This window comes from Manis javanica, chromosome 5, assembly GCF_040802235.1.
Source record: "Manis javanica isolate MJ-LG chromosome 5, MJ_LKY, whole genome shotgun sequence".
In the NCBI taxonomy this organism is placed as follows: domain Eukaryota; kingdom Metazoa; phylum Chordata; class Mammalia; order Pholidota; family Manidae; genus Manis; species Manis javanica.
In genome coordinates, this window is record NC_133160.1 from 120288185 (window position 1) to 120360273 (window position 72089).

Below are 72089 nucleotides of genomic sequence, written 5' to 3' on the forward strand. Positions count from 1 at the left end.
AATTCCTGGGTCAAATGATAGGTCTGTTTTGAGCATTTTGATGAACCTCCATACTGCTTTCCACAATGGTTGAACTAATTTACATTCCCACCAGTAGTGTAGGAGGGTTCCCCTTTCTCCACAACCTCGCCAAGACCTGCTTCTGTCTGTCTTTTGGATAACAGCTATCCTTACTGGTGTGAGGTGATACCTCATTGTAGTTTTAATTTGCATTTCTCTGATAATTAGCTATGTGGAGCATCTTTTCATGTGTCTCTTGGCCATCTGTATTTCTTTTTTGAGAACTGTCTGTTCAGTTCCTCTGCCCATTTTTTAATTGGGTTAATTGTTTTTTGTTTGTTGAGGCGTGTGAGCTCTTTATATATTCTGGATATCAAGCCTTTATCGGATCTGTCATTTCCAAATATATTCTCCCATACTGTAGGGTTCCTTTTTGTTCTATTGATGGTGTCTTTCGCTGTACAGAAGGTTTTCAGCTTAATGTAGTCCCACTTGCTCATTTTTGCTGTTGTTTTCCTTGCCCGGGGAGATATGTTCAAGAAGAGGTCACTCATGTTTATGTCTAAGAGGTTTTTACCTATGTTTTTTTCCAAGAGTTTAATGGTTTCATGACTTATATTCAGGTCTTTGATCCATTTTGAGTTTACCTTTGTATATGGGGTTAGACAATGGTCCAGTTTCATTCTCCTACATGTAGCTGTCCAGTTTTGCCAACACCATTTGTTGAAGAGACTGTCATTTCCCTATTGTATGTCCATGGCTCCTTTATCAAATATTAATTGACCATATTTGTTTGGGTTAATTTCTGGAGTCTCTAATCTGTTACACTGGTCTGTGGCTCTGTTCTTGTGCCAGTACCAAATTGTCTTGATTACTATGGCTTTGTAGTAGAGCTTGAAGTTGGGGAGTGAGATCCCCCCTACTTTATTATCCTTTTTCAGGATTGCTTTGGCTATTCAGGGTCTTTGGTGTTTCCATATGAATTTTTGAATTATTTGTTCCAATTCATTGAAGAATGTTGCTGGTAATTTGATAGGGATTGCATCAAGTCTGTATATTGCTTTGGGCAGGATGGCCATTTTGATGATATTAATTCTTCCTAGCCATGAGCATGGGATGAGTTTCCATTTATTAGTGTCCCCTTTAATTTCTCTTAAGAGTAGTTTTCAGAGTATAAGTGTTTCACTTCTTTGGTTAGGGTTATTCCTAGGTATTTTATTCTTTTTGATGCAATGGTGAATGGAATTGTTTTCCTGATTTCTCTTTCTATTGGTTCATTGTTAGTGTATAGGAAAGCTATGGATTTCTGTGTGTTAATTTTGTATCGTGCAACTTTTCTGTATTCCGATATCAGTTCTAGTAGTTTTGGAGAGGAGTCTTTAGGATTTTTTATGTGCAGTATCATATCATCTGCAAATAGTGACAGTTTAACTTCTTCTTTACCAATCTTGATTCCTTGTATTTCTTTGTTTTGTCTTATTGCTGTGTCTAGGACCTCCAGTACTATGGTAAATAACAGTGGGGAGAGTGGGCATCCCTGTCTGGTTCCTGATCTCAGAGGAAATGCTTTCAGCTTCTCGCTGTTCAGTATAATGCTGGCTGTGGGTTTATCATATATGGCCTTTATTATGTTGAGGTACTTGCCCTCTATTCCCATTTTGCTGAGAGTTTTTATCATGAATGGATGTTGAATTTTGTCAAATGCTTTTTCAGCATCTATGGAGAAGATCATGTGGTTTTTGTCTTTCTTTTTGTTGATGTGGTGGATTATGTTAATGGTTTTTCACATGTTGTACCATCCTTGCATCCCTGGGATGAATCACACTTGGTCATGGTGTATGATCCTTTTGATATACTGTTGAATTCTGTTTGCTAATATTTTATTGAGTGTTTTTGCATCTACATTCATCAGGGATATTGGTCTGTAATATTCTTTTTTGGTGGGGTCTTTGCCTGGTTTTGGTATTAGTGTGATGTTGGCTTCATAGAATGTGTTTGGGAGTATTCCCTCTTCTTCTATTTTGTGGAACACTTTAAGGAGAATGGGTATTATGTCTTCTCTGTGTGTCTGATAAAATTCCGAGGTAAATCCGTCTGGACCCCTGGGTTTTGTTCTTGGGTAGTTTTTTGATTACCGTTTCAATTTCTTTGCTCATAATTGGTTTGTTTAACTTTTGTGTTTCTTCCTTGGTCAGTCTTGGGAGGTTGTATTATTCTAGAAAGTTGTCCATTTCTTCTAGGTTTTCCAGCTTGTTGGCATATAGGTTTTCATAGTAGTCTTTTATAATTCTTTGTATTTCTGTGAAGTCTGTCGTGATGTTTTCCATTCTCATTTCTGATTATGTTGATTTGTGTTGATTCTCTTTTTCTCTTAATAAGTTTGGCTAGGGGCTTATCTATTTTGTTTATTTTCTCAAAGAACCAGCTCTTGGTTTCATTGATTTTTGCTATTGTTTCATTCTTCTCAATTTTGTTTATTTCTTCTCTGATCTTTATTATGTCCCTCCTTCTGCTGACTTTAGGCCTCATTTGTTCTTCTTTTTCCAGTTTCGATAATTGTGATGTTAGACTATTCATTTGGGATTGTTCTTCCTTTTTCAAGTGTGCCTGGATTGCTATATACTTTCCTCTTAACACTGCTTTTGCTGCGTCCCACAGAAGTTGGGGCTTAGTGTTGTTGTTGTCATTTGTTTCTATATATTCTTTGATCTCTATTTTGATTTGTTCATTGATCCATTGATTATTTTAGAAGCATGTTGTTAAGCCTCCATGTGTTTGTGAGCCTTTTTGTTTTCTTTGTAGAATTTATTTCTACTTTTATACCTTTGTGGTCTGAAAAATTGGTTGGTAGAATTTCAATATTTTGGAGTTTACTGAGGCTCTTTTTGTGAGCTAGTATGTGGTCTATTCTGGAGAATGTTCCATGTGCACTTGAGAAGAATGTATATCCTGTTGCTTTGGATGTAGAGTTCTATAGATGTCTATTAGGTCTATCTGTTCTAGTGTGTTGTTCAGTGCCTGTGTGTCCTTACTTATTTTCTGCCCAGTGGATCTATCCTTTGGGGTGAGTGGTGTGTTGAAGTCTCCTAAAATGAATGTATTGCAGTCTGTTTCCCTCTTTAGTTCTGTTAGTATTTGCTTCACATATGCTGGTGCTCCTGTATTGGGTGCATATATATTTAGAATGGTTATATCCTCTTGTTGGACTGAGCCCTTTATTATTATGTAGTATCCTTCTTTATCTCTTGTTACTTTCTTTGTTTTGAAGTCTATTTTGTCTGATATTAGTACTGCAACCCCTTCTTTCTTCTCACTGTTGTTTGCCTGAAATATGTTTTTCATCCCTTGACTTTTATCCTGTGCTTGTCTTTGGGTTTTAGGTGAGTTTCTTGTAAGCATCATATAGATGGTTCTTGCTTTTTTATCTATTCTATTACTCTGTGTCTTTTGATTGGTGCTTTAAGTCCATTTACATTTAGGGTGACTATTGACAGATATGTACTTATTGCCATTGCAGGCTTTAGATTCGTGGTTACCAATGGTTCAAGGTTAGCTTCTTTAGTATCTTACTGCCTAACTTAGCTTGCTTATTGAGCTCTTATATACACTGTCTGGAGATTCTTTTCTTCTCTCCCTTCTTATTCCTCCTCCTCCATTCTTCATATGTTGGGTGTTTTGTTCTGTGCTCTTTTTAGGAGTGCTCCCATCTAGAGCAGTTCCTGTAGTATGCCCTGTAGAGGTGGTTTGTGGGAAGCAAATTCCCTCAGCTTTTGCCTGTCTGGGAATTGTTTAATCCTGCCATCATATTTAAATGATAGTCGTGCTGGATACAGTATCCTTGGTTCAAGGCCCTTCTGTTTCATTGCATTAATTATATCATGCCATTCTCTTCTGGCCTCTAGGGTTCCTGTCGAGAAGTCTGATGTTAGCCTGATGGGTTTTCCTTTATAGGTCACCTTTTTCTCTCTAGCTGCCTTTAAAACTCTTTCCTTGTCCTTGATCCTTGCCATTTTAATTACTATGTGTCTTGGTGTTGTCCTCCTTGGATCCTTTCTGTTGGGGGTTCTGTGTAATTCCATTGTCTTTTCGATTATTTCCTACCCCAGTTTGGGGAAGTTTTCAGCAATTATTTCTTCCAGGAGACTTTCTATCCCTTTTCCTCTTTCTTCTTCTTCTGGTTCCCCTATAATGCAAATATTATACCTTTTGGATTGGTCACATAGTTCTCTTAGTGTTGTTTCATTCCTGGAGATCCTTTTATCTCTCTCTATGTCAGCTTCTATGCGTTCCTGTTCTCTGGCTTCTATTCCTTCAATGGCCTCTTGCATCTTATCCATTCTGCTTATAAATCCTTCCAGGGATTGTTTCACTTCTGTGATCTCCTTCCTCACATCTGTGATCTCCCTCCGGACTTCTTCCCATTGCTCTTGCATTTTTCTCTGCATCTCTGTCAGCATGTTCATGATTTTTATTTTGAATTCTTTTTCAGGAAGACTGGTTAGGTCTGTCTCCTTCTCAGGTGTTGTCTCTGTGATCTTTGTCTGCCTGTAGTTTTGCCTTTTCATGGTGATAGAGATAGTTTGCAGAGCTGGTATGAGTGACCGCTGGAAGAGCTTCCCTTCTTGTTGGTTTGTGGCCTTCCTCTCCTGGGATAATAGCGACCTCTAGTGTCTTATGCTTGTCAGCTGTGCACAGACAGGGCTTCTGCTACCTGCCCGTTTGCTATGGAGTTATCTCTGCTGTTGCTGTGGGTGTGGCCTGGCTGGGGCTGCTCCTCCAAAGTGGTGGAGCCCCATTGGAGGGGGAGCGACCAGGAGGCTATTTATGTCCGTAAGGGGCCTCTGTGCTCCCTGTTGCCCAGGGGGTTAGAGTGCCCAGAGATCCCCAGATTCCCTGCCTCTGGTCTAAGTGTCCTGTCCTGCCCCTTTAAGACTTCCAAAAAGCACTCTCCAAACCAAAACAATAACAGCAACAATGAGAGAGGAAACAGAAAAAAATAAATAAAAAAGGAAAAAACACGCTTTTTTTTTTGTCCTCAGGCTCCAGTTCCAGGCACCCGCCCACCAGTCCTGCTGCCCTGCCCTGCCTCCCTAGCACTGGGGTCCCCGTCCCTCCAAGATCTCCAGAAAACACTCGCCAAAAAAAAAAAGGGAGAAACGCATGACTCTCTCCATCCCCAGGTGCCAGTCCCAGGCACCTGCTCACTGGCCCTGCTGCTCTGCTGCCCTGCCTCCCTGGCACTGGAGTCCCTATGCCCCTAAGGCCTCCAAAAAGCACTCGCCAAAAAAAATAAATAAATAACGGAAAAATGCGCGATTTTCTTTGTCCTCAGGCACCGGGCCCCAGGCCCCCTCCCACCAGTTCTGCCGCCCTGCCACCCTAGTATTGGGAAAAATGTGTGATTTTCTTTGTCCCCAGGCGCCAGTCTCAGTCACCCTCTCACCAGTCCCACCGCCCTGCCTCCCTAGCACCGGGGTCCCTGTCCCTTTAAGGCTTCCAAAAAGCACTCGTGAAAAAGAGAAAAAAAAGGGGAAAAACACGCGATTTCCTCCATCCTCAGGTGCTGGTCTCAGGCACCCGCCCACCTGTCCCACAGGGAAAAACGCACGATATTCTTTTTCCTCAGCCGCCGGTCCCAGGCACCCCCTCACCAGTCCTGCTGCTCTGCCTCCGTAGCACCGGGGTCCCTGTCCCTTTAAGGCTTCCAAAAAGGACTCGCCAAAAAGAGAAAAAAAAAAGGGAAAAACGCGCGATTTCCTCTGTTCTCAGGCGCGGGTCTCAGGCACCCGCCCACCAGTTCCGCAGGGAAAAATGCGCGATATTCTTTGTCCTCAGGCACTGGTCCCAGGCACCCGCTCACCAGTCTCGCCGCCCTGCCTCCCTATCACCGGGGTCCCTGTCCCTTTAAGGCTTCCAAAAAGCACTCACCAAAAAAAAAAAAAAACCGCTCTGGTTTCTTTCCACCTGCCGGGAGCCGGTGGGAGGGGCACTCGGGTACTGCTGGGCCGGGGCTTGTGTCTTACCCCCTTCGCAAGGCTCTGGGTTCTTGCAAGTGTGGATGTGGTCTGGATGTTGTCCTGTTTCCTCTGGTCTCTATTTTAGGAAGAGTTTTCTTTGTTATATTTTCATAGATCTATGTGTTTTTTGGGAGGAGATTTCCACTGCTCTACTCACGCCGCCATCCTGGCTCCACCCCCCCTTATGTTATATTTTATATACATTATTAGTTATGACTAGGAGTAGTATTGCTTTTTGCATATTTTTGGTGTGTTAGAATTGTCCTGAATGGACCACTATTGGAGGTTACCCAGGTGAAACACTGACTGTAGGCAAGAACACTGCAGTGAGTACATGAGTGTGGGAGCCACATCACCAGTGTTCAAATCTGAACTCTGCCACTTACCAACTCTTAGGCCTTGGGCAAAGTTACTAATTATGTAACCATACTTTATGCCCTGGTTGCTTCATTTATTTATAAATGAGGCTCATAGGATTATTTTGGGGAGTAAACCAATTAATATATGCAAAAATCATAGAATATTGCCTACACTGTACCATCATGTAAAAGCTATTACAGTAGTTATTATTTTCATGAGTTATCAAAGACTATAAATGCACATTTTTGCTTCATTTTCTTTCTTGACCTTAGGAAATGTAAATAAATTCTCTTTGGATAAGTCAGAACATGTAACTTTGCTTTAAATGGTCATGGACGATGGGATATAACCATTAAGGAAAGTCATCTGAAAATATTGATTAATACTTTAAAGACCATTTATAACCACTTTAACTCCACAAAAATTATGGTACTTCTTATTTGTATCTTTAATTAAGTAACTTATAAATCATGTGTTAACCTTGATATTTTTCCCTCTACATAATAATCCAGTTAATGTGTTGATTATCCCCTAAAATATCTCCTTAACATTTTCCCTTCTTCACTCTTTCCACCATTGCTAGGCTCTTATTATCCCTTGCATGGATGATTATCAGAGACTTTTATCTCCCTGCCACTATTCTCTTTATCTATTTGCCAAATGGAGATGTATAACAAGACTTTTAACTCATGCAGTCAAGTTTTTACTCACTATTTCTCATAATTCCCATTATGTTATTATTGTTATGTATCTAAATTATAGATTTGATCATGTCGTGGCCCCAAATGAAATCTTTGGTGAGCTTCCATTTCCTCCAGGTCAAGATCCAAGCTTCCTGGTGCCATCCTACGTGTGCAGCCTCCTATCATGACTTCCTGTACTCCTTATTTCTCAATTCCTGTGTGCTGCTTTAAGAGTCACTGAAATTTCACATATCTATTCTGTGGCCATGGCTTTGTATCTGGGATGAGTCTTGTTTCACTTTTTTCACCTCCATGCATTTTACCACATAAACTGCTCAACTAGGATAATTTAACTTATCTTTTATGGCTTAGTTCATACATAATTTCCTGTCAGCTTTTCCCTTCCCTTGTCATAATTATTCAGTAGTCAATGTAATGCCTCATATTATATATATTGAATAAATATGTGTATGTAATTTCCCTACAGAAACCCAGAATCACCAATCACTATGTAGGCTATTTCTAATTAATATTTTATAAATATCTAACAAAACATTTTATTAATGTTTTAGTCATTTACATATGTCATGTATGTCTAACATAAAATAACTAGTATGGGATATTTTTCAGACTGTTTAATTACTTAACAGGTATATATTGCTGGGTCTTAACCGAAAGTCAGATTTTTACCTCATGACATATATAAAATGGCTATAATATTATCAAAATAGAGAATTTATCTGGTGCTTTATGCCTTTATGGTTTGCTAAAACTGTTGTCTCTTTATTACTATTATTAGTCTTACTATGATTATTCATGTTTGTACCAAAACTTTCCTTCAAAAATCAGTGTGTTTTGAACATTTTGAAAATATTAAACAAAGTATTTCTGAATGGTAAGAAAATTTCAAGGCATACTTCCTAATATCTCTTTTTATATTCCTGTTTCAATTTCCTCAATATTGCTAAAATGTAGGGTCATCTATTGGATATCTGCCGAATTTGCTCAGCCGTGTGAGCAAATCTGCAATTGATCCACATGACCCTGTTTTGGGAGACACACCTTGTTAAAATAGAACAGATTTAAAAAAAAATGAACAGACCTGACATTTTGGTTCCAAATCTGATTTCCTGTGATATGTCTAGACCCAACTTGAATCTAATCCTGGTAATAGAGTTAGTGATAGTGCCTGAGACTCGTCATTAAGAAGAGGACTACAATAAATCAGGTTTTCAAGTCAGAATTTCTATGTCATCTACCCTATTGCTCGCATACCTATTCAGTGCTAAGCACATCCATTATGCTAAGGCACCCTTTTTATGACCAGGGTAAATCTAAAAGTTATAGTGAGCAAGCAAGCAAAATTGCAGGTATCATCATCTTGCAGATCATTCTAGCTTAAACTGCTGCCACTCCTTTATAAATAGCTCTTATTTTTAAAAATCCTACACAATTTCTTATAAAAATTTTAGTGTTTTTGTTTAAGTATTACTTCAAATAGGATTTTAAGAGCTCAAGATTTCATTCTTGGGCTATACCTATTTGACTGTTTAAATTAGTTTTAAGATAGCATATTTCTTAGAATTTGAGAAGGTCAGTACAAAATATCCCTTTATTCACATCTTAACAAATTGATAGGTGAATGATTAATTCGCAAAGATAGATAGATGGGGAAAAAGTCTGTTTATTGTTTTAGAATTGTTGAAGAAGTGGCTTATTTGTGTGAGAAACTGTTCTTCCTAATGCTGAACCACAGAAATAGGCACACTGAGCCAAGACAGTGTTAGATAATTCCTAGGCCTCTGAGGCAAGAGCAAAGCCTTTTGTGCTGAACATTTAGTGTACATTTTTGTACATTGGAGTCCACCAGAGAAAATGCTCTCAATGGGCAGGCAGATTCTCGAGAGACAAAAGGAGACAGGTTAAGCTTGGAATTCCCAGAGTCCATTCCCAAATTTACTCCAGTGAAAATGTACTTCTCTGCTTGAAAGGTTTGGGGTATGGGGTGGAGAAGTAACAAGAAAGTTATGCTAATTGAAGTTCCTCCAAGGTGACACATAAAGTCAGGAGAAAGGAGGTTCGTTCAAACAGTGTTTATTTCATTCAATTTGTAACATGAATGGGGAGCAGTTAAACTTGTTGAATTAGGCCGAACTTTACTGCCCATGCTGATTTAGATGGGCTGTGGTTCCTGGTCCTTGCTTCAAAACATGGTATCCATAGGCCTGATCATCAAAGCAAAAATAGACTCATATATCTAAATAATTGTCCCTATAACTAGCAGATTGTCCCAGCAGTTTCATTTCAAATTCTGCCTTAGTCATAATTTGGTCAAATATCATTTTCTTGGTAACATCGGAGAATGGTATATTTGCTTTTATGCATTTAAAGAGCTCACCAAGTGTGGTATTTGAAACACTGTCCTTTTGAATTCCTGTTTCCAAGAGTTTAAATGTCTATGGAGTTAGAGTTTTACCTGAACAACTTATGGTACCTGAAAATTGGGAAGAAGATCTTCATATCTGCATTCAGCCTTTATTAAATTGATTTCTCTTAGTCCCATGCTTTCCTCAGTTGCTATGCTCTCTGAGCTTCCTTTCATGTCTCTTGATAAATAGATTGATAGAAAGATAGACAGATGGATAGACAGACAGACTACTGATAGATAGGTATTCTAGTCATGTGTAGATATTATAGTTCACATCCTTTGGAATGTTTTTGGGAAGGGCCCTAAGATGTAACTATGTTATATAGTTTAGCCTATAAACTGCATCTTTTTTTAAATTTCTTAAGGAAAAAAGAAAAAATATCTGCTCTACTAATCAAGCAAACCTTTCAGACAAATGTGGATTAAGTGGGTGAAAAAGTGCACCACAAGTACAGTGTCTGCATAAAATCTAGTCAAGTGCCTTTTCTTTCAATGACATGTTGTGCTGTGGCATTTCACACCTAAGCTCTCCTTTCTCTGGATTTTTTTGTTAGCAGCACAATGGGGCGATGGTACTGTGAAAATAATCACTGACACACATAAAACCCTTAAACACCGTTTAGGTGAGAGATTTTAAGCACATTAGGATGTGGAAATAAAGAAGCTGTAAAAGGCATAGGTTGTATCATCTTTTCAAAGGAAAGAGGTGCCATTTGATTGACTTTCCTGTTGCTGGGCTCACCACTGGGAAAGTGGCTGAAAATTCCACACTTCCAGATTTTAACACATGAGACCTGTTTGATTTTTTAGTATAGATTTCAAACTCTGTTTCGCAACTGCTGCATTTCTTTCCTGTTTGCTTACTATTGTTTCAAGATGATACACATAACTTGAAAAGTAGCAGATACTAAATTTTCTCTAGAGGCTGAAATTCAGCATGGTCTTAAAACCAATGGAGTTTTTTAAAGTACTCTCTTTTTCTTAGAAAGTCATTGCTCCATTAGCACACAGATTATTATTCTAAGTCCAATTTATAAGAGTGTTACCATGTGTAATTTATAGTATTCTGTAGCACATTAAATAATACTTCTTAATATCACTGACAAATTGCTTAAATATCTTTGCACATTTTATGGTCTTTCTGTAGAACTAGCTACTTACAAATAGCAGATCAAACATATATATGGTTGCATAGCAAGTGAATAGTGCAACATCTCAATTTATAGTTTAGAGTCTAATTTTCCCTTTTCTAAGAGTCCATTATTCAAACTCATTACCTGGTAGTATTTTTTTTCTTCCTTATCATCTTTTTCCCCTTAAAGAAATCATTAATAGTGATATAGAAACACTTAACCACTTGCTTTTAATCTTATGGAATGTATGGTGAAACTTAAAGCTTTATGTAAAATGAAGTGAACTCTCTAAAAAAGTTTCTGTAGGCTCATTTTCAAAAATTACCCTTTTAAGAGGGTTGCATTAATTGAAAACAGATTAAGTATTTTTATTACCCCCTAATATTAAATCTTTTCTACCACTTTCTAATACATTTTTTATATTGACAAAAGAATAGGTGAGGGGAAAATCTGGATGTCCATTAAAGAAATCCTCTTTAACTAATTTTAAAGGATAAACAGGAAAATTACAATATTTAGGTAAAAAAATTGGTCCACTTGAATCAGATCCAGTGAACTATTGGAATCTTATTTTAAAAAGAATGTCCTCTAGAAAATGTTTATATCTAATTCCATTAAAAGTTGTTAAGACTCACTAATCTAATTTTTAATAATTTCTTATTAAGAAATCTTCATTATTTCAGGTGATAGAGTATATCAGGTAAATTTTTAAAGAATTACGGCCTATTTACTCTATGCTTCCTGTGTTACTCAGTTTGTTGTTATTAAGATTTCTGTGTGATGGTATGTATAAGGAGAAGTTCTATCTATTCTATATTTGACAGAGGGAGTCAATAGAAAACAGCATAAATCAATTTAGGCTAGGAAATAGGATTTTTTCCTGATTATTTAATGATTCTTCCTATGTCTATGAGCGAGCTGCTTACATTCTGCTCACTTGAAAGCAAAATGATATAGTTCAAGGTAGAATTCTCATGGGTTTTCTAATTCTACATAACGTAAGTGCAGGTATTACAGTGCTGTGCCCTTTCTTAGGTTGAATATATGGAAGGTCAAGTTGTAAGATGTTTAAAACTGAATCCTTAGTTTCACTGTGTCTCTGAGAGACCCAGAAAATATGGGATTTTAATGACAGCATCTCTTCAAATTTCATAATACAATAGATTAGGTTGGAATTTCTAAATTGGTAATAACTGAACATTTCTGAAACGGTCCTTCAGTTTTTAGAAAGTGCCCGAAGTTTATATAAATGCTTGAAAAGAATCCCAATAGCTTCACATCAACTCTGTGTAAATAAAAAGAAAGTAGAATGACAATTTAATAGCTCTGGGTGGATTCAGTCAAACAATTCATGAAGTGTCTTAGAGAGCCACTTAAATCCTTAATAAAAAATCTAGAATAGAGGTGATAGAGATGAACTATAAATTCTGGTAGACAAGAGAAGCAGAAGAAAGTCAGAAGGCAGTTCTGTTAGATTGAAAGCTGACTATTTGCCTTTTGATGGACTGTACAAATTACATCACCGTATTTATGGGATGACTGCGTGGTTCCGAACCACCTATGTGGTGTAGATCTAGACAAATGGAGTTAACATTGACACTGAGAGTAAACAAAATGGAGTCAGAAAGCCATTAAGGAAACAGGGTCTATACACATCCTCTTCTTTGAAATGGCTGTTCTCAGAAGAATGTTGAACTTTGCATTCTGCCAAACCCACAATCTGGACAAACATCTGCTACCTGTGAAGAAATGCACGGTTTTGCCTAGTGATAGCCTTAGCAACCAATTACACATAGCTAAATGTAGGTCACAGTACTTTAGTCAATTCTTTCAAAACAACTCATGTAAGATCCCTCAGAAGTCCCTTTCTGCCTTTAAAAATCAGGAGGTTCCAGATAAACAAAACTGACTGTTCTGCCATTCACGTTTCCGCAGTCAGCAGTGGGAGTCAGGTGTCTGACTACACCAAGGAAATCAGGATAGCTGTTTGACAGGGGAATTGTTCTATGCTTTATTAGTTTGGCCTTTGGGACCTTTAATGGAAAGGCAAGCTTGGAACATTATTTTTAATTCAATTTAAGATATTTTGCCCCTGAATCATTTCTAAAACTAAGACCACTTTGGCCTTGTTTCCTAATTTGCATTATTATTATTATTTTTTAATATTAGAGGCATGATAAAAACTGAAATGCTAGCAGCTATTTGAGTGGACACCACTGGTTAGTATTCACTGTTGATAATTCTTTTGCAATAGCTAAATAATAGGACATCTTTATTGAATAGAAGGGATATCAGAAAGTCACATGTCATCAATAACTGCTCTAACAACAGTGAAACCCTAAAAAATTTTACATCTCAAAATTTTGTAAGAAAGCAATTTTATGAATTCACAAATTCCTCTAAGTTACAAATTAATGAACTACCTTTATTTCATTCTTTGATGATCTTTTTGTGATATAATTCTGGAACTTCTTAAAATTTTGTATTGAAAGATCTCAGTTTATTAAAATATAAACACAAAACATTTTTATTTTTCTAGTGTTTCTGAATGGTGCTTCGAGAATTTCCTTTTATCTTTGTTTAATGAGCTTTCTTAACAATGACTTAAAACGCTTTCCTCACTTTTGACATATTTTCAGTTATTAAGAGTTTGGTACTGATATTATTTTAATTTCATATTAGATGCAAAGGCTTCCTCATTCTGCCACCATTACCAGTTTACTAGTATTGCTAAACTTCCTATGAAATTTGGGCTGAAACGGAGGTAACTATTGTAGGATTTTTCTTAGAGTTCTCACCCTGCTTTACTGGGCTTGTGTCTCCGGTGTAGCAGGGAGGAGGAACAGCCCTTGTGAAGTTGCCTGTCCTTTCTCATAGCTCCTATTTCCTTACATGAGCAGCATATGTACATGGTGGTGAGGCTGTTGTTTATTCTGAATCTTTATATCACTTATCATCTAAATAACCAAAACGCATGTTGTGCAATGTTTGTGCATATATTTAATTGATTATTTAGTTGCATGTATATTTCATTTTTCCAAGCATATTGTGAAGTTCTTGATCACTATAACCATATATTTTGCTTCTTTATATACTCCTCTTTCTTGGTATAATGCTGAACGCTTAAGCATGATGAATGATAGGCTAACAATCACTTACTAAACCAGTATTAAACAATGATTAAGTGGTTAAATTGGTTGTGATGCTTATTGATGCTTATTCAGATTTCCTGTGTGTATAATTATCTGACTACTGTGGATTGTCTGTAAAATATATCATCCATATCGATATCCTAACATGGCCACCTTTTTTTACTGTGGTTATATGTGATGTGACATGACTATTTTATTTCCTTCAGTCCATCTTCATCACCTCTTAGAGTCTGTGATAATGTACATATTATATTTTCCATTTACTTTGCTGGGTGCCTTGGAAATATTCCATTTGTGTTTCTGGATTTAATCTCTACACTCTCCATTCTGCACCAGTGGTTCTGGACACTGACTCATGTAAGAGAACAAAAGACTCCTTTGACCTCCAGCTCTGGTTGGGATCAGTAGGAGGAACTGGCAGGAGATCTTGAAGGTAGGATTATTATGAGGTCAATATTTATCTTGACCTAATCCTTCTTTGCTAGGTAAGTTTAGGTTGGCTGAATTTCTCTATTGATGTCTACAGCTTCTCTCAAAAATAATTGTTTCTCTGTTTCCTATAAGATTTCTTCTTCAACTTTCAGGCCTAAAATAGTAAGAGCTCCCCTTCTGTTACTAATCTTGGGATATTGTACCATTCCTTATCGTTTTTCCTCAACAGTGTTCATACCTTGCTAAATTCTCTTAATCTGAAATTTTCCAATTTGAGTGTATCATCTGTTTCATGCTTATAACCTGACTTCTAGGAAGGATGACAACAGTTATGAACCCCACCACTGCACATTTCATGTCCCAGATGACTTAGATTCTTATCACTAGTAGAGCAATGGCTAAGTTAGGTGATTAGATCTCTGGAAATGAGTTTCTCTAGCAGAGTCTTGCCACTTCTGTTAAGACGGAGTAATAGGGGCTGGATTTACCCTCTTGCATTAAACAACTAAAGTGAAAACAAAAGAAAGCAAAAATGCTTGCAGGCTTTGGACAACAAGCACAAAGTATTATGACCCCTGAGAAAATGAAAACAAAGAAAATGAGCCCTAAAATTGCTTGCCTTTCATTTTTGAAGTTTCCAGGTGGCAACAGAGGGAAGCAAAACCCAAACAAAGCCCAGGAGTCCTCCTGAGTGGAGGGCACAGAGCTAAGAATTCAGGAAGGCCAAAATGGTTAGAATTTGCAAGGGATAATTGTGAAAGGAAAGAACTACAGAGAAAGTGAGTTCTGGAGATACGCAGAGGGGTCATATGAAGACTGACTGCATGTTAGGAAATTATCTGAGGAAGGGGAAAAAAACACTTGAAAAAAGGAACAAACAAAAATTGCCAGTCCTCACACAGGATCAGAACTACTTCATGTTCTCACCAGTCAAAGAGGAAAAATTTTCATAATACATGGAATAAGATAGAATATTTTTAAGTGCATTCCTTCAGTGGTGGGCAGAATTAGTCTAGACTAATGATTCTGTCTAACAAAGCTTAAAAGTAAGCATTGTAAGCCTCAAAATATTTCCAAAAAAACATAACTGAATCCCAAAATGAGTCTCAAGAATTAAGGGTATATAGAATTCTCTATCAAGGTTAAACTCATAATGTATGATACCCAAAAAATATTATCAGTCATGTGAAGAAGCAGAAAAATATGATCTAAAATGAGGAGGAAAATTAGTCAAAAGAAACAATACAGAAATGACACTAATATTATAATTAGTAGCCAAGGATATTAAAACGGTTATTATAGCTCTTAATATTAAATACAGACAAATTCTTCAAACATTTTGAGTTTGTATCATACTATCTTTGAAACTTTGTGCCTATCTCTTAACCTTCTTGTAGTTTAGTTTCCCTCATTTGGAGATAATAGCATTCCCTACTTCATACAGTTATTGTAACAAATAAATGGGAATATACATAAAGTTTATAATGTGCATTATGTATAATTTTAAAAACCAATAAAATTAACTGTATTTTTGGTCTTAAAAAACTCAGGTTATCAAGAAAGTTTGCAGGGACCTCAGTGGGGAATTTCTACAAGACAGAAATGATCTTTTGAAATTGTTCCCTTTGGGATAATTTTGCCTATATTATCTTGTCTGATTGGTCGATAATGCCCTCAAACATAACATATTTTTCCTGAATTCTTCTTATTGAATGAGTAAAATTGATGATTGAAGAGGCATGATTCTTACTGTTGTCTAGGTCATTTCTTAACCATTCAGAAGAACCTAAATCTAGATTGACTTGAAAATTAAGCCTTTAGTAATATAGAAAGTAATTATTCATATATTCACACTTGCCTTTATCAGAGACATTTTATTTCCTCTTAATGGTCTTTAAGAATCAATTTTCAAAATTTAATAGCATTAAATCCTTTTGTTGCTGACCTAGAGCTTGATGCTTGGGAAAAATTGATATAAATACTAAACAGAATGCAAGGATGAGTGGATCTCAAATTTATGGCTGCAGATATTTGATGGTTGTTATAAATGCTTAAAATAATATTGAGTTATTAAGTTATTGAATAATGAGCTATTGAATATTCAATTATTCACTGAATAGCTTCCATGTCAATACTCATTATGGGAGGTAAACTGTTATAAGTAGTACTTTTTTAGAGTCTCTCTTCCTGTTTCTTTCTTCTGTCCTTAACCTGATAGCTGTTTGATCCTATCCAAACTTATCCCATCCTTCAGATCCAGTTCAATCCCCATCTTCTCATCCAGGTCATCACTAATGATGAGGTTCTCCTGTGAACTTCCAACAGTTATTCTCTCAACCTGTCATTTCAAAATAATAATATGTGTTTGTCAGATGCCTGTTGTAGTATTTAAATTTTGATATGTATATTCTGACTTTGTATGACTTAAGTTCTGTGAGGCAAATTCTTTTTATCAGCATGGTACTCAATGTTCAGTGTTGAATTAATAGTTAATGTATTTTCTAATGATGGTCTCTCAGATAAATTCCACTCTGATTTCATTTCACAAAATGTACTGAAATATATACTCACCATTTGTATAGTGTATCTTGGACATCCAAAAAATTTTAACAAATTCTGTCTTGAGAGCATTTGATTAAGTATTCTAAAGTTTGTCCATTGTCTGTTCTTTGTTCTCCCGCATGTCTAAAATTATAAACTTTATTTCCCCATGACCAATGGTAAACCTGCATGTGAGAACATGCCAGTCTTTCCCAGTTTGGAATGCTATTTGCAATCTGGATAACTGCATGCCCTTTAGAAAGTCCTTGATCAGACATCTAATGAAATTTCTCATAAAAGTCAAACTTTTTCACAAAAAAGAGAATATGCCTCAAATTTTTTGAGAATTTGTGTTTGGCATGCCTATTGCTAGTCCCTTACTCAGAAGGACTATATATGAGATGAATTGCTGCCTTTACCACACTCCCAACATTTTTAATCCATAAAGTACAAAATAAAATTTGCCATATGAGAGAGATACTATAGTTTGTGCAGTAGATGATGTTGGCTCTTGGTTGTAAGTATTTTAAAATACAAATTATCACTCTATCCTTTACTCTTTTACTTAAAAAAATATATATATATGTATATAAATCCAGGGAGTTAGATGGTTGCTTTAAAAAGGATAACCTGGAGTTTACTTAAATTCATTAGAAAGGTTAATTATTTTCTAATTTTGGTATGTGAACTCTTATTGGTAATGTATTCATGCTGTACATCTCACAACTGACCATGACAGATGGTACGAACAGGGTTACTGAGAATTCCCCTTCTAGGCTACCCCGAGGTAAATATTAGAGGGACCGTGCACCAATGAGTCTAGGCAATAAAGTGTGAGAGACTGACGACCACACTGTAATTATGAATCTAGTCTACAGCTGGGGCTAAGAACTGTAACAGATGCTGTGAATTTCCAAACTGTATCCCTTTGACACTCACTGCCTTGTTACCGCAGGTATCTTTAGATTTTACTCTAACGGTTTTGCTGATTGCAGAAGTCTGAATCAGGGCAGGCCAGCAGTGTGAGGGAGTTCACTACCCATGATCCCCACCCACCAACAGCCCAAAAAAGACAAATGGGAATTGATGCACAAATGCCCCAGCTCTCTCTCTCCTCCCATTGGAAGACTCTAGGGCATATTTCTTAGCCTCTGCCAAAAGTACCAAGCCAGATGAAATCCTAGTTGTCCACAGTGTTGGACAATACCCTATATTGGCTTCCTTCCCTTCCTTACCTCACTCCCCACGATACTGGGACTGTCAGCCCAATAAACTACTAGCCCATACATCCTGATCCCACAGTCTGTCTAGCTTCTGGAGAGCCCAGTGGAGGCCCGACATCAGAAATGTTTATCTTTCTTTGTGTTAATTGTTCTCGAAGCTGAGTGCTCTTGAGATCTTGCATGGAAAAGATGAAAGAATAGCAAGAATTGTTAGTCCCTCAGTGAATAGGTAATACTGGTCTCTTTCCCAGGAGTGTCTTCATTATGCTTTACTGTTAAAAAATATGCTTTAAAAAGGTAGTAAAAAAAACTTGCTGAATCACTGCATTTCATGCTCTAAATATATTGTCTAGTTATCATCAATATTTGTTCAGAGCCATAATAATAGACAATTTTATCCATAACCATTTATGTCTGACAACTTGATTTTCACAAGTTTACTGCTTAGACAAACTGACTTTGATATTTTTTTTTACTGAGCCTGTCAGTATAAACAAACTTCTTTTAGATCTAATATTATATTTGATTCCTCTGAAGACAGTTATATTGATATTTTAATTTAAGGTGCTTTCTTTCATTTTGGAATACTGAATTTATACTATTGAGAGTTTGTGAAGGAAATTTAGGTTGATATATTCTTCCTAAAATGTTAGCAATGCCATTTGGTTCTCTGAATAGACAAATAATATGAATAAAAACATCACCTGGATTCTACTCTGGGATTTTCACTGATTTATAAGTCCAAGTGCCATCTAGTTAAGTTTTATATGTCTCAGTTTCTCTATACGCCAAGTGAAGACATACTATTTGCTCTCCATTTTTGATTAATATGCAACTAAAAGATTCATGTGATGATTTGTCAGAAAATAATATCTAGTTTTAAGTAGCTGAACTGTTAATTTTGCTTATAAATTTCAATCCCTGAAATTCCAAGAGAGACAGGAATCCGCTAAGTGGAAGACCTCCTATCAGCAGGGTGTGGTTGGGTAGGAGTTTCTGCAGTTCGGCTTCATGTTGCTCTCCTTGCTGTTAGGCACGAGATACTTAAAGTTCTCAGCCTGGTGGGTGCTGTTCTATTTGGCTGTCTCTTTCCCAGTTCCTGTTTTTTCAGCACTGCTCTTCCCATCTTTGCTAACTTTTTGACCACTGATAATAAAGTGGCAGCTGCTTGTACTGCCATAAAAAGCAGGGAAATTGGTCAATACCAAGGGGTACCTTGCTTGTTGAATACATTACATTCTACATAGCTGTGAACCGCTGCAGTTGAGCAACACTGCAGTGTGGACCAAGCAGTCTCTTTTTCTTAAGGAACTGGAGCCAGTGGCTCATCTGCCTCTCCTTTCTGAGCATTTTTGGACAGAGATGTAGCCGTCGATGATTAGTCCGTCTAAACGCTAGAAAGAGTTAAGCACTTCCTGTATGCTAAGCACTGCACTCCCCACTTTTCCTGCACTATCTTATGTAATCTTCAAAACAGTTCGGAGAAGTGTTATTTTATTTCCATTTGATAACTGAAGAAATTAAAGCACATACCTGAAGCTTAATACATAGTTGTCTTGCCTTTAAGTTCCTTAGATTTAGAATGAGATGGATATAGTTTAAATTCTGTTATTGCCACTTACCAGCCAGCTAAAAGCAAGTTTCATAATAGCTCTAATGTTCACCTGCCAGTTCTGAAGCATGGGTCTAACAGCAGCTTCCTTGCAAGGCTCTGGAATTTTTGGTGAGGCCAAATGAACCAGTCATAACTAGATGACACATTTTATTAAAAAAATAAAGCACCACCTACAGTAAATAGGAAACTTATATTTATTCTTCACACTTGAGAAACATAACCATATTTTTTCACTCAGAAATTCCAATTCAATGTATTATACCCAATGGCAATTTTAGTTTCATGCATTAAATTAATCAAGATACTCACCTGCCTCTTCCTCACTTTCTTCTATCTCTTGCATACATATTGTACCAATCATACTGACTTCTTAAATAACCAGGACTAAAATATTAAATCTCAGGCTGTGGATAAAGTGAAGGTTTCTTCTCACCTGGCCCTGGTTGACTAGCTCACTACACACATGTGGGCAATGTGTCGTTCACATACATAAAGAGCCCTACCCAGTGCTCTGCACGATGTGGTGGCATGGCTGCAAGGCTGCCGGAGAGCAGAGTTGAGGCTGAAGTGGTGGCAGCACCAAGGACAGAGGCCCAGTGGCAGAGACCAGCCTGCTGCATGCAGACTCACTCTGAGTGGATGGGATTTTAGTGACTAACCAGCCACCATGGAAATAAAGTTGGGTATAAACCCTTTCACCCCAAGAATGTTCTACTCTCATTTCTTTGGTCTCAATGAATCCATAGTGAACTTGTCCGGGGTTGAAACCCATTGGCAAGACACAGGTTAACAAGGTCTTTGAGGTCCCCATGTGCATAAAATGGCCAACCATATGCTTTCATTTGAGTCAGTTCCCTACTGAGAAGATTCTTGGGGAAAGTAATTTTAAGTATTAAGAGAAAGAACTGGTGTTTTTTTCATATTTCTGAATTTTTGTATATTTTTAAATAAAACAATATTTAAAGAGTATCCCTAGGAAACAAAAAGTATAGTTTTCTTGAACAGCTCTTCACAGAGCACAGTCATTTCTCATATAGATGGATACAAGGTGTATCCTTGAGGAAGATTTCTATGGAGGTTCATTCCTGTTTAGGTTAAATGAGGAGGGTGATTGTGTGTGTGCATTGATTGATGTGTTAATTTGGTTAGGCCATGTTACTCAAATGTTCGGTCAGTGCTAGTCTAAATATTACTATGAAGATATTTTTGAGATGAGGCTAACACTTAAATCAGTAGACTGAGCAAAACAGATTACGCTCCTAACATGAGTGGACCTCAATCCATATTAAATGTCTTCAGAGAAAAAAAGACTGAGTTACCCCACAGAGAAGGGCATTTTGTCTCCGGACTGCTTCAGACTCAAACTGTAGTATTAGCTACTCTCTGGGTCAACAGCTAGTTGGCCTGCCCTGCACAGTTTGGACTTTTCAGCCTCCAAAATCGTGTGATCTAATGCCTTAAAATACATCTTTATGTATCTGTGCCTCTATACATATTATTGTTCCTGTGTCTCTGGATACCCTAACTAATACACTGCCTTTTCCATCCCTTATAGCTCTCCACAGCACATGTCGGGTGGTCAGCAAGTAAAAATGATGGACACCAAGTTCTTTGAAGATGACACATGGAAACTAAAGCTCTCCCACAGAAGATATGCAGGAAGCACATCTCTTCAGGAACTTTTACCCAGGTTCAGGAGAAACCACCAATCTCTCTTAACTTTTGTTTGGATAATCTTTGATGTTTTTTTATCAAGGTAATTTTTTTCCAATATCAAACATGATTTCATAGTTTTCTCATGAAGTTAAACATGAGAAAACATAGCCTTTTCCAAACCTTGCTCTCCTCTATTCCTTCTCTCTTTTCCATTCTCTAGCCCCAAAGGGCATCTGCTCTGTTCCTGGCTGCACCTTCTGAAATCAATGAACTGTAAAATCACGTAATTAATAGAGAGTTGAATAAGTAAGTAGTAGAATGCCAGAAAATCCACACTATAGTCTCTTCCATCCACTCACCCCCAACTTTCCCCTTGGACAAACACAGTTATGGCAGCAAATACAAAGGAACTTAGCTTTGAAAACTCTGGCATGCAGGAAGTCCCTGTACAATAGTTTGGAATAAGGAGTGGTGTGTATTAAAAAGCTTTGTGAGTATTCACCACCATCTGCTCCTATCAGGACTGTCAGTTCTGCATCAGCCCCTCTGTCTCTCCTGCCCTGCTCCCACACACTGTGGGGTGTCCTGTGTTATCCTTGGAACAGCCATCATCTGGCAGCTATTTTAACATATGTGCAGCCAGCATTGCTGCTTTAAGGCAGCTCACCAACTTGGAAGCTTATTAAAATGAGGAAAATACTTTACTTTTACATATGGAATGTGTGCAGTAAAATGAGCCTTTCTATATTTTCTTCAAACACTCTTTCTGTCCAGTCTCAAAGTCTTTGCCTTCTTTCCTCTGTGCATGAAGCATTGATGTCTAGGGCATGCAAGTTTATTTCAGCTGGGTTCATTCTTCACAGCCACTCTCACTGAAAACCAATGTTCCTATTGTTGAAGATAAAGGACTTACACATTTGCCTCAGAGATCACCTGGAGCTTAAAATATTTTAGAGTAATATCTTTACAGCTAAGAGGGCAAGAGCCATTGTGTTTAGCAGTTTCCTAAAGGATGGCAGATGGATAAGAAAAGTATGAGAAGTATGGGTCTCCACTGTAATTTCATGAAATTTTCATATTTGAAGATTACATAAGAGTTAATTCTGTGGTCATCCTTGGAATGAATAATAAAGATCTGAAAACCTGCACCACTCTCTTACAGAATAACAATAACTAGGTGTATGCTTGAAACTAGAATTACTGCATGTAGCAAAAATGAAGAGGTTCACTGATTTGGACAGTGCTGAATGGTAGAAAAAAATGGATGTGAGGGGGCTCTACATTTCACTCCAGGAACAGAAGGCTGATGGATATGCTCTCTATCCATATTTTGCTGAAGCCAAATAGGAGAGATTTGGTTGTTTTGTAAGGTGTCAGAGTAAACTGTTATCACACAATGTGGAAGCTTCCTAACATATGTTATCCTTGGTCAGAAAGAGTCTAAACAAAGGCCTTTTCCCAGATTGCTTATGATTTTATGTTTAAATTACTGTTTTTGATTTTCTAGTATTTCTTTTGATGAGCAACATAAGCTAGGAGAATTTTCTTACTGTGCTGGAGAAAATCATTTTGGGAATGTAAAAGCCCAATTTTATTTCAATTAACATTGATTTGGTCGATTTGCTTTGTTAAGGGAAAATATACAAATAGAAAACTGGATTTTTTTCCATGTCTATTATTGTTGATAATGAGCTGATGGCTATCTAAATATTTTTATTTTCAGCAATCAACATAGGGACTTTCAGAATTTTATATATGAAATATAACTGCATATTAAATTTTTATTTAGCTTGAACTTCTCTGGCCAAAAGTATAAGGAAGAAATGTCACAGAAGGAGGTTTCCTTTTAATTTTTTTTAATCTTACTGTTCAGCTAATCCTTCCTTAAGTTAGCATTAAGAAGTTGAGGAGCTAGCACTTATAGGCTCGTCTTAACCCTCATCCCTAGATTTCATTGTATCCTCTTGGTCCAGGCCCTTGTAGCTTCACTTTTTTCTTAAAACAGCTGGACACAGTTGTTATTCTTTGCTTGTAACCTGAATTATTTCAGAGATTTGTCCAAGTTACGGTGAGTCCCATCACTTCCTTAATTGTTGCTGAATACGATCTAAATTCAAAGAATTCAGATAGTTACTTTGAGTCTTAAAAACCCAAAAACTTATTTGAGGCAATGACATATGCAAAAAAGTACATATACACAGGCTGGTGTATGTGACTCTTCTGATACAGATACAAAATGAATTTGTGCTGTGTACAGGTAGCATAAGAACTCTGAGGATCTGGGTGAGACAATATAAACAAGGATGGTAGTACTTCAATCTCAACCAGTTTTATGAGTTGCCTAGTTGTTTTTCTCAGGCCTAGAATAGAAGTAAATGAATAGACAAGGGAAGTAAAACATACAGCAGCAATTATCAATATCTCAATAGGTTCTAGGTGATGATGGGTGACCTCACTGCTTCAGTCGATCAAGTAGGTGCTACGACTTATTCACAGTTGAAGATTGGCTTTAGGACAGTCCTGTGAAAGAACTGAGGCATGAGCAAATGCTTGACAGGGCGCTAAGGGTACAGGTGAGCCAGGGAAGCTCCTATCAGTGGGTATACAGAGAAGCCGAGAAGCTAGAGGTCTGAATGAAGTTAGAAGAAGGGGTCAGAATGGGAATACATGAGCAAGGGATCAAGAAATGACCAGCGGTTGTGATCAAAACAGAGATTTAATGTTGTGGTTGGGTTATTTCCCCATGGAAGTAGCCCAGGAATTAGTCCTGCTCATTGAGAGTTAAAGTAGAGGATTATATTAGACTTGAGAAGGCCAAGAAACTCTGACTTTAACTCGTTTTGAATCTAGGAATCTTTTTCTTTTTGTCAAGTGAGTTGAAGAAATTATTAAAAATCAGCTAAAATCCAGAGCAAAAGCTAATTTGGTATGATTAAGAGGTTCCTGTGTTGAGCTTTTAAATCTCTGGTGAGAATGTTCCAAATTAATCTTATGCTTAAAGCTCAAAGTGTTACAACTCCAGCTACAGATCCCAGTGTATTCACTGCTAAAATTCATCATCAAATTGTTTAACTGGCAATTACAGCCATTCTTCTGCAATTCCTAAAGTCCTGAAGAATATGACAGCATATAGTACAGTGCATTGCATTATATATCTGAAACTGACATAATGTTATTTGTCAGTTATACCTCAAACATACATAAATTTTTACAATCTTGATTTGAACATTCTGCAATACAGTAAGCTCCAGTAATGCAGACAAATGCATGGTGTTATAGACTGATAGTAGAGATAAAAATGCAGGTGAAATCCACCAATTTCTGATTTCTTGTGACTTTTGCCAGTAGATTTTGTTTTTTTCTCTGATTACTTTAACAGTAAACTAGTTCCACAAGAAAAGCTCTCATCTTTTAGGTCTTATCCTGTTATTCTGCCTCTTTGTCCACCTTGTTCCCATGTCTGTTTCCCTTACATTATTCAGAGCTGAGACCATCTTACTTTACCCAAACAGCCCCCTGAAATATTTGTGGAACTTGGAATATAATTATACATTTTCTGGGTTATTAATTTTTTCCTATTATTATTTTCTTTGGAAATTCATAAGAATTCTTCAGTATCCTTGCTTTGGGCTTTCATCTGATATTTTTAAGATTGTATATGCTTAAAGATGTTAATGCTGATTAGTCAAAAAATAGCCTTTGAGATTTCCTACTGTTTCCAATTTTTTTTTTCAGAGCAAGATATATTGAAGATGGAGAAAATATATTGAGCTCTTTTATGGCCTTAGTAACATTGTTTTCAGAGGCCCATCTTAACAGCCCACTTTTGTTTAGCTTCCTGTGCATTTAACCAGCCTAGTGTGATTACTTTCATCACACTGACGTAGCCTTATCCCAGGGACGCCCTTCCTTTATCAGCAGACCTAATTAAACAATGGGAAAGGAAGCGCCTGTATGCAAGGTGGTTTGTAGTAATACTAGATGAAGGGAGAGTTTGCTAAGTGAGGCCTAGATGAGAAATATAATTTCATGGCCAGAAGCTTTTAGCCATGATGCCATCATAATCCAGGTGAGTGTCCCCTCCCCTCCATACAAGAAGGGGCAAGTTGCCAGAACTTAATCCAGATGCAGAGGGCAAAGCTAAAGAAAAAACCCTGGATATATAAAAATAAAAAATAAGTAAAAGAAACAGAAAATGAGGATAAGCCCTTACAATGAATAAAGGGATTTTCTACTGTCCTGCTATAATATTTCAGACCCCAGTTACCCTTAATTTTCACTCATATGCTTTATTCTCCTTTTTCTTCAAGTGGATTTCCCTGAAGTACTGAAATATTTTGGTGCCACTGACAGAAACGAAAGGGAGTTTTTAGGAGGCTAACCAATATGCCATGAGCAGGATCCCCAGGTGATTTGTATGGTCAGGTTAAAAGGCAGGTTCTGATTCAGTAGGTCTAGGGATGGGCCCAAGGCTTAACATTTCTAATAACTTTCCAGGTTAATTGCTAAGTAGATGCCAGTTTCGCACTTTCCTTGCTGCCTTTATTTATTATCTACTAGTGCCTCCTAAGCTACCAGATAAACTGCAAAACTTAGAAATATTCCTGGATCACCTCTATTTATACCTGTAATCTACCAAGTTTCCTAAAAGAGTGTCCTGTATGTAAATGTGTAGGTGTCCTTCAGTCCAGCAGCTGCATGACTTTTGTTCCCTGGGGTGTGGTGCTCTAAGATGATTGTGAAAGGCCACATAATAATAGCAGGATTAATATTGAGACGGTAACAAGATACTTGTATCATACTTCATACTCTGAATCCCACTGGTTATGTTAGACTAATAATTTCTCAGTACCCTTTCAACTTGGTGATTGATTCAAAGCCAGTGAGCACCAGATACACCCATTTAGCTTAAGATGTCATTCCACAATATTTATAGGCTTTGAATAATGAATGTGGCTCTTCCTGCATGTCTGCTGAGGTTGCCTTTTCCAGTGGGAAGATGTCTCCTCAAGATCGCTTTAAAGCCTAAAGACTCTTAATTCCTCTTAAAACTACTTTTTTTTTCTGTCTTTCAATTCAGGTATATTTTAAGAGAAGAGACCACACCCACAGGCTCCTGATGATCTATTATTTCCTCTGCCTAGATTTTTGTTATGCAACCCAGCTAGGTGCTCTGCTACGGGGAAGCTCACAAGATAAATTGCCTCCCTTTGGCTGTGTCGTTTTCTTCAATTACACAAACAGCAGCCGGAGAATCTGGAGATGAGAACTACAAGAATTCTGGGAGATGCTAACGATTAGCACTTGCATTATTAGTCTCTGGAGGTTCTTAAAGCTCAAAGTCCCTCATGGCATTGTCAGAATAGCAAAGTGACCCAGAAGCAGGCAGCAGTCAGGCATCATTCAGCTGCCCAGGATAATGCTCTCCCTGAACACAGTGCTTTTGCCTCCAGAGTCCCATGGCCTGCCCAGGAATGAACAGACACTTCCTAGCTGTGATGGGTTTAACTATATCTAATCAGTCTGGAGGGCTGATAGCTGTGAAAAACCTTGTTACCCTGGGAGAGAAGCCTATCTTTCTCTAATAAAACAGAATGCAGTTACTGTACCACTTGTTTCCTAAAGCACTCTCCTTTGTATTGTTAATTTTTTGAAAGTGCAAGTTTGGGGAAGTCTTTAGAGACACCAAGCTTATCAACACTATTCATCTTCTAAGTGAATAAATTTTTTTATGAAAATAATGCTTTTGGAATACTATTTTGTTTGTGGTTCTCCAAGGACAGAGCTTTCTTATCTCTGCCTGTTCTGCTCCATTTAAGAATGAAGCTCATAATGATATGATTGTCAAAAGGAAAGAAAAGCATCCTACCGATATCATGGACTGAAGCATTGCGAAGGGTAAAAATCTGCAGCTAAAACCTTTAGTGCTATTGTGTAGGCACTTTTTCAGCTTTCACCATCAGTGTGACCTGAAGCAACTTTTCCGAGACACAAGATTCTATTGTGTCTATTGACAACGTGTACGTAAAAAGCAGAGCAGCTGACATACCAGAGGTGTTTGTGCACTTAAAGACAGGAAAATGACAAGTAGACCTTGGTGTGGCATATACGATGTGAAAGAGCACATGAGAAAGGCTTGGTCTTTGGAGTCGGACACGTCTACCCTAAAATACGGATCTGTTTCTGTGGCTTTGAGTACGTTTATATTTCTAGTTCCCATTTATACATTTTTAGAATGGAGATTATAATACTTTCTGGACAGGGTTGTTGAGAGGATAAAATCAGATAAGTATACGTTAATTTCCTACTATATAAACAGGGCCAATAAATGTCAACTTTGCCAGCATTCTTTGATAGGCAGTGTTCACTGCTCCTTCCTTTGTTTCTGTCTTTTATGATTTCTATGACATTTCATTGAAATTATTTGTGTTCAACTCTGTTTAGGTTTTTACTTTCCCTGGACAGGGACCATGCCTCATGATCTTAAGATCATTAAATTTGTGATCAAAATACTTGGATTCAACCAATATAAATGTTCTCACTAGTAAAGATGGAGTGGCAATACTGCTCAAAATAGCTATGAAGATTAAATAGGAAACCATAATAGGTACCTCCTTTGGCACAGTGATTGGCAAGTGGTCTGTAAGAGGATGTTTACTCTTTCCTTCTTTTGCATGATTAATGCCTAATGGTTTCTGACACAAATTTACTTGTGTGATACCATTGTTGAATGAATGAAGGAATCTATGTATAAGTGTGTGAATGTGTGAGTAAAAACCATTGAATAGAAAGTCAGAGATTTTAGTTCTAATTCTGCCTTGGCTTTCTGTAGCTGGGTGACCTTGGGAATGCACTTCTACTCTTGGGGTCCCAGTGTCATTGTAAATGAGGAATTGCATTGGATGGACTATATAATATATAACGTGTCTTCTAAATCTAATCTGCATGACACAAATCCGAGCTTTGTCAAGATCTAAAGCTTTTGGTGTACATGAAACCTTACCTTTCAGCAGCTCAGAAGTGCAGTGGTAAATGATAGAGCACATGCATTTTTCTGTAATGTGAGGATGGTAAGAGTGAATGCAAAAAAGTAAGAAGTCCTTGAAAGATATACATTACAATGGCTTCAGTTGCCTATTTAATGGCAAGTGATTAGTTTTTGAAGATGGAAAACAAGACAGTAAAATATCTAACATTTCAGACTTACTAAATATATCTTTCTCTAAGGAATCTCCTCACAGTGAAGGGCTTCTGAGGCCTTAAGATGCAAAAATATGCCTTGGTTACCTCTACCAAACAACACACAGCTGCTACACCATGTGGTGATTTAAGACAATGGTCCTCGAAGTGTGGTACCTGGACCAGCAGCATTAGGGGCAGCTGGAAACTTGCTAGAAATGAAAATTCTCAGGCCCCACCCCGAAGCTTCTGAGTAAGAAACTGTGGATGGTGTCTAGGTGATTCTGGTCCACACTATTAGATTGAAAATCATGCTTTAAGAAAAACCAAATTCCAAATGCTGATCAATCTTCTGGATTTTGGCTTATCGGCTGTTCAGAATTAATCTCAATGAAGTTCCTTCTCAAAAAAAAAAAAAAGCAATTTCAATGTCTGTTATGTAAAATGCTCACGTCTTGCCAATGGGTTTCAGCCCTGGGCAAGTTCACTATGGATTCAATGTGACCAAAGAAAGAGCAGCAAAACGTTCTTGGGGTGAAAGGGTTATACCCAACTTTATTTCCAGGGTGGCAGTTCCGTCCCTAAAATCCTGTTCACTCAGAGCGAGTCTGCGTGCAGCAAGCCGGTCTCTGCCTCTGGGCCCCTCTGTATAGCCATCCTCTTACCTCTGTCCTTGGCGCTGCCACCACTCCAGTCTCTGCTCTGTTCTCCTGCAGCCTTGCAGCCCTGCCACCATCTCACCCAGAGCACTGGGCAGAGCTCTTTATATTGAGCCAACAGCCATGTGTTGCCCACAGGTGTGCAGTAAGCTAGTCTCAACCAGGGCCAGGTGAGAATCCTGGCCACAAGAACTCTCATTTTATCTACAGTTCACATGCACAAAGAGCATCCTACATTCTTCATTTCTGAACAGCTATGATCCTATACTTTTATTAGAGAAGAATAGTGAAGTTGTCTGAGTTGAAGAGCAGGGGAGGGTAGTTATTTTTCATCTTGTGAGCGTACTCATAGATTCTTCTCTTTCCTCCCTTTTTAAAAATTTGCTACCAAGTTTTCAGGTTAAACAATACTGCTGAGGAGTTAGAGGTGACATTACTTTGCTTCACATACCAGGGCTCCCAGCAGCCACATCGTCTGTGAGCTTAGAGTCCTCACACTTGCCTCCTCTTCACATTTCCTTTTGTCTTTGTGGAGGCAGAAGGAGAGATCAGTAGCAATGGGCACAATAGCCTTTCGTTTGCAGGTTTTCCGTGTGTTTTTATTCCACTTCTTTCACTCTCCTTCAGTTTCAGAAATAACGAGAAATATTTCTCTCCCCTGTACTTTTTATCAAAGAGGAAAGAGAAAAACCTCATTAAAATAATGAAGTGATTTCAGCATGATTAATTATGTCCCAAAGCCATTGATGTCCACAGGTAATGAAAACACTCAACCATCCTAAACTCCAGTTGTAAAATAAAGTAATTTGCTCATTTTTCAGCAACCATGAATGTGTAGAAGGAACTGGTGTTGGTATGGCCACACTTAGATGAATGATTTGTTTCATCTTTGCTGCAGCCAGATCAATTTGGTCTCCAGGAGTAGACAGATTTCATGCAGCTCTTTTGACAGAAGTTCATTTGGCACAGAGAAATCATTGAGGAGTTTGCAATGTCTCTAGTCAATGAAATGAATTTAAATATGGAAAAGAGAGAAATCCTTCATGTAGGCAAACAAAATGGAAGGGAAGAAAATGAAGACTCACCAAACATTTCAAGCTGTTTGTCAAGGAAATGAATTTTAGAGCTCATCGAGCACTGTGGATGTATGATAGGTGTGGTCACCTGTTTAACTTGGGCCAGTCCTTTGTATCTACAGGTTGAATGTAAGGATATCAACACACATGATTGATATAATTGTTTTTAATTTTAAAAGGAAATATATATGAAATACATTTGTAATGGTGTCTATTTACCCTTATTTATGGAATTGATCCTGATTAGCATTGTTCACCAGGGGAAACAATTGCTTGTGTTATTACTGCTCTTTTGAATGAAAGTAGACCTGCAATCCCATGAATCATCATGATACAGTTTATGAAGCTCTAAAACCAAAGGTAAAAGAACACGTTTGGATTTAGTTAATAGGGATACAATGCTTTATTGCAACACAAACGGAAGCTCCTTAGTCAATGGCAATAGATAAAGATATCTTGAAGCACATAGCTTCTTCCAAAGTGAAACACACAAATAAATAAGTTATTAGAGACTTAGAAATATGTATTGACTCTAAATGGAGTTTACAGTTTGATGTATGTGAACTGAGTTGCAATACCAATAACACAAATGCTCAGCCATAATAGGATTCCTAGGAGAGTGGGTGGTTCTAGTCTCAAAAGCCATAATAGCCTTTAATGGCTAATCTTTCTCTAATCATGTTCTGTAGGTAATGCTGTGGATGGGATTTAGTCATTTAATTATGAGGCTAGGGGAAAAAGGGCCATAAACTAAAGCTCATGCTACTCAAGTAGAAATAAAAACTATCTTAAATCCATCTCATTTTGATAAAGGCAAGGGGTTGCTGGGAGATAGTGAAGTATTTTCCTTCCAAGATAAAGAAAGTTCACTTCTCCACATTGTGAAATTAGACTTTTTCTCAGTTGCTTAGTACTGCACAGATTTCCTCAAGGCCAATTATGTTAGCTACAAGTATCCTTATTTTTAGCATATTTACACACCTCAGCTACTTCAGGGAAGATCTGTTTATTCATCATTGACTGAGAAGTATTGTGCTTCTACAATACCTGTTTTCCTATCACTTATATTAAACCGTTGTACAAAGTCAGATATTTGAATCTGTTCTCTAAAGAATCAGTTCTTACATCCACAGGACCAGCCTTTTGTTGTACAGTCTCCCACACAGGTGTGGGAAAGTTCAGAGGAATGGGCATCAACAGTGAAAATGTATTAGAATCACGTGGGGAGTTTTAAAAACTACCAATGATTTCTGCAGAGTGATCAAATCAGACTTGCTTGGGTCCGAGGCATTCAGAATTTTAAAACTCTCCAGGTGATTTTAATGTGATCACTGTCTATGATTGAGAGCCAGTCTTTCCTAATTTTGACTAGAGAAGTAAATGTGTATTGCATTCTCTTTCATCTACTCCTCTTTTTCTTCTAAGTTTAAAATAATTAGCTGATAGCCAACTCTTTGCAGCTTTTATTATAGATTTAAACATTCCATTTATTGTGATTGTTATCTGTGGCCAAATAACTGAAATTACTGCAGAGTCTTTGAAAACATGAGATCTAAGATTTTGTTTCTAGATTGAATTTTTAATGAATGAAGCATTCCCTCTCAGGTCAGTGATTTGGGGGAAAAAAATGCCATACAAATGAAAGATAACAAAAATAGAGCATGATATCATTTTATTGCCTTGTTATTTCTTTTTATATTATATGCTTTAGTTATGTCTTGCCAATGGGTTTCAGCCCCAGCAAGCTCAGTATGGATTTGATGTGACCAAAGACATTGACAGCAAAACGTTCCTTGGGGTGAAAGGGTTTATTACCCGGCTTGTTCTCCCGGCGTTAAGTTGAGCACTAGCTTCTCTACCTCTGTCCAGAGCACTGGGACGAGCTCTCTATATAGCGCAATAATTGCTTATTGCTAAAGGTGTGTAAGTGGTAGCCTAGCAACAGACCAGTTACATCATCAGGTGGTTTAAATTCAGTGAGGATCCTGGCCATAGGAACCCCAACTTCCCCACAAGTTATTTCTTTAACTTTTTCATCCCTGCTTATCTTTTATTGTTGGCTTTGGCTGTAAGTTTTATCTTTCAGCTAGAGATTTTCTTCTGGTGAATGGTTCATTTTTGCCTATTAATATTTTAACCTACTATGAAATATTTAAGACTTTGAAAATGGCATAAAGAATAATGCCACAGATACCCATTCACCATCACCCAGTGTAAGAACTAAAACCTCACAAAAATGACTGAAGCCCCTGTGCATTCTTTCCTCTCTCATTGGGTTGCCAGATTCAGCAAATAATGACACAAGCCACCAGTAAAATCTGAATTTCAGATAAACAACGAGAAACATTTTAGTTATCCTAAATACTGCATGGGACCTATTTGCATTAAAAAATTATTGGTTATTTATATGAAATTCAGATCTCACTGGGCATTGTCTGCTTTATCTGATGACTACTCTCAACTCTACATGTGGTTCCTTAGACTTCCACTATGTATATAATGACTTTGAAGTGTATATAAATAATATCTTACCTATTGTGGATAAAATGAGAGTCCCAGTGGCCAGGATTCTCACCTGGCTGTGGTTGACTAGCTCACTGCACACCTTTGGGCATTACATGGCCGTTGACTCTATAAAAAGAGCTCCGCCCAGTGCTCTGGGCATGACACGGTGTCAGGGCTGCAAGGTTGCAGGAGAGCAGAGCAGAGGCTGGAGTGGTGGCAGCACTGAGGACAGAGGCCCAGAGGATGGCTGTGTGGGATGACTGTGCAGAGAGGCCTGGAGGATGACTGTACAAGACGGCTGTGCAGACAGAGGGTCCTAGACGCAGAGACTGGCTTGCTGCATACAGACTCACTCTGAGTGAACAGGATTCTAGTGACTGACTTGCCACCTGAAAATAAAGTTGGATATAACCCTTTCACCCCAAGAATGTTTTGCTATCATTTTCTTTGGTCACATTGAATCCATAGCAAGCTTTCCTGGGGCTGAAATCCATTGACAAGACAATTGGCCAAAGTCAGCAGGGTTCACTGTTGACCAAGGAAAAAGACAGGCTGCCTTTATGGGAGGGGTGCTTCAGTGGGCTGCCCCTGTGAATGCGGAGACAGTGGATTGTCCCCCAGTGGGTATGTGGTCTCAGGTGGCTTGCCTTCTAGAGGACTGGGCCCCACCCGAGGACTGGAGTCAAGTGGAGGTGACACCTGAGACAGTAGGGGTGGCTTTTGATATAGTAAGCAGATCCTTTGAGAAGCAGAGTGCCTGTGAGGCAGCGGGGACTGTGCATTGGCTGCTTCTCACAGTCTTAAAAGGTCTACAGAGGAGACCCAAGAAATGGCGGTGCGATAACGTGAACTGCAAACTTCAGTAGATTCCCTGAGGAGGGAAATGGTATTAATGCAAGAGGCGGCATGAGAACGCAAGCTGCAGACTTCTGTGGTTGCCCTGAGGAGGGAAATGGTATTGATGCAGGAGGAGGTGGCACGAAACATGAGCTGCAAACCTGTGTGGATTCTTTGAGGAAGGAGATGGCCTTGATGCAGGAAGAAGCAGCACAAGAGTGCTGGCAGCAAGGTGCCATTGAAGATGATATGGCAGTGCTGCCAGGTGTTCTGAAGGATGAAGAGGCCATCAAAGAAACAGATGAGCTCCTGAGGGAAGCACAGGCAGAGGTGGCACGAGAACATCAGCTGCGAAGCATTGAGCTGAAGGTAAGAGAGCTTCTGAAGACAGAGGTAGCATTGCTGCAAGGCACAGTAGAAAAGATAAAGGTTGTAGCAGAGGATGCACTAGGGGGAGGGGAGAGAAAGGTGCCATCAGCCCCAGAAATGGAGGAGCTGGAGCAGGATGAAGGGGTGGTGCCCGAGGCACTGGTGCCTCCTGTATTGAAAGCACGCCCAGTGATTGTAAAGAAAATAAAGACCCAACAGCTGAAAGTTCCCCAAGGAGAGGAGCAGCCCCCTCCCCAGGTCGTGGAGGAGTCTCTGGTCCCCCCCCCTCCATACTCAGGCTGAGCTGGTGGCTGTGGGACTTAGGGGTGGGTGGAATTGTTCTGTTGGGATCAGAGATGGGAAAGCTGTCTTACCTGACAGTGCAGCCGCCTTGAGGCAGTGATTACAAAATGCTAGGTGACACATACAGTAGGTGAAGCAACGAGAACCCGGAAAGAAATAAGATCTATTACTCACAGGAGGAATTTGAGGGGTCTTGTGAGGGTTCCGAGGATCCAGATGTGGGTTGATTTGATACGGGCAGATATAGATGGAAGGAAACTAGACGGGAAGCCAAATAGGATCTTACTGGAGCTATTGCAACAACTGAAACCAGAGCAGCAGTTCCAGCCATTAAGACCAAAGAGGCAGAGTTCAGAGACAGAGCCATGAGTCTGGCCTGTGTGTCTGCAAGACTTTTTGCTGGAGAGACTGGAGAACAATGTTCAAGCTTCCTTGCACAGGGACCATTGCAGAGGACTAAGGGCACATAGATTGAGAGGAGAGAATCCTGGAGGGGTGGAGTGTGGATAAAATGAGAGTTCCTGTGGCCAGTATTCTCACCTGGCCCTGGTTGACTAGCTCACTGCACACTTGTGGGCAATACATGGCTGTTGACTCTAAAAAGAGCTCCGCCCAGTGCTCTGGGCACCACACGGTGGCAGGGCTGCAAGGCTGCAGGAAAGCAGAGCAGAGGCTGTAGTGGTGGCAGCACCGAGGACAGAGGCCCAGAGTATGGCTGTGTGGGATGGCTGTGAGGACAGAGGGGCCCAGAGGATGGCTGTAAGGACAGAGGGGCCCAGAGGATGGCTGTGAGGACAGAGGGGTCCAGAGGCAGAGGATGGCTGTAAGGACAGAGGGGCCCAGAGGCAGAGACTGGCTTGTTGCATGCAGACTTGCTCTGAGTGAACGGGATTCTAGTGACTGACTGCCACCTGGAAATACAGTTGGGTATAACCCTTTCACCCCAAGAACGTTTTGCTGTCATTTTCTTTGGTCACACTGAATCCATAGCGAACTTGTCTGGGGCTGAAACCCATTGGCAAGACACCTATTAACATATATCTTATTATATGTATATTTTTGCAACCTGTTTTAATTGTGAGTTAATAGGTATCATTTTTTTGACATTATAACCACCACTTTTTATGCCTCTTATTGTGGATAGAAAAATAGAAATTCCAAGGGATTAGGTAATTTACTCCAAATTTTATTAAATCAGTGAAACGGACACAAAGTCAGGCACTCAGAAACAAACCTGTTAATGTTTTCTAATAATTTCATGACAAACTTTTGGTCTGTAGTAGGCAGAATAATGGCTCCCAAAGCTGTCCACATCCTGATCTTGAGAAGCTGTGAATATGTAACTTTACAGGCAAAAAGGATTTTTGCAGGTGGACTAAATTAAGGACCTTGAGAGGGTAGCATGGATTAGCCAGGTGGGCCCTAGCCAAATGAGTTTTTAAAAGAGGGAGAACTTTCCCCACTGGTGTCAGAGGGAAACACCACTGTGGTAGAATGGTCAGAGATTTAGGACTGCTGGCTTTCAAGTTGGAGAACAACCAGGAGGCAACTGGACAGCCTCTGTAGGCTGGAAAAGGTAAGCAAACAAACTCCTCCTAGATCATTGAAGAAGGGCTATGATGTTGCAATGCCTTGCTTTTAATCAGGTAAGACCTGCTTTGATTTCTATCCTATAGAACTCTGGGCTAAAAATTTGTTTTCAGCCATCAAGTTTGTGGTGATTTCTTCCAGCAGCAATAGAAAAATGCTGCATGATACATTTTGGCCACATAGCTATTATGTTTGTGTAGGTAACTGGTAAACTCAATAATAAAATAATTCTTGATAATTTTGATAGTTGTTTTAGTTAGAAGGAATGATACCAGACTTGGTGATAGGAACCCTGATACTTCATCCTTTTATGTGCATAAGTGTCAACTTTGTTTATTTTTATTTTTATTTTTTTATTGAAAGGTAGTTGACACACAGTATTACATTAGTTGCAGGTGTACAACACAGTGATTCAACATTTATATACATGATAATTCTAGCTACCAGCTATCACCATACAAAGTTGTTACAATATTTTGACTATATTCCTTATGCTATACATTACATCCTGGTTACTTATTTATTTTACAATTGGAAGTCTGTACTTTTTTGTTGTTGTTTGTTTTTTGAGAGGGCATCTCTCATATTTATTGATCAAATGGTTGTTAACAACAATAAATTCTGTATAGGGAAGTTAATGCTCAATGCACAATCATTAATCTACCCCCAGCCTAATTCTCATCAGTCTCTAATCTTCTGAAGCATAACGAACAGGTTCTTACATGGAGAACAAATTCTTACATAGTGAATAAGTTACATGGTGAACAGTACAAGGGAAGTCATCACAGAAACTTTCAGTTTTGATCATGCATTATGAACTATAAACAATCAGTTCAAATATGAATATTAGTTTGATTTTTATTCTTGATTTATATGTGGATACCACATTTCTCAGTTTATTATTATTATTTTTAATAAAATGCTGAAGTGGTAGGTAGATGCAAGATAAAGGTAGAAAACATAGTTTAGTGTTGTAAGAGAGCAACTGTAGATGATCAGGTGTGTGCCTGTAGACTATGTGTTAATCCGAGCTAGACAAGGGCATTAAAACATCCACGGATGCAGAAGATTTCTCTCAAAACAGGGGGGGGTGAGGTTCTAAACCTCACCTCTGTTGATCCCCAATTTCTCACCTAATGGCCCCCTGCGACTGTGCCTGCCTAAGGTTGTTTCTCCCATGAGGAATCTTACCTGTCTCTGGCTAACCAGTTATCTTCCGGGGCCATACAGGGAAATGTAAAGTTGGTAAGTGAGAGAGAAGCCTTATTGTTTGAAAAGATTAGCTTTTTACTTCTTTGCTTATTTATGCCCTGTGGCTTTTATGCCCAGCATTTGTCTTGAGGTATCTTTACCACTTGGAGGAGTTACGGTACTCGGTAACTTCAATATGAGGCACGAATTCTATTTAAGGGTTGTAATTAGGAAGGAAGAAGAAAAGCTATAGAAGTAGCAGGCAGAAGAAAACATGGGAAGATTGATTATTTCTTTGACATATCTTCTTGTAGAGTAACTTCAGCATGTATAGGTTTTAAACTACTAATTAAATTGCACACACACATTAACATAATAGGAATACAGTTTCATAACCAAAGTAGACCTATAATTACCAGCCATCTCCAGTGAAATCAAGAAAACCAGTAAGGCACCTTATGCATTTGTGACAACTTGTCTATGATATGGTGGATATTGTCCAACTGAACTTGAACAGTCTGAGAGAAATCAGACAAATTAAAACAACCCATTCCTGGGGACTGTTCACATCCCATATGTTCTTTTAACAGTAGATAGTCTGTAGTTGGAAGATTTTGGAGCGCTACAATTGCACTTCTCCTAATTCTTGGTTGAGTTACAACAGTATAGATCCAGTCAAATTTGTTTTACTGTATGCACAGGTCAGCTTAGATATGTCCTTCTTCATTCCCATGGCAAGTCCAGGAACCGGTGGGATGAGTGCATCTACAGCTGTAGCAGTGCGTGTATCTTTGTTGGGGTTTTTTGATGATCATCTTCTGGCATGAGTCTTCCAGAGAGTGCTGATGTTGGAGTTCTTTTTCATACCATATCTTAGTTCATTTCTGGGTAGCCAAATTAGGCTTTGATCCTCTGTATAAAAACAAACATCCCCTTTGCCTACACTTTTATATGCCCTTTATATCATTGTGTAGAACGCATTGGAGGTCACCACACAGGAACTGCTTTTTTGTTTTTTTCTTAAGAGAAAGGAATACTATCAGAAAAATATACCTACATAGCCAATCATCTGACTCAATTTAAGTGGTCAAAATTAAGGATTTTTAAAGCATGCATTAATCGATGATTTACAGTTAGTTTTATCCTATCAGGGAGTAATCCACCTTTTCTTTCTTTCTTTTTTTTGTTATCATTAATCTACACTTACATGATGAATATTATGATTACTAGGCTCTCCCCTATACCAGGACCCCCTTTAGACCCCTTTCCAGTCACTGTCCATCAGCATAGCAAAATGTTGTAGAATCACTACTTGTCTTCTCTGTGTTGTACAGCCTTCCCCTTTCTCCCGCCCCCCCATGCATGCTAATCTTAATACCCCCCTTTGTCTTCCCCACCCCTTATCCCTCCCTACCCACCCATCCTCCCCAGTCCCTTTCCCTTTGGTACCTGTTAGTCCATTCTTGGGTTCTGTGATTCTGCTGCTGTTTTGTTCCTTCAGTTTTTCCTTTGTTCTTATACTCCACAGATGAATAAAATCATTTGATATTTCGCTTTCTCTGCTTGGCTTATTTCACTGAGCATAATACCGTCCAGGTCCATCCATGTTGCTGCAACTGGTAGGATTTGCCCTTTTCTTATGGCTGAGTAGTATTCCATTGTGTATATGTACCATGACTTCTTTATCCATTCCTCTATCGATGGACATTTAGGTTGCTTCCAATTCTTGGCTATTGTAAATAGTGCTGCGATAAACATAGGGGTGCATCTGTCTTTCTCAAACTTGATTGTTGCGTTCTTAGGGTAAATTCCTAGGAGTGGAATTCCTGGGTCAAATGACAAGTCTGTTTTGAGCATTTTGATGTACCCCCATACTGCTTTCCACAATGGTTGAATTAATTTACATTCCCACCAGCAGTGTAGGAGGGTTCCCCTTTCTCCACAGCCTCGCCAACAATTGCTGTTGTTTGTCTTTTGGATGGCAGCCATCCTTACTGGTGTGAGGTGGTACCTCATTGTAGTTTTAATTTGCATTTCTCTGATAATTAGCAATGTGGAGCATCTTTTCATGTGTCTGTTGACCATCTGTATTTCTTTTTTGGAGAACTGTCTGTTCAGTTCCTATGCCCATTTTTTAATTGGGTTATTTGTTTTTTGTTTTTTAATGCATGTGAGCTCTTTATATATTCTGGATGTCAAGCCTTTATTGGGTCTGTCATTTTCAAATGTATTCTCCCATACTGTAGGGTTCCTTTTTGTTCTACTGATGGTGTCTTTTGCTGTACAGAAGTTTTTCAGCTTAATATAGTCCCACTTGTTCATTTTTGCTGTTGTTGTTTTCCTTGCCCAGGGAAGAGGTTCACTCATGTTCAAGAAGAGGTCACTTATGTTTATGTCTAAAAGGTTTTTGCCTATGTTTTTTTCCACAAGTTTAATGGTTTCATGACTTACATTCAGGTCTTTGATCCATTTTGAGTTTACTTTTGTATATGGGGTTAGACAATGGTCCAGTTTCATTCCAGTAGACACGTAGCTGTCCAGTTTTGCCAGCAACATCTGTTGAAGAGACTGTCATTTCACCATTGTATGTCCATGGCTCCTTTATCAAATATTAATTGACTATATATGTCTGGGTTAATGTCTGGATTCTCTAGTCTGTTCCATTGGTCTGTGGCTCTGTTCTTGTGCCAGCACCAAATTGTCTTGATTACTATGGCTTTATAGTAGAGCTTGAAGTTGGTGAGTGAGATCCCGCTACTTTATTGTTCTTTCTCAGGATTGCTATGGCTATTCGGGGTCTTTGGTGTTTCCATATGAAATTTTGAATTATTTGTTTCAGTTCATTGAAGAATATTGCTGGTAGTTTGATAGGGATTGCATCAAATCTGTATATTGCTTTGGGCAGGATGGCCATTTTGACGATATTAATTCTTCCTAGCCACGAGCATGGGATGAGTTTCCATCTGTTAGTGTCCCCTTTAATTTCTCTAAGAGGTACTTGTAGTTTTCAGAGTATAAGTCTTTCACTTCTTTGGTTAGGTTTATTCCTAGGTATTTTATTTTTTTTGCTGCAATTGTGAATGAAGTTGTTTTCCTGATTTCTCTTTTTGTTGGTTCATTGTTACTGTATAGGAAAGCCACAGATTTCTGTGTGTTAATTTTGTATCCTGCAACTTTGCTGTATTCTGATATCAGTTGTAGTAGTTTTGGGGTGGACTCTTTAGGGTTTTTTACGTACAGTATCATGTCATCTGCAAATAGTGACAGTTTGACTTTTTCTTTACCAATCTGGATTCCTTGTATTTCTTTGTTTTGTCTGATTGCCATGGCTAGGACCTCCAGTACTATGTTAAATAACAGTGGGGAGAGTGGGCATCCCTGTCTAGTTCCTGATCTCAGAGGAAAAGCTTTCAGCTTCTCGCTGTTCAATATTGGCTATGGGTTTATAATAAATGGCCTTTATTATGTTGAGGTACTTGCCCTTTATTCCCATTTTTCTGGAAGTTATTATCATGAATGGATGTTGAACTTTGTCACATGCTTTTTCACCATCTATAGAGATGATCATGTGGTTTTTGTCTTTCTTTTTGTTGATGTGGTGGATGATGTTGATGGATTTTCTTATGTTGTACCCTCCTTGCATCCCTGAGATGAATCCCACTTAGTCATGGTGTATAATCCTTTTGATGTATTTTTGAATTCGGTTTGCTAATATTTTGTTGAATATTTTTGCATCTATGTTCATCAGGGATATTGGTCTGTAGTTTTCTTTTTTGGTGGGGTCTTTGCCTGGTTTTGGTATTAGGTTGATTTTAGCTTCATAGAATGAGCTTGGGAGTATCCCCTCCTCTTCTATTTTTTGGAAAACTTTAAGGAGAATGGGTGTCATGTCTCCCCTGTATGTCTGATAAAATTCTGAGGTGAATCCATCTGACCCGGGCATTTTGTTCTTTGGTAGTTTTTTGATTACCATTTCAATTTCGTTGCTGGTAATTGGTCTTTTTAGATTTTCTGTTTCTTTCTGGGTCAGTCTTGGAAGGTTGTATTTTTCTAGGAACTTGTCCATTTCTCCTAAGTTTCCCAGCTTGTTAGCATATAGGTTTTCATAGTACTCTCTAATAATTCTTTGTATTTCTGTGGGGTCCGTCATGATTTTTCCTTTCTCGTTTCTGGTAATGTTAATTTGTGTTGACTCTCTTTTCCTCTTAATAAGTCTGGCTAGAGGCTTATCTATTTTGTTTATTTTCCAGAAGAACCAGCTCTTGGTTTCATTGATTTTTTCTATTTTGTTATTCTTCTCAATTTTATTTATTTCTTCTCTGATCTTTATTATGTCCCTCCATCTGCTGACCTTAGGACTCATTTGTTCTTCTTTTTCCAATTTCGATAATTGTGACATTAGAATATTCATTTGAGATTGTTCTTCCTTCTTTAAATATGCCTGGATTGCTATATACTTTCCTCTTAAGACTGCTTTTGCTGTGTCCCACAGTAGTTGGGGCTTTGTGTTGTTGTTGTCAGTTGTTTCCATATATTGCTGGATCTCCATTTTGATTTGGTCATTGGTCTATTGATTATTTAGGAGCATGTTATTAAGCCTCCATGTGTTTGTGAGCCTTTTTGCTTTCTTTGTACAGTTTATTTCTAGTTTTATGCCTTTGTGGTCTGAAAAGTTGGTTGGTAGGATTTCAATCTTTTGGAATTTACTGAGGCTCTTTTTGTGACCTAGTATGGTGTCTATTCTGGAGAATGTTCCATGTTCACTTGAGAAGAGTGTGTATCCTGTTGCTTTTGGATGTAAAGTTCTATAGATGTCTATTAGGTCCATCTGTTCTAGTGTTCAGTGCCTCTGTGTCCTTACTTATTTTCTGTCTTGTGGATCTGTCCTTTGGAGTGAGTGGTGTGTTGAAGTCTCCCAAAATGAATGCATTGCATTCTATTTCCTCCTTTAGTTCTTTTTTGTTTCAGGTATGTTGGTGCTCCTGTATTGGGTGCATATGTATTTATAATGGTTATATCCTGTTCTTGGACTGGGCCCTTTATCATTATGTAATGTCCTTCATTATCTTTTGTTACTTTCTTTATTTTGAAGTCTGCTTTGTCTGATACCATAATTGCAACATGTGCTGTCTTCTCTCTGTTGTTTTCATGAAATATCTTTTTCATCCCTTGACTTATGTCTGTCCATGTCTTTGGGTTTGAGGTGAGTCTCTTGTAAACAGCATATGGATGGATCTTGCTTTTTTATCCATTCTAGTACTCTGTCTTTTGATTGGTACATTCAGTCCATTTACATTTAGGGTGATTACTGAAAGGTATGTACTTATTGCCATTGCAGGCTTTAAGTTTGTGGTTACCAAAGGTTCAGCGTTAGCTTCTTTACTATCTTACTGTCTAACTTAACTCGCTTGTTGAGCTATTATAGACATGGTGTGATGATTCTTTATTTCTCTCCCTTCTTATTCCTCCTCCTCCCTTCTTCATATGTTGGATCTTTTTTTCTGTGCTCTTTTTAGGAGTGCTCCCATCTAGAGCAGTCCCTTTAGGATGTCCTGTAGATATGGTTTGTGGGAGGCAAATTCCCTCAACTTTTGCTTGTCTGGGAATTGTTTAATCCCTCCTTCATATTTAAATGATATTCGTGCTGGATACAGTAGTCTTGGTTAGAGGCCCTTCTGTTTCATTGCATTAAGTATATCATGCCATTCTCTTCTGATCTGTAGGGTTGCTGTTGAGAAGTCTGATGATAGCCTGATGGGTTTTCCTTTGTAGGTAACCTTTTTTTTCTCTCTGGCTGACTTTAATACTTTATCCTTGTCTTTGATCTTTGCCATTTTAATTATTATGTGTCTTGGTGTTGCCCTCCTTGGATCCCATGTCATGGGAGTTCTGTGTACCTCTGTCGTCTGAGAGGCCATTTCTTCCCCAGAGTTTGGGGATGTTTTCGGCAATTATTTCTTAAAAGATACTTTCTATCCCTTTTTCTCTCTCTTCTTCTTCTGGTACCCCTATTATGTGGATATTGTTCCATTTCAATTGGTCACTCCGCTCTCCTAGGATTCTTTCATTCCTGGAGATCTTTTTATCTCTCTCTGCATCAGCTTCTCTGCATTCCTGTTCTCTGTTTTCTAGTCCATTTATGGTCTCTTGCATCTCGTCCATTCTGTTTTGAAGTCCTTCCAGAGCTTGTTTTATTTCTGTATTCTCGCTCCTTAGTTCTTGCGTATTTCTCTGCAAGTCCATCAGCATGGTTATGACTTTTGTTTTGAATTCTTTTTCACGAATACTGGTTAAATCTATCTCCCCAGGTTCCTTCTCAGGGGAAGATGTAGAAGATGCCGAAGCTGTCTGGGTTAGTCTTGTCTGGATCATATTTTTTTGTGTTTTCATGTTGACAAGTACTATTGACTGTTGGCTGGGAGGGCCAATCTTTTCACTTGCTACTGGCCTTTCTTTAGTGGGACAACTGCAACCCCTAGTGGTTTGTCTTGGGTAATTGCGTGTAGACTGGGTCTTTGTGTCTTGCCGGCGATATGGAGGAAGCTCCCATCTGAGGGCGGGACCTACCTTAGGCTGCTTCTCTGCTTTCGCAGTGCCTGGAGGGGTAATGGACAGGGGGACTGTTTGGCTGTTTACCTCCATGAGGGGTCTCAGAGCTGTTGCCCAGGGGGTTAGTGCACCCAGTTTTCTCTGTAATTTCCAGCCACTGGGCTGTGACCTGTGTTTCTTCTGTCCAGCTGTTAGGTCCGTGTCCCTTTAAGACTTTCAAAAAGCACTCGCTTTTCTTTGTCACAGGGGCATCAGCTTTGGAACCCACTCAGAGGTCTTGCTGCCCTGTTTCCCTAGTTTCAAGACCTCCATGCATGCACTGTGTCTGCGCTCTGGTGCGGGTGGCTGGGGCTGCATGTTTAGCAGTCCTTGGCTCCCTCTCCCTCCCGCCGGGAGCTGGGGGGAGGCATGCTTGGGTACCGCCGGGCCGGGGATTGTATCTTTCCCCTTTCAGCAGGGCTGGGCTCTCGCACATGTGGATGTAGTCTGGCTGTTGTCCTGTGTCTTCTGGTGTCTCTTTTAGGATTTGTTGTATTTGGTGTATTTTCAAAAATATATGTTTTTGGGAGGAGATTCCCACTGTCCTACTCACACCGCCATGTTGGCTCCGCCTCCAATCCTCCTACCTACTTTGTTTTTATTTTACAATGTTGTTTTATGGTATTTACTTCAAGAATTCAGATTCAGAAATTCTGGAGAAGGATTCTGATGGAGATATGAAATTCAATAGTTGCTTTAGGAAATGGTTTAGTATTTAGAAACCCAAATGTTAATCATTAAGTAAATCAATTGTAATACACCTATACAATGGAATATTTAGCAGAAATAAAAAACTGCAAACTACAAGAATAGCAGTAACATGTATCAATCTTAAAATCATTCTTAAAGAGATTAGACACAAAAGGCAACATAAGATACATTTCCATCTTTATGATATTCTGAAAACAAAACTTATAAAGGCACAGAAATCAGTCAAAATTGTGAGATCTGGCAGCTGAGGGAGGGGATTGATTGCAAAAGGCAGTAGGGAACTTTGTAGGATTTTTTAAACTTTCTATATTGTTCTTGTGGTAGCAGTTTATAAGAGTGTCTTGCCAATGGGTTTCAGTCCCAGGTAAGTTCGCTATGGAGTCAATGTGACCAAAGAAAATGATAGCAAAAGTATTTTTCGGGTGAAAGCGTTTATTACCCTGTTTGTTCTACAGCGGTAGGTTGAGCACTAGCATCTCTGCCTGCCCCCAGAGTACTGGGCCGAGCTCCCTGTATAGCACAATAATAGCTTATTGCTTAAAGGTGTGGAAGCAGTAGCCTAGCAACAGGCCAGTTACATCATCAGGTGGTTTAAGTTCAGGTGAGAATCCTGGCCATAGGAACCCCAACTTCCCCACAAAGACTATATATTTTTCAAAACTGTACACTTATGGTGAATTTTGCTATATGAAAATTATACCTTAGTAAACATGACTTTTAAAAAAAGTAGTCTGTTTAGCTGTATTTTATCCAAACTTAGTTTAACCTGACTGTACTTTTAAATCAAACAACTAAAACCCATCTCTCATAGGAAGCAGTGAGCTAATGAATCTCAGGGTGAAGAATAGAAACTAAGATATTTCACTTGACTCCTAACCAAGTACTAATTAATCCATAAAACCCATTGCAAATGATATAATAGGAATTCTTACAAAGCTCTGAAAGAATTTAACTCTGATCCAATTTTCAAACTACATCTTGGGAGAGCAATGAATTTCAGATCATTGTGTGCATAGAGATAAAGAATATTCTGCCCCAACTAATCTTACCAAGAGGGAGAGAAAAAAAAAGTCCCAGAATGTTGTAAAGGAACCTCAGAGTTCATCTCTTCCTTCTATGAATCGTCTGGTTTTGTAGTAGGAGCTTATTTCCTTTCCTAAGAATTCTCACAATTAACAAAGTTCTTTGTAAAGAACTCTTCTCATGTCTACTAAAATAATAGGCTGATTTTTAAAATAAAGTTATACCATTTGAAGGTTAAGAATTCTATTCAGCGGCTTTTGGTTTTTAAAATGCCTGAGGTATTGCACAAAAAATATTGATCTTTTTTAAAATACTCATTTCACTTATTTCCTGTAGTATCTTTGACATTTTGTCAAAAACTTTTTCTGGCATGTAGTAGTCCAGTGAGATATTGCCCTGAAATCTATGAAGTTCTTCTGAGCTAGAACCTGATTATCTGGGCAATGATTTTGGAATGCAGAATGAGTAGTGTTTATATTTACTCTCAGCCTATGGAGAACAACTATTTATATAACCTGATTCCTGAGTACAATGGAGTAAATGGAAAAGAGACCTTCAGAGAGATAGTGAATTATTTTTTAACTGAGTTATAAAAATAACGTTACTTGCAGAAAAAAGTAAACATAAGTTTGTAACAGTTGTGTGAAGGATTTGTTAACATTGCACAAAGGTATTGCAATAGTCTCGGCTGGAGTTGGCTCCATTCATTTAGCTGTATTGCAACAGGCCAGGTGAACAATGTTGTGTGGGTAAGAATACAGTTAAGAGGAGGGAGACTAGGGACTTAGCAAATTGAATACAGAAAGAAATGTTAGAGATAGAATTTAGGGATGATTCTAAAGGTTACAAGGTAGTCTCAAATCAGTTGTCATAAACTGCTGGGTCCTGAAACAGTGGCTTTTAATGCTTGTTTTAGAACATATTGTTGTACCTCAAACTTTGCACAGGCTTTGATCAACACATACATTTTTTTTTTCCACCTTAATGTTCTGGGAACTCCATTTCAGAAGACACCATTTGTCTTGCCAATGGGTTTCAGCCCTGGGCAAGTTTGCTATGGATTCAATGTGACCAAGGAAAATGACAGCAAAACGTTCTTGGGGTGAAAGGGTTATACCCAACTTTACTCTCACAGTGGCCGGTCAGTCACTAAAATTCCATTCACTCAGAGCCAGTCTGCATGCAGCAGATTGGTCTCTGCCTCTAGGCCCCTCTGTCTTCACAGTCATCCTCTGGACCTCTGTCCTTGGTGCTGCCACCACTCCAGCCTCTGCTCTGCTCTCCTGCAGCCTTGCAGCCCTGCCACCATGCCGTGCCCAGAGCACTAGGTGGAGCTCTTTTTATAGAGTCAACAGCCATGTATTGCCCACAGGTGTGCAGTGAGCTAGTCAACCACAGCCCGGTGAGAATCCTGTCCACAGAAACTCTCATTTTATCCACACCATTTTTCCAGGTTCTTTATATCCATGAAATATAGTGCCTCTTCCTACTATTTCAGACAACTTCATTTTCTGGAGTGATGTAGTATATCCCTAAGAGTGACAAATTTTTATAGGATAAAGGCCATTAATTCTAATACCACTTTTTATCTTCCTGGAAACTCCTTTCATTGAGTGATAGTCAATTTTTTCACTCCGAATGTCCACATACTGAAATGCCTCTTTAAAGATACTTTAACTGAAGTATATATATATATATCATGGAAAAAAAGCAAAGAAAAAATCTGAAAAATAAAGCCCCATTGTTTGATTTCAAAATTTTGCCCTTGTACTTAAGTCAAGGTCTGCAGAAAGTGTTGACAACTTGATCTGTAATTAAAATGAAAGGTACTTGTAAGAAACTATTCATACGATTTATAGTATCCTCTGGGGTCATTTAACCAACTAATTTGGATGGACTAGAGAACAAATTGAGGGCCTGGTCTCCTCTCTTTTTATAACTCTGTAAACATAATCCCAAATTGATTGGTCTCTAATACGTGAGAACCAGATGAAAAATTAATTAGATTGGCTACAACCTGAAGTGAGCACTTTACTGCTTTGTCTATTTGATCACCCCCCAGCCTTTTATTTATTTATTTTTTTATCAATCAAGTAGCCCATGTGGAAAAAAAAATAAAAGAAAGGTAAGAGCAAGGATCCAATGAATCCAGACCAATTGTAAAACTAAGCAGTCTCTGCGAAGTGTAAGATTTAGAGTCGGTCTCTATGTATTAACTGCACTATAAACAATTAACATGAAATCAAATTTTCTCAATTATTAAACTTTTGGGCTTTTAAAATATATTTTGTTTCCTATCTTTGTACTGAAAACACTTTCCATTAATGTTTATCTCTTCTTTTCACCTGTACGTAAACATTCACTAAAGAACTGACTTTAAAGAAATTGTAGCCATAGAAAATAGGAAGTAAAGGGGCTCCTTTGATATAAATCATCATTTTTATGGATATAGGCACTAAAAATCTTGGAGATGGGGGCAGGGCTGGGGGGCGAGAAATTGTTTTCCTCAACTCCAATGCCTGTGCTCAACAACTTTACTTAGAAGAAACAATCATTAGTTAAATATCCTGCCAAGAGAAGGGTAAATTTTTGTGGAAGTAAAATACTCTCTGAAGGGATTGATACAATTTATTTAAAAACATCTTAGTTAATATCAAACTTAGTTAAAAGTAAAATTATTTTGCTTAATTCTAGACCCTAAAACTAGGTCTAAGAAATCTACATACCAAATATAAAAACAAAAATTGTTTTATTTCTATTATACCAAAATACATTGTAAGCATTTAATCAATAGGCATTATAATTTTCATAAAATATTTGACTTTTTTTTTTACTTAGTTGGTATTCAGTGATGGGTGAACACAAATTCAAGTAATGTGTAATAGTAATACTTTTGATTAGATAATGTTTAAAACTAAGAAAACCTCATCATCTTTGAAGGTGAATACTTTAACTGAATTGTTACTAAAATCACACATTCAAAAATTTGTAATATATAGAGATTGAACTAAATCCTCAAATTAATGTTCAAAATCATTTTATGGTGAATCATTAGTAATTTAGTACACAAGTTGTGTCCCCAAAGATTCCCATACCTCAACCTTTGGAATCTGAATACATTACCTTACATGGCAAATGAGACATTACAGATGGAATTAAGATGAAAGATTTTATAATAGGAAGACTATCCTAGATTATCCACATGGACCTAATGCAATTGAATGAGTTTTTAAAGTGTAAGAGAAAGGCAGAAGAGTGTCTTGGAATAATAGGCAAAGATGGAAGAAGAAACAAATTAGAGGCTCAGTAAGGTATTGCTGATCTTGATGCTGAAGGGGGAATGTGAGCGCAGGACCTCCTGTGACCTCGAACCCAGGGATATTGCTCTGCTGGAAGCTTCAGTCCTGCCAATGCGAGGAACTGAGTTGTGTCAACCTGAATCGGTGAGCACACGGAGTCTCCTAAGAGCCTCCAGCAAGAAACAGAGCTGTATTTAACAACTTGATTTTTAGCCACTAAGACCCATGTCAGACTTTTGTTTTATGGAACTGTAAAATAAACTTGTGGTGTTTTAGCTACTAAATATGTGTTATTTTTTTTAAGGCATCAGTAGAAAAGCTAATATACAAGCCCTCAATCTGAAAAGAACCCAGGCTGTTAGCAATATGTGAGCTAGTATTAGTCCTTGTAAAATACCAAACCTAATTCCAAACAATACTCTTAGGAGGGTATACGTTATTTGCTTCCTTTCCTATAAGTCATATAAACTTTTGATGTGGTTTTACTTATTTTGTTTGTCTGTTTAGCTGGGAAATGTCTAGGTGGGAAGCCAATTCACTGAATTACCAGCAGAGAAAGTTTCTTCTCTTGGTTTAGGAATTCTGAGGAAAATGGCTTTAGTAAGTTCTTGCCTACTCTGAGTCAAAATTAAGGAAGAATTTTTCTTTATTCTTTCACCCCAACATAGAAATAATCAATGCAGATATTATAACTGATTCTAAATAAGAGTTTACTCATTCTCTAAGTCAATATGTACCATGTACTTTTTGTGGAGTTCACTCTCCTAAAAATGAGGCTATAGTAGCAATACAGTAAATGTTAGTTTTCATAAAACCTGAAACCTAGAATGTAGGCAAGTAAATATGTATAATTACTTGGGAAAATATTTAACAATCCCCCTCTGTGGGTTAGAAGGGATATTTGAAGTGTGATAACTTATCTACTTAGTAGCTAAGAAGAAAAATAGTTTTGAAAATTCATTCTAGAGTTGAATCAATTTAAGCACAGGCCATTGGTTTAGTTGAGTGGACTAAATAATTATGTGCCATCTGTTGCAACAGATGAAATGCTAAATACTCTATGTGGAGAAGATAGTAGAACTTGAACTTTATAAAATTAGTAGAACTTGAACTTTATAAAAAACAGAAATGCCACATCAAAAATCAAAGGTAACTTACTCTGGGATGTATAAAAAGAACTCTTTAGCACCTCTCTTACGCTTGTAAGAACTACCAAAATGCATGGACACACCCTGGAGTTCTTATGGACTACAATGTAAGAGAAAGAACATTGTCTTTATACCCATTGACTTGAGACAAAGTCAGACAATGTAATAACTTAAGTGATAAGGAAAATACATAATGCTTACACAGTAAGAGCCCATCTGAAATTGAGGGGATGGCTTCTCTGAAAGTTGACAGTTGTATGTGTATGTACGTGTGTAAGGGATCTCATGCAGCAGGTGTGTGATAGTGTTCCCATCAGAGGGAAATATACGTGCAAAATTAGGAGTAGGAACAAGGTTCATTCAGAGAATTACAGTAGCTCACAATGATGAGAACATGGAATATAAATATGCAGGTTTTAACAGAATTTCTCAGTATAAATTAAACTTTCTATAGGACTTGTAATTACTGAGTTATGATGGTGAATTATTTTGGGCTACAGAGACTTAGTAGATGTGCAGCAAAAACAACTTAAAACAATGAATTACTTACAAAAGCTATGGCTTATCCTTCCTTCTCTCTGATCCTTCTTCCCTCTCATGAGAATTTATAAAGCATGTGTTATATATATGTCAGTAGCTCTGCTGGATATCAAGCATGCATAATATCGAACAATGCCTGGTTACCGTACGGTAAGTACTGGGTAAGGTCCTGTGGAGAGGTACCTAGTCCACTTGCCTATAGGTTTATGGTAGGCTGCCTACAGGTGCTGACATTTTATTTGAATGAAAAACGATGATTAACAGTCAGAAAGAGAAGGATGGTAGGAGCCTATGCTAAACTAGGCATAGAGAAGTGTGTATAGACGCAGAGGTATGAAGAAGCACGGTCCGTTTTGAGCACTGCCAGAACTTTGGACTGCTGTCGCATGCAGTGGGAATGGCATGTGATGAGAAGGTTTCATGCAGAACCTTATATGCCGTGTTTGGATTAACCCATGAATCAAAACAGTTGGAATATTTTTAAATGAGATTGATAATAATCAACTTAATATGCTGTAGCTACCACAAAGAATTGTGCATATATTATTACCATTTTAAATCATTTTTATGAAGAAAATGCTATTTTCTCCTAGTTCACATTTTAATGGGGAGGAGGGGAGGGAGACTCAGAGTCACAAAGTTCTCGAACTCAGGTGTGGTTCTGTGCTGGCACAGTGGGATTCACCTTTTTTGAAGGATCACTGTGGCAATGTGAAATCCTAATACAGGAAAAGTATTTTAAAAGTCACAATTTAGAGGCTTTTTCACTAATCAATGTGGAAAAATATTCATGTTCTTACCTAAAGGCAATTGCTGTTTATATAGAAAAGGTTGGTTTTAAATACTTTGAGGGAGCTAAAATAAGCTGATAGCACTTCACAACTGACTAGACGTGAGGTTAAGGGAAAGACAAAGGTTGATGCATGCTTCTGCTTTTCTGAATTTGGTAACCGAGCAAAGGATAATAGTCTTTCCGAAGCATGGGTTTTAGTAAACAAGGAAGAGAGGGTTTGTGGTATTTGTAGTCACATTTGGACATTTAATGATACTTGTGAGATTTCCAAGGGAGAGTTTCTTGGGACAGTGGATATAAACATCTAGAGTTAAAGAGAATTTTGAGAAGGAAATAAAGGCTTAAGTAACTATTATCATCAGTTGTGCACATGAAACTCCTCATTTTGTGGTTCCTGAATTTAAAGAGCAAAATGGATGTTCTTTGTTCTTTGGATAAAACTCATACCTTTTGACATGTTTTACATGCACTGATTTGACCCTGTGTTTCCTATTCTTATCTCACCAATATTCACTCCAGTAGCAACTCCAATTCCAGCTCCACTCTTGACCAATAATCCTATGAGGCTCTTTACCCTTTCTGAATATTTTTCTTTTTTATTCCAATTTACTATGTTCTCTCTCACTTTTGAGTATTTCTACATAGACTTTTATCTCTTCTGGATATTATTCTTTCCCTTTAATTGACCAACAGCAGCCACTCATCCTTCAGAGCTCCATTTAGATATTATTTCACCTGGCATATTTTACTTGACCACCCTCACCCCCTATACACACTCGTTTGAGATAACCCTCCTGTGTGCTCCCACAGCACACAGAACTTTTCCAACCATATCACAGTTTAATGATGTGTGTTTAACTGCCTGCATCCCCAGAAGACTAAGCTATAAAACTGCTGGGTTCTTATTTCTCTTATTAGCCATTAGCCATCTCATTCTGAGAGAATAGTACATTTTGGGTACTGATATACAGAAAGATATGGCAGGTTTTTTTTTTGTGTGTGTGTGAATAAATGAGTAAGAAGAAAGAACAAGGAAGGAAAGCTTATAAAAAAACAAATCTTAAGATGTAGAGAGATGATCTTAAGTTGGGTCTGTGAAGGGAATGCCAGAGAAGGTAAACTGCAGAGGAACCTCATAAGATCCAAGAAAGGAAAGAGCTTCCCAGAGAGGCAGAAGGCAATAGGTTAAACATTGTAGATGTCAAACTAAAAGTGAACAAACTATCTACTGGATTTTGCAAATTTGGAAGTTACCTTTGGAACCTATACTAAGGGATTTATCCTTGATTTCAGCATGAGATTATAATGGCTTTTCTTTGGAATGAATGAAGATACTAGGTCTTCTAATGAAAAGACACACAAGGTATTCCACCCCTCCCCCTGACCCCAAGCAGAGAAGAAATGAGTAGATATAAAGAGGGTCAGTGCTAGGTTAGTATTTAAAATTTTTAACATATACTAAAAGTACCTAATTGTTACATGTTACATAGTCAGATATCAAAATATCTTATATGGCTTAGGTAGATGTAAGTACAATGTCATATTATAACAAAATTCTGTGTATGTAAAGGGATATAAGCAATAATAATTTCTCAAAAAATTTGCAAAGGGATTCCTAATGGTCCTAACATTGTGGTAAATTAATATGTTGAACTATTCTTTGTTTTTCCATTTTAATGTTGACATATGGTCAGTATGTACCTAACCAAAAAAATGCCCTTATAGGCCATTCTTTTGTTATGTGGAATAAATTTTCTTAAAATTTCACTTAGGATATTCAATTTTTTTTTTCAAATATACAGAAAAGTTTAATGATCTGTACAGTGAATACCATGTACCCACCACCTGGATGCTACAATTAACACTCTGATGTTTTTACTTTATCACAAATTCATCTAGGCATCCATTCATCCTATTTTTTTTTTGAGAGGGCATCTCTCATATTTATTGATCAAATGGTTGTTAACAACAATAAAATTCTGTATAGGGGGGTCAATGCTCAATGCACAATCATTAATCCATCTCAAGCCTAATTATCGTCAGTCTCCAATCTTCTGAAGCATAACGAACAAGTTCTTACATGGTGAACGAATTCTTACATAGTGAATAAGTTCTTACATGGTGAACAGTACAAGGGCATTTCTCACAGAAACTTTCGGTTTTGATCACGCATTATGAATTATAAACAATCAGGTCAAATATGAATATTCGTTTGATTTTTATACTTGATTTATATGTGTATCCCACATTTCTCCCTTTATTATTATTATTACTTTTATTTTTAATAAAATGCTGAAGTGGTAGGTAGATGCAAGATAGAGATAGAAAACATAGTTTAGTGTTGTAAGAGAGCAATTGTAGATGATCAGGTGTGTGCCTGTAGACTATGTGTTAATCCAAGCTAGACAAGGGCCTTAAAACATCCCCAGATGCAGAAGATTTCTCTCAAAACAGGGGGGGTGAGGTTCTAAGCCTCACCTCTGTTGATCCCCAATTTCTCACCTGATGGCCTCTATGTGACTGTGCCTGTCTTAGGTTGTTCCTCCCTTGAGGAATCTTACCCGTCTCTGGCTAACCAGTCATCCTCCAGGGCCATACAGGGAGATGTAAAGTTGGTAAGTGAGAGAGAAGCCTTATTGTTTGAAAAGGTTAGCTTTTTACTTCTTTGTAGATTTATGCCCTGGGGCTTTTATGCCCAGTATTTGTCTTGAGGTATCTTTACCACTTGGAAGAATTATGATACTCGGTAAATTCTATATGAGGCACGAATTCTATTTAAGGGTTGTAATTAGGAAGGAAGAAGAAAAGCTATAGAGGTAGCATATGGAAGAAAACATGGGAGGATTGATTATTTCTTTGACATATCTTCTTGTAGAGTACCTTAAACTTGTATAGGTTTTAAACTACTAACTAACTTGTGCACACATATTAACATAATAGGAATACGGTGACATAAACAAAGCAAATCTATAATTACCAGCCATCTCCAGTGAAGCCAAGAAAACCATTTAGGCACCCTAGGCATTTGTGAAAATTTGTCTATGATATGATGGATATTGTCCAACTGTACTTGAACAGTCTGAGAGAAATCAGACAAATTAAAGCAGCCCATTTCTGGGATCTGTTAACATCCCATATGTTCTTTTAACCGTAGACAGTCTATAGTTGTAAAATTTTGGAGCGCTACAACTTGCTCCCCTCCCAACTCCTGGTTGAGTTCCAACAGTACAGATCCACTCAAATTCATTGTCTCACTGTATGCACAGGCCAGCCTAGACATCTCCCTCCTCATTCCAGTGGGAAGTCCAGGAAACGGTGGGATGCATGCAATCACAACCGCAGCATCGCCCGGATCCCTGTGGAGGCTTTTTGATGATCATCCCCCGGCACAAGTCCTCCAGAGAGTGCTGATGCTGGAAGCTCCTCCTCATATAATATCTTAGTTCATTTTCTGGTTAGCCAAGCTAGGCCTTGATCTTCTGCATAAAAACAAACAGACCCTTTGCCCACACTTTGACATGCCCTCTATACCACTATGTAGAACTCATTGGAGGTCAGCACACAGTAACTGCTTTATTTTTTTTATTTTTATTAAGAGAAAGGAATATTATCAGAAAAGAGTACCTCCATAGCCAATCATCTGACACCCTTTAAGTGATCACAATTAAGGATATTGAGCGCATGTGTTAATCTTTGAATTATCAATAGTTTTATCCTATCAAGGAGTAATGTCCCTTTTCTTTCTTTCTTTCTCTTTTTTTTAAATCTTTAATCTACACTTACATGAAGAATACTATGTTTACTATGCTCTCCCCTATACCAAGTCCCCCCTAAAAACCACATTACAGTCACTGTCTATCAGCATAGCAAAATGTTGTAGAATCACTACTTGTCCTGTCTGTGTTGTACAGCCCTCCCTCCACTTTCTCCCTCCCCCCTATGCATGCTAATCTTAATACCCCCTTTCTTCTCCCCCCCTTATCCCTCCCTGCCCACCCATCCTCCCCAGTTCCATTCCCTTTGGTACCTGTTAGTCCATTTTTGGATTCTGTAATTCCGCTGCTGTTTTGTTCCTTTAGTTTTTCCTTTGTTCTTATACTCCTCAGATGAGTGAAATCATTTGGTATTTCTCTTTCTCTGCTTGGCTTGTTTCACTGAGCATAATACTCTCCAGCTCCATCCATGTTGCTGCAAATGGTAGGATTTTCCCTCTTCTTATGGCTGAGTAGTACTCCATTGTGTATATGTACCACGACTTCTTTATCCATTCATCTACTGATGGACATTTAGGTTGCTTCCAATTTTTGGCTATTGTAAATAGTGCTGCGATAAACATAGGGGTGCATCTGTCTTTCTCAAACTTGATTGCTGCATTCTTAGGGTAAGTTCCTAGGAGTGGAATTCCTGGGTCAAATGGTAGGTCTGTTTTGAGCATTTTGATGAACCTCCATACTGCTTTCCACAATGGTTGGACTAATTTACATTCCCACCATCAGTGTAGGAGGGTTCCCCTTTCTCTACAGCCTCACCAACATTTGTTGTTGTTTGTCTTTTGGATGGCAGCCATCCTTACTGGTGTGAGGTGATACCTCACTGTAGTTTTAATTTGCATTTCTCTGATAATTAGCGATGTGGAGCATCTTTTCATGTGTCTGTTGGCCATCTGTATTTCTTTTTTAGAGAACTGTCTGTTCAGTTCCTCTGCCCATTTTTTAATTGGATTATTTGTTTTTTGTTTGTTGAGGGGTGTGAGCTCTTTATATATTCTAGACGTCAAGCCTTTATCAGGGGATCTGTCATTTTCAAATATATTCTCCCATACTGTAGGGTTCCTTTTTGTTCTATTGATGGTGTCTTTCACTGTACAGAAGCTTCTCAGCTTAATGTAGACACACTTGCTCATTTTTGCTGTTGTTTTCCTTGCCCGGGGAGATATGTTCAAGAAGAGGTCACTCATGTTTATGTCTAAGAGGTTTTTGTCTATGTTTTTTTCCAAGAGTTTAATGGTTTCATGACTTACATTCAGGTCTTTGATTCATTTTGAGTTTACCTTTGGATATGGGGTTAGACAATGGTCCAGTTTCATTCTCCCACATGTAGCTGTCCAGTTTTGCCAGCACCATCTGTTGAAGAGACTGTCATTTTGCCACTGTATGTCCATGGCTCCTTTATCAAATATTAATTGACCATATTTGTTTGGGTTAATTTCTGGAGTCTCTAATCTGTTCCACTGGTCTGTGGCTCTGTTCTTGTGCCAGTACCAAATTGTCTTGATTACTATGGCTTTGTAGTAGAGTCTGAAGTTGGGGGCTGAGATCCCCCCTACTTTATTCTTCTTTTTCAGGATTGCTTTGGCTATTTGGTGTCTTTGGTGTTTCCATATGAATTTCTGAATTATTTGTTCCAGTTCATTGAAGAATGTTGCTGGTAATTTGATAGGGATTGCATCACATCTGTATATTGCTTTGAGCAGGATGGCCATTTTGACGATATTGACTCTTCCTAGCTATGAGCATGGGATGTGTTTCCATTTGTTAGTGCTCCCTTTAATTTCTCTTAAGAGTGACTTGTAGTTTTCAGAGTATAAGTCTTTCACTTCTTTGGTTAGATTTATTCCTAGGTATTTTATTATTTTTGATGCAATTGTGAATGGAATTGTTTTCCTGATTTCTCTTTCTATTGGTTCATTGTTAGTCTATAGGAAAGCCACAGATTTCCTATAGCTGTGTGTTAATTTTGTATCCTGCAACTTTGCTGTATTCTGATATCAGTTCTAGTAGTTTTGGGGTGGAGTCTTTAGGGTTTTTTATGTACAGTATCATGTCAACTGCAAATAGTGACAGTTTGTCTTCTTCTTTATGAATCTGGATTCCTTGTATTTCTTTGTTTTGTCTGATTGCCATGGCTAGGACCTCCAGTACTATGTTAAATAGCAGCGGGGAGAGTGGGCATCCCTGTCTAGTTCCCGATCTCAGAGGAAAAGCTTTCAGCTTCTTGCTGTTCAGTATAATTTTGGCTGTGGGTTTATGATATATGGCCTTTATTATGTTGAGGTACTTTCCCTCTATTCCCATTTTGCTGAGAGTTTTTATCATTAATGGATGTTGAATTTGTCAAATGCTTTTTCAGCATCTATGGAGAAGATCATGTGGTTTTTGTCTTTCTTTTTGTTGATGTGGTGGATGATGTTGATGGATTTTCACATGTTGTACCATCCTTGCATCCCTGGGATGAATCACACTTGGTCATGGTGTATGATCCTTTTGATATACTTTTGAATTCGGTTTGCTAATATTTTATTAAGCATTTTTTGATCTACATTCTTCAGGGATATTGGTCTGTAGTTTTCTTTTTTGGTGGGGTCTTTGCCTGGTTTTGGTATTAGGGTGAATTTGGCTTCATAGAATGAGTTTGGGCGTATTCCCTTCTCCTCTATTTTTTGGAAAACTTTAAGGAGGATGGGTATTATGTCTTCTCTGTGTGTCTGATAAAATTCCGAGGTAAATTTGTCCGGCCCGGGTGCTTTGTTCTTGGGTAGTTTTTTGATTACCGTTTCAATTTCTTTGCTCATAATTGGTTTGTTTAACTTTTGTGTTTCTTCCTTAGTCAGTCTTGGAAGGTTGTATTTTTCTAGGAAATTGTCCATTTCTTCTATGTTTTCCAGCATGTTGGCATATAGGTTTTCATAGTAATCTTTGATAATTCTTTGTATTTCTGTGGAGTCTGTCGTGATTTTTCCATTCTCATTTATGATTCTCTTGATTTGGGTTGATTCTCTTTTTCTCTTAATAAGTTTGGCTAGGGGCTTATCTATTTTGTTTATTTTCTCAAAGAACCAGCTCTTGGTTTCATTGATTTTTGCTATTGTTTTATTCTTCTCAATTTTGTTTATTTCTTCTCTGATCTTTGTTATGTCCCTCCTTCTGCTGACTTTAGGCCTCATTTGTTCTTCTTTTTCCAATTTCGATAATTGTGATGTTAGACTATTTATTTGGGATTGTTCTTCCTTCTTCAAGTGTGCCTGGATCGCTATATACTTTCCTCTTAAGACTGCTTTCACTGCATCCCACAGAAGTTGGGGGTTTGTGTTGTTGTTGTCATTTGTTTCTATGTATTCCTTAATCTCTATTTTGATTTATTCATTAATCCATTGATTATTTAGAAGCATGTTGGTGAGCCTCCATGTGTTTGTGAGCCTTTTTATTTTCTTTGTAGAATTTATTTCTAGTTCTGAAAAATTGGTTGGTAGAATTTCAATATTTTGGAATTTACTGAGGCTCTTTTTGTGAGCTAGTATGTGGTGTATTCTGGAGAATGTTCCATGTGCACTTGAGAAGAATGTATATCCTGTTGATTTGGATGTAGAGTTGTATAGATGTCTATTAGGTCCATATGTTCTAGTGTGTTGTTCAGTGCCTGTGTGTCCTTATTTATTTTCTGCCCGGTGGATCTATCCTTTGGGGTGAGTGGTGTGTTGAAGTCTCCTGAAATGAATGCATTGCAGTCTATTTCCCTCTTTAGTTCTGTTAGTATTTGTTTCACAAATGCTGGTGCTCCTTTGTTGGGTGCATATATATTTAGAATGGGTATATCCTCTTGTTGGACTGAGCACTTTATCATTATGTAGTGTCCTTCTTTATCTCTTGTCACTTTCTTTGTTTTGAAGTCTATTTTGTCTGATATTAGTACTGCAACCCCTGATTTCTTTTCACTGTTGTTTGCTTGAAATATGTTTTTCCATCCCTTGACTTTTGGTCTGTGCCTGTCTTTGGGCTTGAGGTGAGTTTCTTGTAAGCAGCATATAGATGGGTCTTACTTTTTTATCCATTCTATTACTCTGTGTCTTTTGATTGGTGCATTAAGTCCATTTACATTTAGGGTGACTATTGAGAGATTTGTACTTACTGCCATTGCAGGCTTTAGATTCGTGGTTACCAAAGGTTCAAGGTTAGCTTCTTTAGTATCTTACTGCCTAACTTAGCTTTCTTATTGAGCTGTTATATTCACTGTCTGGAAATTCTTTTCTTCTCTCCCTTCTTATTCCTCCTCCTCCATTCTTCATATGTTGTATGTTTTGTTCTGTGCTCTCTTTAGGAGTGCTCCCATCTAGAGCAGTCCCTGTAAGATGTCCTGTAGAGGTGGTTTGTGGGAAGCAAATTCCCTCAGCTTTTGCTTGTCTGGGAATTGTTTAATCCCACCATCATATTTAAATGATAGTCATGCTTGGTTCAAGGCCCTTCTGTTTCATTGCATTAAATATATCATACCATTCTTTTCTGGCCTGTAGGATTTCTGTCGAGAAGTCTGATGTTAGCCTGATGGGTTTTCCTTTATAGGTGACCTTTTTCTCTCTAGCTGCCTTTAAAACTCTTTCCTTGTCCTTGATCCTTGCCATTTTAATTATTATGTTTCTTGGTGTTGTCCTCCTTGTATCCTTTCTGTTGGGGGTTCTGTGTATTTCCGTGGTCGGTTTGATTATTTCCTCCCCCAGTTTGGGGAAGTTTTCAGCAATTATTTCTTCAAAGAGACTTTCTATCCCTTTTCCTCTTTCTTCTTCTTCTTCTGGTACCCCTATAATATGAATATTATTCTTTTTGGATTGGTCACATAATTCTCTTAGTGTTGTTTCATTCCTGGAGATCCTTTTATCTCTCTCTATGTCAGCTTCTATACATTCCTGTTCTCTGATTTCTATTCCTTCAATGGCCTCTTGCATCTTATCCATTCTGCTTATAACTCCTTCCAGGGTTTGTTTCACTTCTGTGATCTCCTTCCTGACATCTGTGATCTCCCTCTGGACTTCATCCCATTGCTCTTGCATTTTTCTCTGCATCTCATCCCATTGCTCTTGCATTTTTCTCTGCATCTCTGTCAGCATGTTCATGATTTTTATTTTGAATTCTTTTTCAGGAAGACTGGTTAGGTCTGTCTCCTTCTCAGGTGTTGTCTCTGTGATCTTTGTCTGCCTGTAGTTTTGCCGTTTCATGGTGATATAGTTTGCAGAGCTGGTACAAGCGACAGCTGGGACAGCTTTCCTTCTTGTTGGTTTGTGGCCTTCCTCTCCTGGGAGAATAGCTATCTCTAGTGGCTTATGCTTGGCAGCTGTGTGTAGACAGGGCTTCAGCTACTTGCCTGATTGGTTTGGAGTTTATCTCCGCTGTGGCTGTGGGTGTGGCCTGGCTGGCACTGCTCTTCCAAAATGGTGGAGCCCCATTGGAGGGGGAGCAGCCGGGAGGCTATTTATCTCCATAAGGGGCCTCTGTGCTCCCTGTTGCATAGGGGGTTAGAGTGCCCAGAGATCCCCAGATTCCCTGCCTCTGGGCCAAGTGTCCTGTCCTGCCCTTCCAAAAAGCACTCTCCAAACCAAAACAACAACAGCAACAACGAAAAAGAAAAAAAAAAGGGAAAAACACACGGTTTTCTTTGTCCTCAGGCACCCGTCTCAGGCACCTGCTCACCAGTCTTGCTTCTCTGTTTCCCTAATATTGGGGTCCCTGTCCCTTTAAGGCTTCCAAAAAGCACTTGCCAAAAAAAAAGGGAGAAACACGTGATTTTCTTTGTCCTCAGGCGCCGGTCTCAGGCACCCGCTCACCAGTCTTGCTGCCCTGTTTCCCTAGTATTGGGGTACCTGTCCCTTTAAGGCTTCCAAAAAGCACTCGCCAAAAAAAAATCCTCTCCCGTTTCTTCTCTGGCGTCAGCCTCAGGCATCCGCTCACCAGTCCTGCCGCCCTGTTTCCCTAGTATCCAGGACCCCACACATGCACTGTGTCTGCGCTCTGGTCCGGAATCCTGGGGCTGGGTGTTCAGCAGTCCTGGGCTCTCTCTCCCTCCCTGCTGACTCCTCTCCACCCACCAAGGGCCGTGGGGAGGGGTGCTCAGGTCCCGCTGGGCAGGGGCTTGTATCTTACCCCCTTCACGAGGCGCTGGGTTCTCACAGGTGTGGATGTGGTCTGGATGTTGTCCTGTGTCCTCTGGTCTCTATTTTAGGAAGAGTTGTCTTTGTTATATTTTCATAGATATATGTGGTTTTGAGAGGAGATTTCTGCTGCTCTACTCATGCTGCCATCCTGGCTCCACCTCAGGATATTCAATTTTGAAGGATAAAAGAACATAACTATTAATCTTTACTACTGTACTGTATTCTTCTGAGACATGTTTTTCATTTTTGTTTAGATAAAACATTTAGATCATTTTCCATCTTTCAAAGTTCAAAATAAAAGTTCAGGAATAAATATCCCAGATATTTCTGTGCCTTAAAGAGAAATGATCTAACTTCTCCATATACATTGCTAACTCTTCCACCAGGGTGTTTTTAAATTGGCACTAATCATTTAAAATAAAACTATTATGAAATAAACCTCTAAAACATGTGTTTCTCTACCATGCATATTAGGTAAATGGGGAGAGAAGCAGTATAATTAATATATTTTGAAACTTTACAACAGGGAAATGTATGAGCAGTATTAAAATGTTTTGAATTAAAATGTTTGTACTTCTGTGACATGTCATAGAAGTATAAAACATGTTTTAGAAGATATATTTACTGTTAATACATTCACAATATTTAATAATACTTAACTAGCTGCATTCTAAGCTTCTTTAAAAAATTAATTATTGGCATTTTTAAAAGAAATCCGGTGGAAGTTGTATTACATCTCTTTTTCAGTATTATAGCATTGGTGACACTTTGGTTGTTTTTCTTCAGCTATGCTATATTAACTATTGGATGGGGAGCTAGAGAATAATACCACTGCTTCTTTCTGTCTACAGACATATATTAGAATTTTGACAAAGCTTTGGAAAATATGTGCATAAATGAAGAATATATACATTAAGGGAAAACCTGGTTTTATGTGAGATTCTCCATTTTATAATGAAAATGTAAGGAGTAAAAATGGAAATAACACTATTATGATAACCAGGGTTCTAGGATTTAGTCCAAGACCTGAATTTGCATAAACTTTCCATGTTCTGTGTCCTCATTTGTGGAAAGTGGAGAATTTGTTAGATCATCTCTGAAGATCCCTTCTAGCTCTATGAATTCTCAATTTGCCATTGCCACCCAGCAAGGTAGTATGCTCTTGAATCCTTAACTATGGGCACTGAGGTGAACATTTCTCTAAACGTCTCTGAGTTCTCTATGATGTGATATTTCTCTCAAGTAACATCTGAAATAATTCCAAGAAATCCCATGAAGCAGACTGTGGGTAGTGTGAGATACTATAATAGCAATTATAGTAAGGATAGAACATGAAACCAAAGCGATTTTATGCAGCTGACATGTTAGGTCACAAAGCCAGCCACCTATGTGCGTGTGTGTGTGTGTGTATGCCAATTCTTTTATTATCTGAAAGATTTTGTGATTCCCATTTTACTCTCAAGGAAAATGTTAGCTGGTTCTGTTAACCTTAAAAATAAAACATTCAGTTATTTTACCAGCAAAAAGCAGGTTTACTCAGGAATAGCAGAGAATTGCAATTCAAGACAAGCAAACTATGGCAAAATGGCAAAACCATTGACATGTACAGGGAACAGAGGAGAGGTATGCTCTTTTTTTTTTTTTTCAGGTGAGCCGTAGAGAGGCTTTTATTTAAAAATAAAGTGAGAGGGCAGAGCTCCTGGCTCACGCCAGGAGGGGACAAAAGAGCCCCTGGTATGTTCTTTCTTAAAGGAGAAGGAATGGGCCCAGTTTGGGGGCTATTTGAAGGGGAAAGTCCATTGGAGTTACTTGGGAGTTCCATGTGTTATGACATATATATACAGATAGATAGATACACACATAAACAAAACTAACTCCCTGGTACAGTTGAAATGTAACATTTGTTGTTTAGCTGTGTGATGCCAGGTGTTCAACTTAGACCCATTGGGTGGCCATTATGATAATACATTCTCCTAGCCATGTAGAATAAGACAGTCAGCTGTCTTTAGTTTACCCCCACCCCCCAACACCCCCTACTTTGGGAATATGAGTGACTGGATATTAGAATCACTCCTGAGAAACCTAAGGAAAGAACCATGGTACACACCCCTCAGCACGAGGAAAATGGTATTTGGGGGCATCCCAGCCTGTAACTAAGAATTATCCCCTTCACTTGGAGATGAGATTTCCTGGGAACACCATTCATTTTTGTTTACTTTGTAATCTACTCTGCAAATTACAGCTTGCTCATTTCATATCTTACAGTTTCCAAGAAATCTTCACCAGGGGTCCCCTGGTGTTGTCTGCTTTGCTGCTGATTTGTGCTTATAGTTTGTTTCTTCATTGTTTCAACCCAGGTAGTCTCTTTAGATTCCCTTCTTTATGTGAGTCGATTCATGTTATCACTTCACATTTCTTTGCTTATTCCATGAGGAAGATGTGAGAATCTAAAAGAGAAACATTTCTACTGTCTGTAGTGTTTATTTATGTCTGACACTGCCCCAAATGAAGGTTTACCTAGCTAATGCATTACAGTAGAGCTGTGGTCTTTATAGGTCCTGGTTCTGCAGTCAGATTGCCTGGGTTCCAATTTCAATGACACTGGTATCTGGGTGTGAGACTGTGGGTGAGTTACTAAGGCTTCCAAACTCTGTTTAACATCTGAAAAATAAGGACAATAATGGTTTACATCTTGTTGAAATAACTAAATTAATATAGATGGAGAACCTTGGGTAGCACATGCAAGTGCTAAGTATTAGCTACTGTAATTCTTACTCGGATGGAACAGAGTGAGGGAAGTTAGGACCTGCAGCCAGATGCACTTTAGATCTATTTCAAGCACCCAATTGTCTTATGTCCCAAAGTTTGCTTCCTTCCTTCCACTGTCTTTTTTAGTTCTACTCTTTTTAATTATTCATCCAGGAGTCTGAGAGCCATCCTGGACTTCTCCTTTCTCTTCACCCACTATATCTTATTAGTAACAAGTCTTACTAACTCTGTCTCCTCAATCTCTTGAACCCCTCAAAGTCTCCTCATTGACATTGTCAGTTTCCTAGTAGGATTTTCCTTCTTCCTTTTATCAACAGCAATCTATTCTCCACAGAGCAGCCATGATAGTATTTTAAACATGTATGTTAAAGATGCAGATAAAATTTTGAACAATTCTAATCATTTCAGTCTGCCTTTGAAATGCAGATTGGTTTAGAAACTTCCTTGTGTCTCAAACTCCTCATTTATGAAATAACTATAGTGTCTTTGTCATAAGATTGTCTTACAAAAAGAACCATGTATTTAAGTTGTATTATTTTTATTACCATTTACATGACAATAATGCAATGTCCCTACTAAAATAGCTTCATAATTAGTCTGGACATTTTGTTGAGTCACTTTACATCATTTTTAGCCTTTATTACTGGTTTGGCTGTTCCTAGCCTTTTGATCTTCCATATATGTTTGGGAATAATGATGGATTCCCTGAAAAGTCATTTTTATTTTAATATGAGTTGCATAGAATATGTGTGTCATTTTAGGAAAGTTGACTTTGTTACTGATCATTCTATTCATGATCTCAGTATCTCTATTTATTTAGTTTAGTTATGTCTTTCAAGAAGTTTTCTAGGGAAAGGTCATGTCTTTTGTTAGCTTTATTCTTATGCAGCTCATATTTTTGTTGCTGTTAGAAAATACATGTATTTTTAAAATCACATTTTCTTAACTGTTTGTTACTGGGTTTGCTCACTGCTTTGAATGGTGTCTTCTCTCATTCTACAGTATCTAATTTGGTTTCCATTTCTGTTGGGACTTCATTTTCTATTTTTTCGGCTTTCCTCGATCTTGCATTTTCATTCTGTTTTTTCAGTATGCCTTCCCTGAGTCTTTGTTTTTCTCCCTTGAGCTCTTATTTTGTAGAGTTAGTTGTTTCATTAAGTTTATTGAAGTCATTATGTCTTAAACATACCTTTTTTCTGTAAGTCTTCTTCAGCTGCCTTTTGCTTTTCTTGTTTCTTTTATTCATTCTTTTTGCATTGTTTTACTCTAGTTTCCTAGTCACTTCCTTTTAAATTATTGCTCATTTTTCATTTCCTCTGAAGCCAATTGTTTGTAAGAGGTGTTTGTGTGTAAGTGTGTTTGTGGGTGGATGTGTATGGAGCATGTAGGTAGGTGTGAGGAGAACCGTAACTCTACGACTGGCTTACAGGAATTATTCCTACGCACAGGGTTGTATGTGACAGTATATCCTTATAACATTGTCTTACTCCCAGCCCCTTGAGTTCAGCATTGCACAGAGGCCAATAATGCAGAATCTCTTTCACTCTCGCTTCCTGAGTCAACAGACTGCTTTCTGTAAATACAGCCTGTTTATGGTATTCCTCACTTCTTCATACAATCTGGTTCCAGAGGAAATTCTCACTCTCAGTCCATGCACATTGTTTCTGTTCTAGAGAAGAAATTGCTAGGTCTTATCCCTTAGAGGTTTTGCCTCCCTACTGAGAACTGAAAGCTTTGTCTAGATCTACAGCCTCATCTTTCATTTCTGTCCTATGTGTATTCAGTCATTCAAATAGCAAATTTTTCTGTGTGCAATATGCCAAGTACTTTCATTTCTGGGCAACATTTGACAACATGAAAATTTATGGAATATGCCCTTGAAAACACTTTGATTTTTTTGAAGAGAGAGTTAAGCAAAAAAATTGATAACAATGAATAAATTGCAATGATGGAATTACATGTGAAATGCTGCAAGACAAGAAGAATGCCCAAATCTGCCTGATGGGAGAAAGGCTTCAGCTAATTAACAGAATGGGAGATAGACTTGCCACATATAAGGTACTGTGCTATGTGGGGAAGCAAGCAGTGACTACGCTAAGCATGATTCTTGTCCTGATAAAGTTTGTAAACTAGTTGCTTAAGAACGGTGACTTTTAAGCTGATTAAAGACAAACAGTTTTCCACAAGAATGAAAGAGAATGTTGTAAGCAGAGGGAAGAATATGCAAAAGAAGAGAAACTTTAGAAAGTATGGCAAGTTTATGAAATCATAGGAAGGTTAATAGTCGGTTATAAAAATCAAGCAGGTGTATGACAGAAGATGTAGCTAGATGGGTAAGATAGGCCATAGAAGAAAGCACATTAGGTACTATCATGGCAATTTGTTTTATTCTATAGATATGGAGGTGGGAGCATTGAAGCATTTTTAACAAGGACTGACACTATCAGATTAGTATGTTAGTGAAAACACTCAAATATGAAGGATTGGTTGCAGAAGGTCAAGACTGGGATCTGGACCATGGGCAATGTATCTATATGGACAGACAAGGAGGAGGGAAGCTTTGACTTTGGGTAGTTGCAAGAGGTTGGAGACAGAATCCAAAGGGTGACAAAAAAATGGAAGAATTTTTAGCTAATCAGTAAGGGAAGGATTCCAATCCCTCTCAGGTTTCTAACTAAAACTAAAGGATATATCTTGGTGGTGTTTACCAAAGTAGCAGATGTATTATGTTTTATTTGGTCATAAATATAATATGTATTAAAAGTCTCAGGGAAATCTTATAAAACCAAATTTCATAAAGTTATAGTCTGAATATACAGGAACTAGGAAGTACTCAGGCATGTATTTATTGTTCTCTATCTCTTTCTTCAGCTAAATGGGTTCTCATGTTTCCTTCTAAAAATTTGTTATTGTTCCCTCTATAATGTGCCTTCTTCAGCAGGGTTCATATTCTATGATGTCAGTTCTGCCTGATTTGGATTTGGCATGAAATAAATGTGGCCCCAATTTTATCCTCTGGAGCCAAAGGACTCAGTGTCCTATGTCATATTCCAAATTCTGGACTGACAAAATCAGATAACCACTCTTGGTTGAGTTAGTGGTAGTCCCTGTAGTACATAGGCTTGTTCCTTTCCTTTCAGATTCTAGATGATGTAGGCTCTTTAAGAAGAAGGGTATAGATGAAGAGGGTATTCTGGGATGTATTCTGTAAAATAGTCCCAAAGAAAATATAAGTGAGTAGCTGTGTCTGGAAAAAAAGATAATGAGCTTAATTTTTAGTATCTTGGCTTTGAAAGAAAGGCTTTTATGTCATCCAAATAGAGGGGGTCTAGTAGAGTTGGATACTAAAATCAGATTACCTCCAAAATAGTCTCAGATGAAAGTTTGCATGAAGAAGGATGTGTGAAAAGTGCCCTCAGGATCAACATCTATTGGGGCATGGGGGATTTTGAAATTGTTGGAAATGTGCAGCTGAGGAGTTGAACTGAGGTGCATTTCCAAAATAGACTTTAACCCATCTCAGGAAAGCTCTGGACCTTGGATGGCAATTCAGAGTGACCTTCATTGATAGAACAAGGAGGACAGAACTTGGTGCTCCTGTATTTAACCGTCACTGTGTATGGGGACCGTAAAGGAGAGGCATGACTTTGGGCAAGGCAGCTCCTATGTTTTTCAGTTTTGAAGTATACAATGTGTCAATTACAGAATTAAGATGTATATAGCATAATGACTTACACATATCCTGAAATGGTTGCCACACTAAGGTTGGTTAACATCCATTATATCATAGATACAACAATTATTTTTCTTGTGGTGAGAAATTTTAGGATCTGTGCTCTTAGCAACTTTCAAATGTATGCCATTCAACAGTGTTAACTCTTATACATTACATCCCCAGTAGTTATTTATCTTATAACCAGAAGTTTGCAAGTTTTGCAGCAACATGGATAGACCTTGAGGTCATTACGCTAAGTGAAATCAGAGAAAGACAAATAGTATATGATCTCACTTACACATGGAATTAAAAAAAAACAGCAACAAAAAAGCCACTTTCTTCTAGTAAATGCAGTTCCTGGAAGGGAATTCAGCTCCAGCATTCCAAACAGCTGTATGAAAGAGTGCCTCAGTCCTCAAACAGGGGTCTGAGTGGCACACCAAAATATCCACTCTGGGTACATTGTTGGGGTTTAAAGATATGGATTTGGTAGACGAGATCACATAGGTAGTATACGTATAAGTGAAACCATAGATGGCAATTATATAGCTTAAACACATCAGAAGCTTAAAGTTCTAAGTAACAAAGGAAGAATAATAAATGAAGATTAAGAAGTTAGGAGAATAATCAGCAAACTAGGAGACTGTGCAAGTTCCAGATACCGGGTAAAGAAGAAACTGAGGAGAAAAACTGCAACACTGTTTCTTTGGCCCTGCCCACACATTCTTGACTTGGTAACTGTACTGGTATTTCTGGAGAACATCCTGAAAGCCCTCTCTATCTTCGGTTGTCAATGTCTTTCTTCTTAGTCCATTTCAAATATTATCTTTCTTTTTCCATGGAATCATCTCCACTGATTTTGCATTATAGTTTGCTTTTCATATTGTCATTTCTCATCCCAGGCTGAAAGCTTAAGACCAATATGTCTTCCTAACATTATATTTGCTGCCCAGTTCTACAAAGTTCTCCCACACCTAGCAGGTCCTCAGTATGTAATAGGATGTGAATGAAAGAACAGCAGAGGGGTACCTCGCCTAGCCTTGCTGGGAGTGTGGAGGGGGAGAATAGAAACATGGTGGTGCTAACCGAACCATCTTGGTGAGGTGTGTGATGAGGACATCTTTGCTAGTTGTGTAGGTTTTGTGTGTGCAAAATGTAAAACAAATAAAACTTTACTGAAATTAGCCATGGTTTATTGGTTTACAAGTTTGCATGGTTTATTGGTTTACAAGTTTCCAATTTAAATAACTTGGTTTTCATTGAATTGATTGGTTGCTTTTAAATGGGCTAAATGGCTTGTTGTTTCTGCATCAATAGATACAGCCCTTTTTTTGAGATGAAATTGCTAACTTTATTCAATAACAACGTTTCTTAAATAATTTACAAGTTCCTGTGGACAGGATGGAAATCTCAAGTTAAATTTTAGAATCATTTGAAAATGTTTCTTCCTACCATTTGGAGATACATTCATTTGAAATGTTATTCTAAAATAGGAGATATTTTTAAAACATCAGAGAAAAATAGTGGTGAAAATGCCATGGGAAGTGTGATTCATTTTTCTTTGTAGTTTAACAATGCAAATACAGTATTTGATTCTGGCTCTGGTTTTAGTCAGGCTCTTAGCTATTTAAAAGGTTTTATTCCTAATTTAAATAACAAGCAAATCTTTGGTCTCTAATGATTTTTTTAGGCCTACTTTATCAATATTTTTAAAACAATTTAAGAGTAAAAATTAGATACTGAAACAAGTATATTCTTAAAAATTAATTTTACCCTGAGATATTTCACATTTCTCATTTTCTCAGTGCCAACACAAAGAATAGCCATAATTTAAAAATCTTTTCAAATATCGTCTTAGTTTGATATAGAACAAAGAACATTGGAATTCTGGTCCCCGTTTACTCAGTCACTGAGTCAAACCATATAAACTTGACTATTCTGAGTCTTCTGCTATAAATAGAGTAATAGTAACATTGAAAAAACACTATTGTGGCAGTTTAAGGAAAGAACCAATGTGAAAATATTTGTAAATGAAAAAAATCACTAGTTACTTTAAATTTTATTAATTTGAACCAGGCTTACTATGTAGCATTTGTAAAAAGTAAAAAAATAGGTAAATTGTGATACTTATAAGTTAGAAAGCCTCCCTATTTCTTTGGAAATCAAATTACTCTGAAGAGAATTTTCTTAATCTTAGGTGTAAATTGTTACATAAAGATAAAACCAGCAGAGATAATGTTGCCTAAGAAAAATCATGAAAGAAGATAAAATGTTACAAGTATTTTTTTTTTCGTTTTGTTTAATGACCGTAAATAGGAAACTGAAAGATGGAAAAGATGAATCTAGCAAAGGGAATCTTAATTACATGGGAAGGAATTGGAAGGGCTCAGATCGGGACAATGTTTTGAAATGGTTGAAAACTACATGGAAATCAAAGAAAAATGCATCTTCCTTGGGACCATTCTCAGATATTCTGACTCAGGTTTGGGGTCAGTGAATCTGCACTTTAAGCAGGCATCTCCAGTAATGCTGTTAGAAGTAATACATATATACCACCTCTATGTATTACTTTAGACCTTTTTATGAAGTACTAAGTTCTACTTGTCATTTCTTATTTTCAGGAAATACTAAAGAAAAGTAATTAAATTTTAATAGATCATAAATTTAGGTTAATGACTTCTGGTTAAAATTACTTTGCAAAAATGTAGTTAGAAAAATACTCTTCAAGTTCACTTTTGAGAGTTTTGTTTTTGTTTTCTATTCCTTTTACAAAGAATAGAAAATAGTAGTTCGGAATTAAAATATAAAAGCTGAAGCTATTAAATGACTTAAACAAATAATAACAGGTTCTGCATGATGACATGAGAGGTTTCTGTTCGGTTCTGAAGAGCTCAGAGTCTGCATGATTTTTCCGATATTCACATGAATCACTAGAGGGCAACATATACTGTACCTTTAAGATCACATATCACAAAATTGTTTCTACTGACAGGGAGTGAAAGCAGAGCCAGAACTGGCAGAAGCCAGGAAGATAAAAATTGCAGCTCTAATTATTGCTGAAATCATTAGATAATTTGGCTAACTGCATGAACCCATCAGTAGCAGTTATTTAGTAGGAAAAACTTTTGAATGAATTACTATTTTCCTTAAATTCTGAAAAAAATTCAGAAGACATGGCCATTGTCCTCTCAAAGTCATGCACACAACAATGCAGAATATAAAACAAAGTCATGAAAAATGGAGTTCTTTTCTGTCTCTCAAGTGTCAATTACACAAGGGAAGCCAACTTTCCTCTATACAGTGTTCTGCCTCTCCGGAATATGGCCTGCTTTTATTTTTTATATTACATTACATGGGATCATCTAATCTTTGATTAGGTTTAAAAAAACGTGAAAGAAACTTCCAACAGGGAGTCAGTAATGGACTATCTTTTCAACCAGAATCAAAGAAAGGGAATATCTTAGGAACCATGGTTCTGATTTTCACACTTTACAGTTTCTCATATTTTTATATCCAGGCAACAATGTTTTGTGTTGTACTTGTGTTTCAATGATAAAGTGTTAAAAATCCATTTTGGAGGAAAAGGAAAGTTGGTTACAAGAATTAATGAAATTTAAAAAGAAATGAGTTTAATGAAATTTTCTGACTCCAAAAAGCCAATATAAGGTGGGGGAAGGAGGTGGATAGAGAACTGAGATGGGGGAAAATAATGGCTTTGGAAGTAGAGAAAGAAAAGGAAAAAAATACTGCGTATTTTAACCGGGAACAGTATGTTCTAAAAGGGCAATTGACCTTTAATTTTAAAAGATGTATAATCTGATTCTGCTGCTTCAAATACTGCAGATGGATAGTTACCAGTTAATTTTTTAGTGCTTTATTTGTGAGAGGCAAAATGCTTTAAATTTATTCTCATTTAATCCTTTCAATGGATTTATGGAATTGGAACTATCACCATATGCATTTTGTAGATGGAAAAACTGATAGTTTAACTGGTGAAATTGAGACAAATCCAAGCAGTGAGTCCAGACTCTGTATTCTTAACTACTGTGCTTTCTGCCTTTTATGGACAGATGCTATCCCACTAAGAGAGGAATAAGGTCTCAGGCATCTTTGAAAGAAAGTAGGCATATAAGTTTTATATACTGATTCAAAGTTGCTAAATCCCCTCCGATTTTACTGATCTAAAAATTCTACATGAAAACACTATCCAGATCCACATTGCTTGTAAAATATGTGAAAGAGTTGAAACATTTATATGTGTAAGAATAAATTGGCCTATTTAAATACAGTAAAATGGATTCAATATTAATTATGAAGCATATGAAGCAATTTGGAGTTGGTGAGTATATGTTAAAGTGAATCTCTTTCACAATTTTAGGGAACAGTGGGAGCCTTTCAAAAATTATGCATTTATCCATCATTCAATACTTTTTAAACATCTCTTTTTAAAGGCATTTATGGATGCTAGAGAAGGGATAAGGCACATCACAGCCTTAAAGATTAAATAGTCTTTTTTCTGACTTGGTATCCTAGAATTTCACTTCTGTTGATAGTTAAATCACTGATCAGTGAAACATATTGAGGAGGAGAAGTCACACATACTAAAAAGCTCTGAGATGCTGGTGGACCTTAAGT